At 41.4% G+C, this 60,948-nt stretch overlaps 2 protein-coding genes across 2 annotated transcripts in view; both read right to left on the reverse strand.

Moving 5' to 3' along the window:
• The window catches only part of FAM47E (family with sequence similarity 47 member E), a 24,819-nt gene extending 3,370 nt beyond the window's left edge, over positions 1 to 21,449 (reverse strand). The window contains exons 1-7 of the mRNA XM_075284564.1: positions 21,285 to 21,449; positions 15,558 to 15,930; positions 15,101 to 15,273; positions 14,763 to 14,922; positions 6,054 to 6,254; positions 4,545 to 4,703; positions 1,510 to 1,587 (exon numbers count right to left, since the gene is read on the reverse strand). Of these exons, the coding sequence (XP_075140665.1) occupies positions 1,510 to 1,587; positions 4,545 to 4,703; positions 6,054 to 6,254; positions 14,763 to 14,922; positions 15,101 to 15,273; positions 15,558 to 15,930; positions 21,285 to 21,337 (1,197 nt within the window). The 5' untranslated portion in view covers positions 21,338 to 21,449. The remainder of the gene's footprint in view (positions 1 to 1,509; positions 1,588 to 4,544; positions 4,704 to 6,053; positions 6,255 to 14,762; positions 14,923 to 15,100; positions 15,274 to 15,557; positions 15,931 to 21,284) is intronic.
• A 6,189-nt stretch (positions 21,450 to 27,638) lies between these two features.
• Positions 27,639 to 59,791, reverse strand: HPSE (heparanase). Its single transcript, XM_075284539.1, has 12 exons — positions 59,480 to 59,791; positions 46,809 to 46,954; positions 42,141 to 42,266; positions 41,047 to 41,220; positions 37,423 to 37,594; positions 34,123 to 34,170; positions 33,563 to 33,656; positions 33,048 to 33,154; positions 31,539 to 31,653; positions 30,425 to 30,552; positions 28,643 to 28,786; positions 27,639 to 27,798 (listed from the first exon to the last, which is right to left on the reverse strand). The coding sequence occupies exons 1-12, from the start codon at positions 59,668 to 59,670 to the stop codon at positions 27,639 to 27,641; spliced, it is 1,605 nt and encodes a 534-aa protein (XP_075140640.1). The 5' UTR covers positions 59,671 to 59,791.
• Between the last annotated feature and the right edge of the window lie 1,157 nt (positions 59,792 to 60,948).

The following is a 60,948-nucleotide window of genomic DNA, read 5'->3' on the forward strand; positions in this document are numbered from 1 at the left end:
ACGCCACTGACTAGAACCCAATAACATATGTGTACCGTTCTGCAAAGGTAGAAAGGTATGGTTAAAATCCACAGCAATAACTGATATACAGTCATGGGTATAAACCAGCTGCGTCTAACCCGCTGCAATTATTGTAACCTTAGAGGGGTTTTCCAGGGCCTTACTATAGATGACCTATCCCTAGTGCTTAGTTACTGCAGCAACTGATTGGTAAGAAGTGAAACCATTGCAGCAGATGTGTTAAAATGGTCTAAAAGCAAAGCTGTGTTTGTTTCCCAAAACTAACCAATCACAATGCAGATTGAATTTTTCAGAATACAAAATTAAAGCTGTGCTGTGATTGGTTGTTATGAATAATAAATCTGCCCTGCTTTATCCAGTGTAGACAATGCTTTCTAAGCCAAAACATCAGATGCTATGCAAAATTCTGACAGTTTGCTACTAAGAATTAGCCTGCTCATTGCACTGCCTAGGTAGCTGTATCCACTTCTTAGCTCAGAGCAGGTACTCTAAACGTGGATAAAACAGAACGCCAAGTGGCATATAGTGTAAAACCATACAAAAGAAAAAAAAAAGAAATTATGATGTTGGAAAAGCTTGATCCAGAGAAAGGCAAAGAGATTGCACTCGCAGAAATATGTGGTCTAGGTGTGCCAAGCCACAAGTACTTATAAAGGCATAAACATGGGGTTAAACAGCGGCAGGACCTCAGGGCGTCAACATTTCAGACAGTAATAATGCTACAGAAGATGAAGGAGATGAGAATACCCTGGAAAAATAATGGTGTCCGTACTTACCAGTAGAAGATCCTTTTATTGATATCTAAACCTACAACGCATTTTGGGGCGGTCTCCTTTATCAAATATATGGCAATAATATGCTATATATACACTTGATAAAGGGGACCACCCCGAAACACGCTGTGTGTTTGGCTATCAATAAAAGAATCTTCTACTGATAAGTGCGGACACTCTTCAGAGGAATTCTCATCTCCTTTATCAGAGGAGGGGCTATTTCCAGTTTGCTCTCTCTTAATATAAACAAGAGTGTTATTCACGGACAGAAAAGTCATTTATAGAAAATGGTAAGGAATTGAAACAAAGTGTGACAGTAATTATGGCTTTTACATTAGTTTCCTGCTATAAAACAAGTTTACATTTTTAGAATTTGAATCATAAAGATATAAACTGGTACAAATACAAAATAAAATATTACTAGAATGTCCATCGGCTCACAGATGATGTGCATGTAATGGCCCAAAATGCACAACCATTATTAAAAGGTGCCATATGAAATGCCAGTCTTAATAAAATACCAGCAAAGGATATTAGAAATTTTTTTAACATTTCACATATACAGTGATTAAACTTTATTCAAATATATCTGGGAACCCCCTTTAAATTCATTTTACAGTGGGTGGTTCAATATAATCACCCAAAGATTATCATATTTTCACTTATTATGAATAGTAATAAATTACAATGATCAAATTTGACTGGCAGCACTCACCTCTGGCTTTCTATAGCCCTTTTTCTCAATAAAATCTTTAAAGGCAATGGTTCCATGAAGCTGCAGAAGGTCTTCATCCTATAATGACATATTAAGCACATTTTCTTTCATTAAAAAGAAAGCATTAAAGAGGACCTTTCATGTCCTTGGGGGGAAAAGTGTGGTTTTATATACTGCTAGAAAGCCGACAGTGCGCTGAATTCAGCGCACTGTCAACTTTGCCATTATGTGCCCCGGGGGAAGAGCTATCGGAGGTGTTACTGATAGCTCTTCACTGTCAGAAGGGTGTTCCTGGCAGTCTAGCTGGGAACGCCCCTCCTGACAGTACTGTGTGTAGCACTATAGTATGAGGGGGCGCTCCTTACTGTCCAGTGATGATGCCTAGCAGTGAGGAACGCCCCCCTTCTGACAGTACTTGTCCATAGCGTCATGGCTGGGTGGTAAGAAACGCCCCATCACAATATAGAGCTACACATAGTACTGTCAGGAGGGCCGTTCCCAGCTAGACTGTCAGGAATGTCATTCTGACAGTGAAGAGCTATTGGTAACGGCACTGATAGCTCTTCACCCGGGGCGCATAACGGGAAAGCCGTCAGTGCGCTGAATTCACAGATTTCTAACAGTATATAAAACCGCATGTGCCCGAAAACATGAAAGGTCCTCTTTAACATGGCATTGATAATGCAAACTAGCAAAATATAAATTGGCATAAAGGATTTGAGATCCCCCAGGGCTTTTTCATGCTGATGACCTATCCACAGGATAGACAATCAGTATCTGATCAGTGGGACCCTACCCAGATCAACGGATCTAGCTGCCTCCAGTCACCAGAACCTACTGCACTGCATCCATAAGAGACATAAGCAGCTCTGCTTATATTAAAGTGCATGGGTCTTCAGTATGAAAAATCATTGAGGGTGGAAAATTCTTTCAAAGCCTTATAGCATAAATTATTTATGCGATAGCAAAAATATCTTTATCTATGTTTATCTTATCTGCAACGGTTGTCCCATGCAACATATTGTGTTAAATCCAGTGTATTAAATCCAGTCAATAATTGTAAACATGTTTTGGATATACACTTGTTTCTGAGAAGCTTTTGTCCCTAGATACTACAGTTATTATGTTAGAATAATGCCACCAGTCTTTGCTGTGTCTTCTTCAGTAAATGTGCCAACATACAGTAGATAGACACGCTCAGTCTTGCGTCTCTCTCTGCTCCACCAAGTATGCATATGCATCCTAGTTGTGATGAGATAGGTGCAGTGTTTTTGGTATTTGCTGTTGTAACATTGCCATGTGACAGTGTAAAGGAAGAACTACAAATAAAGCACATTATTTGCGAGAGAAACAAGTTGTTGTGACAAGTAGACATCAGGTTCTGCCCAGTCTTGGTACAGACATCCAGAACACTAATCACAGCAGACCATAGGCAGGAGCTGAGATGAAACCAAGTGCACAAGATAAGATGCCATTAGATTACATGAGATCTGCACCAAGGCAGCAGCACCATACCATTACAGGGCAGAAGCGCCAGATGTTGACTCCTATGCTCCACCCCATCTCCTTGCTTATCTTTACTGTGCCCAAAAAAGAGACTTAACCCCAATAAAGTTTTGGATGAGTAGGACTTGGGGCTAAGTGCTTTACTGTCCCCCTGAAAACAGTACATTCAAAGACACTGTATTTTGGTCTTGTTTTAAAGCCAAGAATCTTGTCATGTCTGTAACCTTCAAATATTTAGAGATATCATGGGTGCATATACTCCAACTTTGTCTTTAATCGGTGAGTAGGAACATGAACATCTGACAGTGCAGGGGGAGGCATGGGTCCACATCCTGCCAAAGATAACATCTGCAAGGAGTTTGTAAGTTCCCCCCGTGTTTGCGTGGGTTTCCTCCGGGTATTTCAGTTTCCTCCCACACGCCAAACACATACTGATAGGGAATGTAGATTGTGAGCCCTATATGGGACAGTGACTGACAGTGTCTGTAAAGAGCTGCGGAATATGATGGTGCTATATAAGTAAGCAAATAAATTAAATAGTTGGGGGAACAGGGTTTCCTTGGACTTTCGTTCATGATATAATCCCCCAATCATCAGTCAGAAGGATACTTGCCATTTAACCCTTTATATGACCGCTGCACATAAGTCGTTGTACATACATTTTTCCCTCTTGTTAATGAATAAAAATCAAAAACGAAATTGGTATCACCACATCCATAACAACCCCTAAATTAAAATTAGTATGTTATTTATTCTACATGATAAACGCCACAAACATTAAAATTCAGATGCCAGAATTGATGTTTTCATCTCCGCTCTCAAAACCAAAACGTAAGAAAAACTGATCAAAAATCTTATGTACTGTTCTCCCCGTGTTCTCCCCGTGTTTGCATGGATTTCCATCCCATATTCCAAAAAGACATACTGATAGGGAAAAATGTACATTGTGAGCTCTATGTGGGGCTCACAATCTACATTTAAAAAAAAAAAAAAAAAATCTTATGTACCCACAAAGTACAAGGTTCATAAAGCTAGATTGAAATAAAATGTAAAAAGTTATGAAAGATGGAATGCAATGAAGATTAAAAAGTTACTGGTTTAAAGCTTAAGGTGTTAAGGGTCAAAATCTGCAATAAAAAAGTGAAAATTTCATTTTTTTTTTTCAATTTGAATGTGACTGTTAGGTGGGTTATATGATAAATTTAGTCCTGTTATATCTGCATGTGTTAAAAAAAAAATTATATAAAATGCCCAATGAAAATTTTGTCATAATTGTAACTGAAGGTGTTTTGTTTGGTGATTTTATAAAATATAAAAGTTTTCAGCCTGTAAATTATTCCTCGTACAGAATGTAATATGCTACAATGTGTCACTGAAGCACGATGCCGATTAAGAACATTGATGTGGTTATCCATGGTCCACACTGGTAAATACACAGCTCGTATTTCATGGGCCCCTGCTGTATTACAGTCCATGAGAAACAAGACATTATTTGAGACATAGAAAATGTTGAATTATGTGAAAGATACCTTTTGGCTTAGCCTTTCTGTTGGAAGTGCACCATTTTCTTTAGTGTCTATGGCTGGATCTTTCAATGGCTCGTTGACTCTCTGCCTTTTCCATGTTTGAGGATCAAGGTACCAAGCTCCATGTCTAGTTTTTACCCAACTTGGACAATATGTGAACTCCTGTAAGGAGGAAATCATACATAAGATGTAGAGATGGGCAAACCAATTCATCCAGATACAGGTTTGACCTGAAAATCTCAAATTTAATGAAACCTAACAACTAGAAATTTATCTCGGATGAACTAAGATGGCCATCGCAAAATGTATTGCAGTAAATTATTATATTCTGGGGTCTTTGCAGACCCCAAAGCATATTAGGTGGAGTCCCAGGGGAGGTGAAAAACATAAAAAACTTTTAGATTCCCTTTCCCTTACTTTTTTTTAGGCTCCCTCACTGTGTCCGGCCACAGAAATCACATAAGCATTCTGAGTTTCATGGTGCTCGGTGTGCCCATGTTACCATCGGAGCGCAATCGCAGGTATCAGCAGTGACTTTGGGCGTGTGATATCACTGAGGAGACTGAAAGAGAATGCCAGATGTTGCAAAGAGACCCAAAAGAGATGAGGAAAGGTGACTTTAAAAAAAAGTTTTTATTTTTTTACACCTCCCCTTGGCCTTTAACTATTAAACTATAATAATTTCACTTCCGGTTCTATCCAAACTTATTTGACCTGAAACAAACCATTGAACCAAGAATCTTGAAACAAAACAAATATTAGGAGATTCGCCCATCTCTAATAGGATGCAGTTCCATTCCATCTTAATTTTTTAAGATAATTAATAGGTCACAATAACCAGAATATATTAGTAAATCTTGATATAACTCCCTTAATGTGACAAGGCAGTATAAAATAATAGTCATAAATTACATTAAGGAGTTCATCAAAGCTTTCGGCCACTTATAGTAAATCTGTAGAGGATCAGAGAAAAGAGGAAGGAAGGGACATGAAGTACCAAAGGGGGTTGCAGAAAGAGTGAACAGATGAACCGAGATATGAAGAACTAATGGAGAGAGCAGAAAGCAAAGTGAACAGATGAGAAGTTGGGCATAATAAAGGATCAAGCAAGCAGAAGGAGCTCGATGAATAGTGGATGATTCAGCGACCATGAAAGACCATAGAAATGAGTATAGAGCACAGGGAAGGAAGAGAGTAGACAGAGGTGTATACAGACCATATGGAATAAGACAGGGGTCAAACACAAATGAGGAAGAAATGGACAGCACAGAAAAAGCACCATACATAGACAACTGAGGGAAAAGCCATAACGGAGGAGGTAGGTAGCATAGAGGAACAGAAGAAAAAGCGAGAAGCATGCAGCATAAAGGACAAAGGGGAGCATCAAGGAACACTGAACAGGGGATTGAAGGAGATGCAAATGGCAGCATGTTGATTTATTTATTATTTAAAGGGCTCATATACATTTTAGAATTTTCAAAATATACAAACAGAACAAGTCATAGGATTTACCATAGATTTTTGTGTGTTCTTTAAGACTGAAGTCTTTACTGTGCCTTGTTGGGGCGAGACTCCCACAGACATTCTCAGTTCTGCTGGTATGTTGTTGAGCTCTACTACGTGGATTGGGACACTTAGAGCAGGCTTTGTCTCATAACCACTGGCAAATAAACTGAATATGGTGGATTCATTGACGTTGCATGGCTCTCCTCCCTGCAGAGAATGCAAACACTCATAACATATATAAATGCATAGAATAAACTGACATAGTCATTAAGGTTGGCACAGCTTTCTCCACATTTTAAGTGGCATACAGTTACTTCCTTCTGCTAAGAGCATAATCTATAAAATTGCAAGGTTGTAGAACAGGTTCCTTCCCTAACACACAGCTACCTGCATAAAGAAAGCAATAGCAAAAGCAAAATAATAAAAAGTAAATGAGCAACTAAAAGTGAAGACTAACAAGCTCTTTATACTCAAAATGTACTATTAGGGGCTTAAATGATGATACCTGTATATGTATGAAAGGTTTTGTTTCTATATTTTAATATAATATATATAATTTTAAAGGGATCCTATCATTCAATCACATTTTTTTCTCATTAACACATCAGAATAGCCTTAAGAAAGGCTATTCTTCTCCTACTTTTCATTGTCTTCTCCGCGACGCCGTTCGCTTGATATTCCGTTTTTTGTCGGTATGTACATGAGTTCTATCGCAGCACTGGGGGCATCCCCAATGCTGCCAGAGAACTCTCCAGCGCCGCCTCCATCTTCTTCTGGCGCTGTCTTCTAACTTCTAAGCCTAGGGCAAATCCGACTGCGCATACCCGCGGCCACAAGAAAAATGGACGCTTACACAGTATTTTCTCGTGATTGAATGATATGATCCCTTTAACTGATGTGCATATGCAAACAATTGTTATCCACCCAAACTGGTTTGTATGCATGGGGTCTCAGGATTTCACTTGCTCTCCTCTCTCCACTTACTAATCTCAATAGCAAGTTTGTAGAGAGGATTAGCCTGTATGATGGACAGCAGCATGCTCTAAGACTAACCACCAAGATTTACATACAGAGACTATAATCAAGCACTAAACAACAACCAAACAAGTTCCTCAAAATATCACAAAATCCCAGATGAAGCCATTTTCTGTCTGACAAAACGTGCATCGGGGCTTTTGCGCTAATCTCCCCCTGTGTGCACTCCAGTCCTTACACCCTTGATTTATAAACATGTCTCTGGGTATGTACTGTATTTTTCGGACTATAAGACGCACTTTTTTTCCCCCAAATTTGGGGGGAAAAGAAGGGTGCGTCTTATAGGCCGAATGTGGCGCCTGGCATCCGCTGTAATAGAGAGGCGGAAGCCGGCAAGTGATAGACGCCATTACAGGTGCCGGGGCCTGCGACATCGCTGCGCTCCTCTGCCCTGCATGAAGCCAGCAGTGGCAGGGGCGATGCTATTCCGCTCCTCCGTCCCCCCGCCGCTGGCTTCATGCAGGGCAGAGGAGCGCAGCGATGTCTCAGGCCCCGGCGTCTATCCCTCACCGGCATCCGCCTCTCTAGTACAGCGGATGCCGGGTCTGCAGTCTGTATCGGTGGCCTCTTCTCCCCCGAGGCCGGTGGGTACCTGTAAAGTTGCAGGCCGGCTCCTGCGCGGCGATATCGCAGGAGCCGACCTGTTCGGGTGACAGCCGGGAGCCTAATGAGGCTCCCAGGCCTGTCACTGCTATATATTAGTACTAGCTGGTACCCGCGACTTCGTCTGCGGTGATTGTAGAAGTGGGTATATACAGGCGTGGGTAAGGTTTTCGTAGTGTGTATATGGTATGGGATATGAAATGTAATTTTGTATCTTGTTTTTTCTGTAATTCAGAGAATACGTAAGACTTTTGTGTTGAAGTTAATTTGTATTTGAGCTGCTATATATACGGTGTTGTGAGAAACTTTACATAGTGACTTTGGGACAGAAGTATTTACCCTTTTCCCGCCGATGGCATTTTTTGATTTTCGTTTTTTGACTCCCCTCCTTCTAAACCCCATAACTTTTTTTATTTCTCCGCTCCCAGAGCCATATGAGGTCTTAATTTTTCCTGGGACAAATTTTTCTTCATGATGCCACCATTATTTATTCTATGTAATGTACTGGGAAGCAGGGAAAAAATTCAGAATGGGGTGGATTTGAAGAAAAAATGCATTTCTGCGACTTTCTTACGGGCTTTGGTTTTACGGCGTTCACTGTGCAACCAAAATGACCTGTCCCCTGTATTCTGTGTTTTGTTACGATTCCGGGGATACCAAATTTATATGGTTTTATTTACATTTTGACCCCTTAAAAAAATCCGAAACTGTGTTAAAAAATTATTTTTTGAAAAGTCGCCATATTCCGACAGCCGTAACTTTTTTATACATGCGTGTACGGGGATGTATAGGGCGTCTTTTTTTGAGGGAACGGGTGTACTTTGTAGTTCTACCATTTTCGGGAAATGTTATTGCTTTGATCACTTTTTATTCAAATTTTTAGCAGAATCAAAACAGTTAAAAAATGGTGGTTTGGCACTTTTGACCATTTTTCCCGCTACGGTGTTTACCGAACAGGAAAAACATTTGTATAACTTTGTAGAGCGGGCGATTTAGGACGCGCGGATACCTAACATGTATGTGTTTCACAGTTTTTAACTACTTTTATATGTGTTCTAGGGAAAGGGAGGTGATTTGAATTTTTTATCCTTTTTATTTAGTTTTTTTATATTTTTTTTACTTTTTTAAACTTTTTTTTTGCATTTATTAGACCGCCTAGGGGTATTGACATGGGTGGGCGGTGTCGCGGATTGTCAGAGTGGTGGGGGTCGGCAAACATGGCTGCTCCGGAGCGTTAAAGAGCGCCTCCTGGAGTATCGTTAAGGTGAGCGGCAAAGTGGTAAAGTATATGTATATGTGATTATGTGGGGTTAGGGGCTTGGCTGTAGAGGGCCCGGGAACAGGGAACAATGTCACCAGCCCATCCACTGTTACTAGATAGCAGAAGTGGTCAGTAACCTAGGCAATGAGCTACAAACACAGAAGAGGCACAATCAGCTGTATCTGGCAAATGGAGCCAGAGATATAAAATAATGTATTGGGTAACAAATTTTGCTAAAAGCTTAAAGGGATTGTCCCACCACAAGGATCCTATCTATACTACTAGTTTATGTAGATTTAAGACTCTTCCTAAATACACTGCTTCAGCAAAACTGCTTTGTTTGGCCGCCATCTTAATTTATTCACTTCATTGTTTAAATTGTGTTTCCATAACCACGGTCCTGGTGCTAATCTTATCTCCTTGACTGAGTGCTGGGAGCAGCTCTGAGCTGTTTCTGTCTCTGCCACAGACAAGTAATGGAGCTCCTGCTCTCAGATAGGGGAGGGGGGAGGTGAGTGCTCCGGGTATTTCTGAGCTGTTTTATCTTGTGCTCTTCCACTTATCAGCCGCTTTAATTGAATTTGGCTGATAAGGGCTGAGATAAGGAGTCCATTACCTCTGTATGTATTACAAACTGACTCAAATCCAGCTCTGCTACATCAGCTTCACACTGTGGTAATGTATTTACAACCAATCCCTCATTACTGACAGTGAGGATCTAATTACTGCGGCCGGTACTTATACTGTTATACTGCAGATAAAACACTATTTTGATGCGTAGGTGTATTTCTTTATGTATGACATATGTTTATATTTCATAGCTAAATTGGAGTTTGTAAAAAATATAACATTATTGGCAGTTTTTGACTATTGTCTCTGCAGTGTCCCAGGGGCTGCTGACAAACATGTTGCTTTGTATTTTGCCTGTTTGGATACATAATGTGCCACTGTATGTATATATTTTCCATGCTTCCATATACAATCCCCTATCTTAGGGTTGTTTCACTGGTAATGTAGGTACAACCGTCCTTTTGAGCCATGGTCCATGACTGGTGTAAGGCGAGGAGACTTAGTCAGCTCATAGCAGTCTTTTCCTACCACTAGAGTAGAGATGTGTGTGAAGGTCCCTGCTATTGAGAGCTATTGCCAACCTTCAGTGCAGCTACAGCCCTGAAACAGAAGAATTGATGCTGACAGAGAGGAGACTGAGAGAAGTGCCAGAGAAAGGAAAAGTTGAGGTTCCAAAGAGCCTCACAGATTGGACCTTGCATCTAGTAGGTAGACAGTGTACCCTTGGAACGTATTCATTTAACCACCATATGCTGGGAAAGGTGACAGTATAGTTATATATAGAAGTTGAAGATATTTGGCACTGGACTTAGAGATCTTGATACTCATAGTTACCTGGCGTATACCGCTTCCTATAGTGGAACTCCCATTGCACTACTGCAGTTATCTGGAAGATAAACCTGTTGCTGCTGATATGATTCAGTAAATTTCCACCTGTTGTTCAGCTGCAACATTCCTCCACTTAACCTCAAGGGCACTAACCACTGACCACCATCACCTGACTCAGTGATGCTGAGGATATCTACCAATTGGAAGCACCGGGAGCGGGAGATTAGGGAGGTAAACAAGTGGCTCAAGAGTTGGTGTAGGAAGGAGGGGTTTGGGTACCTGGAGAACTGGGCCGACTTTGCTGTGGGCTACAGGTTCTATGCTAGGGACGGGCTGCATCTCAATGGGGAGGGTGCAGCTGTGCTGGGGGAGAAGATGGCTAGACGGTTGGAGGCGTGTTTAAACTAGGTACTGGGGGGAGGGTAACAGATGTAGAGGGCAAGATAGTGTAGAAATGGAAAGAGGGCTAGATACTGTAACTGGGGGTGGAGCAGGGGGTCGGGTTAGAGCAGTCAGTAGGCAGTGGAAGAGTAGGGAAGATAAATCTATGAAATGTATGTATACAAATGCCCGAAGTCTTACTAACAAGATGGAGGAACTAGAAGTGATGATGTTGGAAGACAATTATGACATGGTGGGGGTAAGTGAGACATGGCTGGACTCTAGCTATGACTGGGCTATAAATATACAAGGGTACAGTATGTTTATAAAGGAGCATACAAATAAGAAAGGGGGAGGGATTTGCTTATACGTAAAAACTGGCCTTAAGCCAGTCCTGCGTGAGGACATCTGGGAGGAAAATGATTATGTGGAGTCCTTATGGGTGGAGATTACAGGAGGAACAAATAATAATAAAATACTGATAGGGGTTTGTTATAAATCTCCAAATATAACGGAAGAAGCTGAAAATATACTAGTAAAACAAATAGATGAGGCCGCAAAGCATAATAAAGTCATTATTATGGGGGATTTCAACTACCCTGATATCAACTGGGAGGCAGAAACCTGCAGATCCAACAAAGGGAACAGGTTCTTGTCAGTAATAAAAGACAATTACCTATCGCAACTAGTGCAGGACCCAACAAGAGGCGAGGCACTTTTAGACCTAATTTTAACAAATGAACCTGACACATTATCAAAAGTGGAGGTTGGGGGACAGCTGGGTAATAGTGACCATAACATAATAAGTTTTCTTGTACACATTAAGAAGACGTTCATTAGAGGGGGTACAAAAACACGAAACTTCAGGAAGGCAAATTTTAACCAGCTGAGAGAGGAGCTTAGCAGCATAAACTGGGACAATGTCCTCAACGTGGCGGGAACACAAACTAAATGGGACATCTTCAAAAATATACTAAATAATCATAGAAAACCAATATGGCTAACTAAAACAGTACAGAATGCAATGAGGGATAAAAAGGAAGCATTTAAAGTACTAAAACAAGAAAGTAGCGACACAGCATTAAAAAACTATAAGGAGAAAAATAAATCGTGCAAAAAAACAAATAAAGGAGGCGAAGATTGAGGCTGAGAGAAAAATTGCCAAGGAAAGTAAAAGTAATCCAAAATTATTCTTCAATTACATAAATAATAAGAGAATAAAAACTGACAATGTGGGCACTCTCAAAAATAATCTGGGTGTAATGGTGGAGGAGGATGAGGAAAAAGCACAAGTATTAAATGCCTTCTTCTCTACAGTGTTTACACAAGAAAATCCATTGGCCAACAACATGATTAGGGGTAATGTAAACTCTCAATTAAATGTCACCTGCCTAACCCAGGAAGAAGTACAGCGCCGCCTGCAAAACACTAAAATAGAAAAATCGCCCGGTCCAGATGGTATACACCCCCGAGTTCTGAGGGAATTAAGCATGGTCATAGATAGACCCTTGTATCTAATATTTAAGGATTCAGTAATGACTGGGTCTGTTCCACAGGATTGGCGAATAGCAAATGTGGTGCCAATTTTCAAAAAGGGGTATAAAAGGGAACCTGGAAACTATAGGCCAGTAAAGTTTAACTTCTGTGGTGGGAAAGATATTTGAGGGCTTTCTAAGAGATGCTATCCTGGAGTATCTCAATGTAAATAATCTTATAACACCAAATCAGTATGGGTTTATGAGGAATCGGTCCTGTCAGACTAATCTGATCAGCTTCTATGAGGAGGTAAGTTCAAGACTGGACATGGGTAATGCAGTAGATGTGGTGTACCTGGACTTTTCAAAGGCTTTTGATACTGTTCCACATAAACGGTTGGTATGCAAAATGAGAATGTTGGGACTGGGGGAAAACATATGCATTTGGGTTAGCAACTGGCTCACTGATAGGAAACAGAGGGTACTTGTTAATGGTAAATATTCAGACTGGGCCACAGTCACCAGTGGGGTGCCACAAGGGTCAGTATTAGGTCCTCTCTTGTTTAATATCTTTATTGATGACCTGGTAGAGGGTTTACAAAGCAGGGTGTCTATATTTGCAGATGATACTAAACTTTGTAGGGTAATCAATAATGAGGAGGATAGTAGAATATTACAAGGGGATCTAAGGAAACTGGAAGCATGGGCGGAGACTTGGCAAATGAAGTTTAATGTTGACAAATGTAAAGTAATGCACTTTGGGCGACGTAATAAAATGTATGACTATGTACTAAATAGTAAATTACTGGGTAAGACTGTCAAGGAAAAAGACTTAGGGATTTTGGTGGACAGCAAGCTTACCTTTAATGACCAGTGTCAGGCAGCTGCTGCCAAGGCAAATAAAGTTATGGGATGCATCAAAAGAGGTCTAGATTCTCATGACAAGGACATAGTTATGCCTCTATACAAATCTCTGGTACGGCCACACTTAGAATATTGTGCGCAATTTTGGGCCCCGATATACAAGAAAGACATAAGTGAACTTGAAAAAGTGCAAAGACGGGCAACCAAAATGATTAGGGGAATGGGTGGACTGGAGTACAACGATAGATTAACAAACTTGGGGTTATTCAGTTTAGAGAAAAGACGTCTACGGGGAGATCTAATAACAATGTACAAATACATGAAGGGACAATACAAAGAACTTTCTAAGGATATTTTTACTCCTAGGCCAGTGACAGTGACAAGAGGACATCCTCTACGTCTGGAGGAGAGAAGGTTTCACCAGAAACATAGAAGGGGATTCTTCACAGTAAGAACAACGAGGCTCTGGAACTCTCTGCCCCAGGAAGTGGTAATGGTGGATTCACTGAACAAGTTCAAAGTGGGCCTGGATGCCTTTCTTGAAGAGAAAAATATAATGGGTTATGGTCTCTAGATTTTAAGGACACGTTGATCCAGGGTTTTATACTGACTGCCAGATTTGGAGTCGGGAAGGAATTTTTTCCCCTGAAATAGGGCAATTGGCATGAGCCTCATGGGGTTTTTTGCCTTCCCCTGGATCAACACTGTAGGGATTGTAGGGTTATAGGTTGGACTTGATGGACTCATGTCTTTATCCAACCTCATCTACTATGTAACTATGTAACCCAAGAGCAAATACTACCACCATCAGATACCATGCAGGCCCGCTCAGCACTGCACCAACTTAGAAGGTAGGCTGGTGGAGCAGGTTCAGTGTTTACTGGGCACCATTGACAACTACTATATCTATTTCAATCATGCCTATGCAGAGCACAAAATGATCTATATGGCTGTAATTTGTTGTATTTACTAGCATACATATGCAAGATTTATAATTTATTTAGCTTACTTATATAGCGCCATCATATTTTGCAGCGATTTACAGACAGTGTCAGTCACTGTCACATATAAGGCTCACAATCTACATTCCCTATCAGTATGTCTTTGGCGTGTGTGAGGGAACCAGAGTACCCGGAGGAAACCCACGCAAACACGGGGAGAACATACAAACTCTTGCAGATGTTGTCCTTGGTTGGATTCGAAGCCAGGACTCCAGCTCTGCAAGGCTGCAGTGGTAACCACTGTGCTGTCCAGATAGAAGTATTTAGTTCAGTAATTGAATAGACCTTTTGAGTTAGGTTAGGGTTACAGTATAAACACCCAGCATCTCAGTTTGAGAACAGTGGCTTGAGCCACGGTCACAAGATTCATTGCTGCAATGAAACCAGCTGCATGGTATTTATTACTACAGGTCCAACCAATGACTTTCAACAATGCAAATGCTAAAAGCTGCAAGGACTCACAGAAATACACAAAGGTGCGCCACAGCAAAAAACACCTGATTTGGGTTAGGTTTTTGGCACATCCACTTGAAGGACTTCTGTGGTGTGATGCCCCTCTATGGCTTTCCACAGACTCAAACATTTACTGCATTGCTGTATGGTGAATTAGTAAAATCAGCAATCTACATATATTTTTTTTCCTATGTATGCATTCTTATTCTTACTAGATTGCATTTCATTGCATGTATGAACTTACCAAAGAAGTCACCCAATCACAAAACTCTTTAGTAACTTGCTTGACATTTTCATCGAGTGCAGGAGTAAAAGACTGCATTGTCGTAGACTTCTTCTCTTCAGGAACAGGTTCTTGGTTGGAAAGCCATTTATATGGATTTTTGAGCCTAGACTGCTCACTCCTGCAAAAATAAGATTATGTTTAAGATTAATAACTGATAAACACCCCCCACCCCCGAAAAAAAAAGAAAACTTTTCTGCTGTTAGATTTCAGTTTTTGCATTATAAAAGAGAGTTTACATTTGGTCTAAATATCATGGTGTCTAGAGCTAGAAAATCAAGAAGCGCAGCTTCACCTACATTGATGATAGCCTTGTACTTGCTTCGCGTGATTTCACACTTTGTAGATCCTGCTGCTCTGCAGGTGTAAGGGATTTCTCTTCCTCCTGGTCTTCTAGAATACCTTCATAGGATCCTGAAGCACTCCTTAATCTCATCTCAGGGTCCAAAATGCCTACAATTTCCTCAAACAGCTTCACAAATAAATAATAAATGCACAGTTAAATCCGAAGTTCAAGCTAAAATTGATAAAATGGTGTTAAAGGGGTGAATGTGCAAAATAAAAGTGCTACTAGAAATAAGCAGAATATTTTCAAATGATATTGAATTTATCAAGACAATTATCCAAATTATGCAATAAAAGCATAAAGGTGAACTAGTTATAGTGTAACACACATTCTTCATACTTGAATCATGTTATATAGTCATACTAAAGTTATACAGTCATATTAAATGGATTGTAGACTATATCTCTTACGTCAGGTGGTACTCCTTCTTCCAGGTGAGGGTAAAGAGCAAGTGGGTGTTGAGCAAGACCATATTCTATCCCCGCAATGTATTCTCTGTGTGCCTGCTGCTGTGGAAGAAGTTTAGAAATATAAACCTGCTCTTTGGTAAACCTCTTTTTGTCTTTTCGAGTAGGTTCTGGGTTATGAGTCACATTTTGCAGGATATGAAGATGGCCTTTAGTGGCAGGGATATGAGGAGCAGCGATAGAGGAGGGAAAGCCATCTCGAAAATCATCAAGTCCTTTTGGTAAGAATTTCCATTGTTGAGTATTGAGAGCACCAGAAAGGTTCATTTTATGGTTGGATTCTTTGAGAAATTTTTTATGTAGTCTCTCTTTATACCTACAATACAAACAGAGTGCTCATTTATAACCATAGGCAACAAACATAGGTTCTACAGGACATTTATTTGGTAAGGTATATTATTTACACCACACAGTCAAACGTTTGCACACTATACATTTATATTTTCATTTTATTTTTCTACATTGTCCATTCATATTGAAGATGTTTAAATTCATAAAACAGGATCACCATAAAAATATTGTATTTATTAGTAATCAAATATAAAAAAAACATCAAAATTGTAGTTCATATAAATATCAAAAATACTGGCTAAATATAGGAGGACCAACACACCACAAAATCCGGTGAGTGGCAGGCAACAATAAACAGTAAAATATAAACATGCAAAAGTGTAACAAGGTGTATAAAACAATAATATTATAATAATGTGTCAGCTAGCTGAAAAGTATATGCACAAAAAATATAGTAGCAATACCCCTTAGTAGAGATAGAACTCAGTGTAGGTGCATAAGGGAATACACACATGTAGCTATATACACAAGTGAAAGCATGGTAGCTAAATAATGAAGTGAGTGCAAGGCTGAAAGGACATTACAAGTGAGGCATGACACAAAAATTAAGAAATGAAAGACTTTGAACACAATATATTGCAGAAATAATAATGAATATGCCTACCAAAGACCGAAACGCCCGACGCGCGTTTCACCATGGATAGCTTGGTCCCCTGACGAAGCCATCCATGGTGAAACGCGCGTCGCACAGCATCTTATATATTATGTGTGACATCAGCACATATAGACTATAAGATTTTTACTGTGCAGTGAATGATGACAAGAATTCATATATCGGGGGTGTAGGGTGAGACTGTCTCTGATGGTGTCAATTTTACTTTTGAAATAGCAGGCAAAGTCGTTAGCTGAGATAAGTGTCGTCAGAGGGGTACAGGAGGACGGAGAAGGGAGCGCAAGGTAGTGAATGGCTGTTTGGGATTGGGGGATAGAACAGATATGAGTGTGGTGAAATAGGAAAAACAAAGTTCAGGTTTCCCAGCACAGTATGCTCCACACTTGTTGTTTGTATAAAACTTAACTTTTATTCTGTACCATCATACAGCCGATAAAAAAAGTATGCCAACATGATGTTAGATAGGAGGGGGTCTGTGCCCTTGCGCCTACGCGTTTCGGAGGATAACCTCCTTATTCATGGCATGGAAAACATACTAAACAAGTATCCTTAAATAAGATAAAAACATAAAAAAGAGACTCAACCCCTTCCGTTCTCGTGATCACAAAGTTGTCAATCATTGTAAGTATATGCAAACAGCTGAGCAGAAGGCAGGTTAACACAGAGAGATGTGAAAAGCATCATGAATTATAAACAAACTTCTTGGTATTGTACGGTAGATATGTCCAGAATTCTGAACACATTACGTTAGGTTGATATTAATATACAGATACGTATACATATATTCCAATAAATAAGTTTCGTAACAGAATGAAAAAAGAGATTGCATAAGAACACAGAAAATTGTTGGTGCCATATCATAACATTATACTTTGAATCGAAACAAAGTGTCAGAGTGACTAAAAGGTCCGGTGACAGCCGCTACCGCTGCGTTTTTTGTTTTTTTTAATAGGCCGTTACCGGCTGGAATTACTCCAGCCGGTAACGGGCCCCATATACTTACCGATCCTGGCAGGGGCCGGGATCGGTAAGTGACACCGCGGGCCCCACAAGCACTGTTATACTCGGGGGTCTTTTCGGACCCCCGATAATAACGATCGGAGGCCCGGAGAGGTAAGAAACATAAAAAACACTGTTACTTACCTCTCCAGGCTCTGCGCAGGCTTCGGCCTACTTGCGTGATGTCATATGACCCGCGACGCAGGGCCCTGTCACATGACGTCCCGGAAAATGGCCGACGGAGAGGAGGGGAGTTGGGAGAAAGGTAAGTAAGAGAGTTTTTTATGTTTGTATCCCCCCTTGGGTCTCCGATTATTATACTCTGGGGTCTGAAAAGACCCCAGAGTATAATAATTGTTCATGGGTGTCCACTATAGGGACATAATACTGTGTGCAGGGGCCACTATAGGGACATAATGCTGTGTGCAGGGGCCACTATAGGGACATAATACTGTGTACTGAGGCCACTATGGGGCATAATACTGTGTGCAGGGGCCACTATGGGACATAATACTGTGTGCAGGGGCCACTATGGGGACACAATACTGTGTGCAGGGGCCAATATGGGGGCCAATATAGTGTGTGCAGAAATGCGCAGGGGGGTGGCGGCGGTGGTAGGGGTCAGTTGGTCGAGGTCTTCAGCGTCGGGGGGGGGGGGGGGGCCATGGTAAAAGTTCACCACGGGGCCCCGCCTTTCCTAGTTACGCCACTGGGTCTAAATCTTAGTGCCCAAACATATTTGCTTACCCTGATTCCATCACTGAAGATGGTAACAATAAAAATAGCAGTGAAAAAATGAGCATGCGCAACTGTGGTTGGTACATTCCCTTAAAATAGATGGCGTCTTTGGTGCCGTACACATGGGCACTATGATGTTTGTGCATGCTCTCAGAATCGTCACTACAGATGACTATAGTGCTCCCTTCCCATAGGCAGCGCCGCACCTCCCATGAGGCGACCTGAAGCGAGCGCTTCAGGCGGCGCTATGCCAGGGCCCCAGGGAGGGCGGCATTTTTTCTTACCTAAGCCAGTCCAGGACAAGCTGTCCTGGACTGGCTTAGCACGGAGCAGTGGATTGGGGAGGCCACTGGAGCAGCGGTGCTCCAGCGGCCTCCCCTCACGCTCAGGCAGAGAGCAGGTCTTCTCCGTGCCTGCTCTCTGCCTGCAAATGGCGCTAAGCCCCACCCCCTTCACTAAGCCCCGCCCCCTCCATCACGCCCCTTCCTCGGGGGGGGGGGCTTTCTGTCGTTCGCTTCGGGTGGCGAAAGGGGTAGGTTCACCCCTGCCCATAGGTATCATGTATATATCTATGCTGTAATTCTATTAGTCGCACATGCTCACTTAATCAAGCGCCTGACCAAATGGAATAAACACAGCGCGCCCTGGGATACTCTGCTGATAAAGAAGGGAGAAGACACGCTTGAAGGTAGGTGATGTAAATAAAAAAATAAAAAATTGGACCACGTTCTTCCAGCGGGGGAAGACATCCTGTGCACTCCATTACTCCTGATGATCCACCAGTGATACTTCATACCGGGGTATGTAAGTGCGTTTTTTGACTTCAACAATTTTGCTGTCTATTTGGGCTGTTTTGTGAATCGACTTTTTGTATGTGGTGAAATAGACCTGATTAGCAGAGGTGAGTGCGTTCTTGAATGCAAGAATTGTCTGTTTATAACTGAGGAAGTCTTCCTGGGAGTGACTTTTCTTCCAGAGGCGCTCTGCAACCTCTGTTTTTTAGTCAGGTCAGTATGCCAGGGTTGCCTATTGATCGCTTGGCTGAAGTAACGGTGGAATTATAGAAGGCAGCAGCGGTATCTGTGTCCTGGAGTGAAGATGTGACAGTGAATGGTAAGAGAGAGTCTTAGGCTGCATTCACACAGAGTAACGCCAGGCGTCATTTGTGTGTAATTTGTGTGTCTTTTACGGCCGTCATAAAACGTTTACATAGAGTTCTATAGGAAAAGACGCCCGTCATTTACGGCCGTCATTTACGGCCGTCATTGTAATGACGGCCGTAAATGACGGCAGTAAATTACGGACGTCTTTTCCTATAGAACTCTATGTAAGGCTGCATTCACACAGAGTAACGCCAGGCGTCATTTGTGTGTAATTTGTGTGTTTTTTACGGCCGTCATAAAACGTTTACATAGAGTTCTATAGGAAAAGACGTCCGTAATTTACTGCCGTCATTTACGGCCGTCATTACAATGACGGCCGTAAATGACGGCAGTAAATTACGGACGTCTTTTCCTATAGAACTCTATGTAAACGTTTTATGACGGCCGTAAAAGACACACAAATTACACACAAATGACGCCTGGCGTTACTCTGTGTGAATGCAGCCTAAACGTTTTATGACGGCCGTAAAAGACACACAAATTACACACAAATGACGCCTGGCGTTACTCTGTGTGAATGCAGCCTTAGAGTGTGTAGATGTCAAGGCGGTTAAGGTTCCTGCAGGGACGTGTTGGTATAGGGTTTGGGGGTGTCTATTACAGAGGAGAGGGCAGAGAATGTCAGTGGGTTGTGGTCATAGAGTATAGACAGAGTTAGAGAGGCTGAATATAGAACAGAGGCGGGTGAATATGAGGCCTAGCGTGTGCCCTTTTATGTGGGTGGCAGAGGAGGACCATTGGGAGAGAGCAAAGGAGGCAGTGAGGGACTGGAAGCTGGGGGGGGGGGGGTGGTCTGTGATAATGGGGATGTTGAAATCACCCATGATGATGGTGGGGGTGTCTGTGAAAAAGAAGTGAATTAGCCAGGTGGTGAAATGGTCGATGAAGGTAGTGGTAGGTCCTGGCGGTCGATATGATGGCCATTTGGACGGTGAGTAAATACGGACACAGTGCACTTCAAAGGGGGGTGAGGCCAGGTAGCGGTTGGATTGGGGAGCAGGAGCAATTGTCAGACAGGAGTATGCCTACACCTCCACCAGGTTTATTGTTGGGGCAGGGAGTGTGCGAAAATTGCAGACCTCTATAGGAGAGGGCAGCAGGGGAGGCAGTGTCTAAAGGCGTTAGCTATGTTTCTGTGATACCGAGAAATGTTAATTCATTCATTGTTCATCCCAGACAAATTAAAAAAAAAAAAAAACACAACTTGGAATATTTGGGTCACCCATCTGTAAAAACATCGCAAAAAAAATTGCACATATCACTGCACTTGCCATAGAGATCTAGTTATTTTCCTGTGCCATCTACATAGCTGGTCATGAAATAGTTGCTGCAAACATGCCAGTATGAACAGTATTCATCTAAAACACTGTATGGTACAATACATGTACTATATATTTTCAATGACCTACACTGCTGTCTACTCTTTCAGTAGAGTTCAGGAGGTTCTGCTCACACGTATAAGTTGCCTATGAAGGAGGCCGAAAGAGAATCTTTTTCAATAACACACCTTTTCGAATAAAGGTTGATTCCAGAAGTATTAAGTTATTATCTATCCGCAGAAAAACCGGAGCCAGGAGGAGTGAAATGAAAGCAATGTTTATGTATGCCGAAGCCATAAGATGCTAGTTTAAGTGTTTAGTAAATGTTAGTAGACTTTCACCCTAGAAAAAGTTTGTGAATCTGGGGTAAAATAAATAAATACACCGGATAGATAGGAGATAAATAGGTATGTCCACTTTATTAATGGAGAATTATGCCTATCCATTTATTTTGCTGACTATTAAGTATAATAATATATGTACTCACCAAGGATAACGAGGAGGCGGCAAGTCACGGCCCAGTCCTGTCCCAACAGACATGGCTCCAGAGGGAAGATATTTCTCACATCAATGAGTACATATATTTGTGGATGTAACTATTTAGACTCATCCGATACATGGATAAAACAGAAGCAACACACATGAAAGGATACTATGGGATATACACACTAGCTATTTTGTTTGTGTTGGTTTCCAGGGCAGCAAGACTTGCATAGCTACCAATGGCGAGCATTGATGATGTATCACATGCCTTCTGCCTACAGTTTACATACTGAATAATGGGTAGAGATCGCCATCTAGTGGTCTATGAAAACATTACTTGAAGAAAAACACTGAACACGGTACAGTATACAACAGAAGTACTCAACTACTTGTAGAAAAGGTCCACTAACCCGGGATTCAATATCAGGTGAAGGTCCAAGCTGAGCATGTCCAGTACATGTCATTTGTCTATAAAACGCACCACAGGTTTAGACCAGAAACATTTGGAAAAAATATGTCATTAATTTACCTTTCTCTGGTGGTCAAATGAAGTAGAGAGGTCAGCGTCAATAACTAGTGAGGGGCCACTACGGATGGGCAAACCTCTGAAGATTCATTTGGTCTTGGAAGGGAGGGGAGAACAGAGCACACAGTGTAATTGACATGGTAGTATAACCAGGGTCGGACTGGCCCACCGGGGAATCAGGAAATCCCCGGTGGACCCCAAGCCTTGACTATCAGTTCTCATTTCCCGAATGCAGAAGCATTGGTCAGGGGCCCGATCGGGATTTTCAGTGGCCGGGTCGGGCCCCTGAACCAATGCATTTGCATTGACAAACTGAGCACTGATAGTGGCAGGGGCCAGATCAGTAAGCTCGGAGCCCCAGGCTGTAGTAGGCCCCCAGGACCGTAATGATTAAAGATGGCTGGTTGCCGGCAGTTTCCCAGGGCCCTGACACTTACAGAGGCCTCCTGCCAGTGGAATACTTTCCCTATTAATATAGGGAAAGTATACATCGGGAGGACTGAGGACATCGGGGGCAGCAGCTGCAGTAGCTATCGCTGAAATCTTATGAAGAGCTTTCTGTGCAGCCCGGACTTTCCCCCTCCCAGCAGTGAGTCATCGCTTAGATCGTATAGTGTGAGGACAGAGACAAATCTGCTGCGATATTCCACTTTCTGCTTCACCAATGTGAGTATATATTTTTTCTTTTTTTGGTAAAATGTAATATGTATATGTGTACATTTGTTTCACACTTAAGTACTATCATACACCACTACCATACACATATCATTATGATAGACACCATGATAGTACTTAAGGGTTAAAGTATGTGTCTTGTACAGTGTTGGCCAAAAGTATTGGCACCCCTACAATTCTGTCAGATAATCCTCGTTTTCATCCAGAAAATGATTGCAAGCACAAACTCTTTGGTATTAATATCTTCATTTATTTTGCTTGCAATGAAAAAACACAAAAGAGAATGAAAAAAAAAAAGTCAAATCATTGATCATTTTACACAAAACTCCAAAAATGGGATGGACAAAAGTATTGGCACCCTCAGCCTAATACTTGGTAGCACAACCTTTAGACAAAATAACTGCTTCCGGTAACCATCAATGAGTTTCTTACAATGCTCTGCTGGAATTTTAAACCATTCTTCTTAACAAACTGCTCCAGGTCCCTGAGATGTGAAGGGTGCCTTCTCCAAACTGCCATCAAGAGATCTCTCCACAGGTGTTCTATGGGATTCAGGTCTGGACTCATTGCTGGCCACTTTAGAAGTCTCCAGTGCTTTCTCTCAAACCATTTTCTACTGCTTTTTGAAGTGTGTTTTGGGTCATTGTCCTGCTGGAAGACCCATGACCTTTGAGGGAGACCCAGCTTTCACACACTGGGCCCTACATTATGCTGCAAAATTTGTTGGTAGTCTTCAGACTTCATAATTTAGGGACCATGTTCTTTTCTTTGAAGGCCTCTATTTTTTTTCCTGTAAACTCTATGTTGATGCCTTTTCCCAGAAAGCTCTACTTTTCTCTCATCTGACCAGAGAACATTCTTCCAAAACGTTTTTGGCTTTCTCAGGTAAGTTTTGGCAAACTCCAGCCTGGCTTTTTTTATATCTCTGGGTAAGAAGTGGGGTCTTCCTGGGTATCCTACCATACAGTCCCTTTTCATTCAGACGCCAACGGATAGTACGGGATGACACTGTTGTACCCTTGGACTGCAGGGCAGCTTGAACTTGTTTGGATGTTAGTCGAGGTTCTTTATCCACCATCTGCTCAATTTCTTGCGTTGAAATCTCTCGTCAATTTTTCTTTTCCGTCCACATCTAGGGAGGTTAGCCACAGTATCATGGGCTTTAAACTTTTTGATGACACTGTGTACGGTAGACACAGGAACATTCAGGTCTTTGGAGATGGACTTGTAGCCTTGAGATTGCTCATGCTGCCTCACAATTTTGCTTCTCAAGTCCTCAGACAGTTCTTTGGTCTTCTTTCTTTTCTCCATGCTCAATATGGTACACACAAGGACACAGGACAGAGGTTGAGTCAACTTTAATCCATTTCAACTGGCTGCAAGTGTGATTTAGTTATTGCCACCACCTGTTAGGTGCCTCAGGTAAGTAACAGGTGCTGTTAATTACAGAAATTAGAGAAGCATCACATGATTTTTCAAACCGTGCCAATACTTTTGTCCACCCCCTTTTTTATGTTTGGTGTTGAATTATATCCAATTTGGCTTTTTGACAATTCTTTTGTGGTTTCCCATTAAAGACACATTAAATGAAGATAATAATACCAAAGAATTTGTGATTGCAATCATTTTCTGGAAGAAAATGAGTATTATCTGACAGAATTACAAGGGTGCCAATACTTTTGGCCAACACTGTATACTGGGTGAGGACTGTATGTTTGTATATAGGTATGTGTGTGTATACACAGTATGCTATAATAATATGTGAGTATGTATATAGGTGAGCATATATAGTATTCATACATTCATATATGTATGTGTATATATATATATATATATATATATATGGCTTATATATGAATGAATATGAATGTATATGTGCTATAATAATGTATATGTGTGAGAGTATGGCTATATATAAGTATATATAGTATTTATACATTCATATAAGTATATATATATTTGATTTATATATGGTATACAAGCATGTGCCTGCGACTTCGTCTGCGGGTTGGTTGCAGCGCTGAGCCGCTTATATGTAGCGATCTCATGGTGGTTATGATCCGCCGCACTCCTTACGCCATCGGGCCCTCTCCCTATTTACGGCTTGCCCCCATCCCAGCATTTCCCCGCGCACCAGGTCCCTTCCCCCATGCACATGCTACCGCGCCCAGGCACCTTTCCCCCCGTACGCCTGCCCGCGTCCATGCCCCGCCTTCCCTTGCAACGCAACCGCAGCCGCCCCTCCCGCTCACAGGTTTCCTCCCCTCGTAGTAGTATGTAGCCTATATTTCAAACCAGGACAAAATATATGTATGTGTAAAATTGCAGCCAAATCCGTGCGGCTGTTATATACACACACGTGTGAGTATATATGAATGTATATGTATGAGTGTCTAAGTAACTGATGCATTTTTAGAATTTGCAGTATGTCACTTATACCTACAGAAACACCGGCGGTGTCCCTATAGGTATAATGGAAGCAGAAAGTCCTCAGAGGAAACCTTTGTGGAGTTTCTGCAAATAGTGCTGCAAGAAAACTGATGCGTTGCCGCCGGGAGTTTTCACACAGTGCTTTTTGGCTGCGGGACGCTGTGCTAGGCCTTGTCCTTATAGTGTGATGTACAGTATTTTGAAATGTTAAAGAGGACCTTTCACCTCCTGGGGTACATGCGGTTTTATATACCGCTAGAAAGCAGACAGTGCACTGAATTCAGCACACTATCGGCTTTCCCGTTTTGTACCCCCGGTGAAGAGCTATCGGTGCAAATACCGTAGCTCTTCACTTTCAGAAGGGAGTTTCTGACAGTCAGGAACGCCCCTCCTCACAGTAGCGTCTATTGTGCTGTAATGAGAGCGGTAAGGAACACCCCCTGCCCTTCTGATAATGCTCGTCGATAGACAAGTACTAGGGGGGGCCACTGTATGCTCCTGTATTGAACTAGAAGAGCAAGAGAAGACAGAAGAGGCGGAGTTGCTACTGAAGAAGGAGGCGGCGCTGGAAACAGCTCTCTGGCAGCAATGAGGACGCGCTCATTGGCATTTCAGCGCTGGGGCCCGCCCTCATTGCTGCGGAGAGCTCATTTGCATACCGGTTAAAACCAGTATTTCTATGGAACGGCGCAGCGGAGACCACGTCTAAAGGTAGGAGACGAATTGCCTTTAAGGCTATTCCGACGTGGTCATTAGAAAAAAAAGTTAGTTTAGTGGTAGAATCCCTTTAAGGATTAGGCACAACAGTGAGACGCAGTGTTTTTCATTGAGTTTTTGACCGTAGCACCTTGTTGTCTCCCGCCTGTGTCTGTTTGGTCTCATGGCCTCATTTCTGGAAATCCTGTACCTAAATAGTCTCAGTGATCACGAGGTGCAGGACTCCCAGGAAGGAGGCACCAGCACGAGACTAAATGGACACTGGGAGCAGACAGAGTAACGGGGACAGGTGAAGGCACTTTCTATTTATTTATTTTACACCTCCCTCCCAACACATGGGTTGAGCCAATTCCTGGACAAATCTTTAAAGGATTTATCCATCTTTGTAATATTGATGGTATGTCCTCAGGATAGGCCATCAATATTACATCTGTGATGATACAACAGCCAGAACCTCTGCAGATCAGCTCTTCCAGGACAGCGTGGCTACAGGTAATAGTAACATTTCTAGGAGCCATGATGATCACTTTCCATACAGTGTGTAACAGTAGGTTTAGGTAGTGCATTGTTGCACATAGTATGGCAGGTGAGCAGCATGGCTCCCGAGATGGTATTACCTTTAGCTGCCCTGTCTTGGTATCGCTGGCCTGCAGGTGGGCCCCTAGAGACAATTCCACTGGAGGGCCCTAGACACCCCAGACAGACCCTGAGTATAACTGATACTTACCTACAGCAGCGCATTCCCACCTACTTGTAAGGCATTAACTATATGTCTGGCCATCACTTATTTGCCTTCACTCCTAACCTTGTGTAAGCTTTCAAAGTGTTATCTATACCATCTCGGTTTCTTTTATTACACCGAGTTGGTGTGTGTAAAATAAATAAATAAATAAAATATATATTATATATACACACACACACACAAATACACAACTTTTCTCCTTATGTTGGCACAGTAACCCATTTTTTTTCTTTAGTGTGGTTTCTATGTATCCTTAATAGAACATTGAGATCAGCTCCATAAGATTATTATATGATCCCACTATAACTACTAAATAAATTAAAAAAAAAATATGGAAATATATAGAACAATTGTATGCCCTTTCCCAACTCTTGGTTGAACATTGAAAGATGTGACTATACCAACTATGTAACTATACGGATGTAACCTACAATAGGCAATAGTTATAAGATTGGTGGGATACAACTCCCAGCACCCCCACTGAACAAGTGACTGAAGGCTTTCCTTCATTGTGTACCAGTCAGCCTCCATGCTTTGATCAGGTCTGTACTTGGTATTGCAGCTAGCCCTATTCACTTAGCTGAGCTGAATTGAGATGCAATATGAAGGCAGTGTCAAAACTACAAACTACAGAGCTTTCCAGATAAAAAGTGAAGGGTTACAGTGCTCTTTGCTTGACTCTGCCTATCGGCAGAGATACTAGGAGTAGGACCCTTACCGATCAAAATTGATAATATATCATTAGCTAAAAAAATAACGTAGCAAAATCTTCATTTCTGCAATGTGGGGCCTCAGCCTTGAACAGTTTATATGTATACATTTTAACCTCAAAATGAACCATTTAATATAAAAGTCAAAAGGAACAAAGTTTTAATGAAGTTGATGAGTCAAAATTCTGCCACATATAAAATGCAAAAATCTAACTTGCTGCTGGGTCAAAACCTATTATGTGCAATATATAATACTAGTATCTTCTACAAAGAGTAGCAATTACAATTATGACGCCATGCCCTGGGAAGTTTTTGTGACTGCTATCTCTGCAATTCCTGTAACTATTATAGTCCCCTGAGGTTATATGAGAATAAAAGATTGGCACAAAACTAATGATTCCACACTGCATGTAGGAAATAGTGTCAATTTTCATGACTAACAGCAAAAATGATTTCAGAAGATAAAAACACACAAACAATTTATTACACTGATCAATAATAACGCTAGACTTTCATAAAAAAAAAAAAAAAAAAAAAAAAACACATTATGTTCATAAGTCATAGGCAAGCACTGGCCATAGCACTTTTTACAACAAAAAATCCAAAACTCATAGAAGGGAGTGTAAGAAGAGAGCCTGGATCCAGCTGTTTTCCATTCAAAGCTGGCAAAGTTTTTTCATCCACCATCTTTAAAACCTGACCATTCAGCAAGACTGTTCTAAAGGAGGAAGAGAAATAATGGCTTCAGTAAAACTTCTTAAAAAGGCATAAAGTGTTATTACATAATATACTAGATTACCAGAGTCTAAATAAAAAAAAATAATAAACACTACATTTTTCTTACATAAATGGATCCCCAGTTAATACCAATTTACTATTATATTGTAATAGTATTCCCAGCTCCTTTCTTATTCACAGGATTGTAAAAATATACTAACAAAAAAAAAACTATTGGTATGGCTGCATCTGAAAAAGACAGAGCTATTAAAATATCAGCATTAATACAGTAAGTATTTATTCCATACAGAATGCCACACAAAAAAAGGCAAATCAACCTTTTTCTGCATTTCTTTGCTTCCCAAAAACAAATTGGCTAAAAGGTAATCCAAAAGTATTAGATTGACCAAAAGAGTATCAATAAAAACCACATATAACATAATTATTGTGAAATATATGCATAGAATAAATTCACAGTAACTTTTTGTACTTTTTTGCTGTAAAAACCAAATTTGTAAAAAAAAATAAATAAAATAGGCACAACTGTCTCTCCCCCCCCCCAATACCACCACTGTAATCTTTTTTTTCCCAGCTTCCTATAAAACGGTATGGATTATAAAAGTTAAAAAAATTGGAAAAAGTCCATATGTCTGTCTATGTGAATGGAAATATCAAGTTATCGCTTATGAAAGGCAGGGGAAAAGATTGATTAATGGGTTAACAAGATGATCTGTGACAATAGCTGAAATGTAATCTACAACTGTTATAAGTCTAGTAAACACTGTAAAAAGATATTGATTTATTTATCTATGTGCCATATAACATCCTTCAGTCATGGAACCTACCTAGAAAGCAGTCCTCCCTCTCCAGGTAAAAGAAGATATTCATCGACAAACTTTCCAGATAAGTAGCTTGGCAACTGCATTTCCTGAGTGTGGTTGTTCAAGTTCATGGCAAACAGTGTAACATCTCCTGCTTTGTATTTTGTGCTGATAGAATTATATGATAGGTTAAAATTAGGTTGATTTATAATACAGCATGCTATTTAAGTACGGTTTAAAGCAATCCCACATTTCCCTATAATAATTTTACAATGAAATACATAGTTAACATATCTGTTGAGGTTCCTCCATTCCCAGTCTCTACTTCATTCCAGTAAATTGGCCACCAGTTTCTCAGACTACTCGATACACACTGTCAGTGGCGCAACTAAAGCCTTGTAGGCCCCGATGCAATCTTTTATCCAGGGCCCCCTACCTCATCCTTACAGTGAATCCTTGATAGTAATGGTTACAGGTTCTACGGGGTTTAATCTACCTTAGTGTGGTTAGGGTAATCTGTAGGTCTCCATGGCTTATGGGTCACATGGGAGCTGCAATTTCCATACTGATGCCAGTGCTTTGGGCCCCTGAGGCCCGATGCGACTGCACCCCCTCAAGTTACGTCCTTGCACACTGTGCTTTCGTAAAGACACTCCCCTATGCCCTGGAATGGTCTAGCTGATCGGGGAGGAGCATCGTAATATCCCCTGCGTGGAGGATTCATCCAATTTATGACTAGGTGCACGCCTTGTACAAATGAAGCAATATCTAAGTCAGCTCGTAGCTGACATAAATTTCAGTCATAATACAGAATACTAGGGTAAATGCTGATAAATCTGCTAATACAATGTGCACTTTTCTGAAAGTGGCAAGGGCAGCATAAACACATCATTTGGGTGAATATTGTACAAACAGTGTTTGAGGCCGGGGCCCCACGGGTCGGAAACGCTGTGGCTTCTTACAGTAACTGCAAAGTGGATGGGATTCTTGCAAAACCTCTGTCTACTTTGCAGTAAAAACCGCAGCATGGACACATCACGATTTCCAAAAATAGCGCAGTTTTGGAAATCGCAGCATGTCAATTATAACTATTTATAATTAACTATGGAAACGCCGGCAGTTTCCCCATAGATATAATTGTAAAAGAAAGTCCAGGGAGAAAAAAATTCTGTGAAATTTCTGTTTAAAGCACTGCGGGAAGAACCGCAATGCTTTGCCGCCGCGGTTTTTCCCACAGTGCTTTATAGCTGCGGATCATCCTGTGGGGCCTTAGCCTAAAAGTTGAAAATTCATGGCTTGCAGTTTCTTTGCTTGTAAAACCCTTCTGTGTGCCATTCTCAGAAGCTGGTAGCTAATTTACAGAAATGAAGACAGACCTTTCCAAAAAAAAAAAAAAAAAAAGGCTGGGCACCAGATATCCCACAACTGCATTTACTATGAGACAATGGTAAACCAGAGTGGTGTTTGCTTTATTATATCGTATATATTTGATGATAAAATTTGAGGTTACTTAGTATTAACAAAATAAATCAAATATTTATCTTTACATCTCAATCATTATTCACTTAGGCTGGGTTCACACCACCATAGGTGTCCGACAGCTAGTGTCCGTAGCTAATGTCCTACATGTAAGATTTTTCTGTCCGCTTGAAAAATTGGACATGGTTGTAGACGGACACTTAAGGACACACGCAGAGACAACATAATATCCCATTTAAATGAATGGAAATTGTAAACTGACACAGACAGTATACAATATACTTATAAAATAAGACATGTTAGATGAAAACACAATAATATACATACTTGTCAATGTTTGTACAATGAAGATAAACCCTAAGGTTTTCCACATTTACATTCTTGGAGCTTCTAAAAGTGGCATGCAAAACCACGGACCCAACCAAATTCTTAAAAACCAGCGACAGCCAGTAATCCTAAAAGGAAGTATTTTATGAGAATATAAGTGATCAGTTTTTTCTGCAGTATCAGTAGTGTCACACTTTAAAGCTCACTTGAGGTTACAATCACATCTGCACCGAGGTCTCCATTGCAGTGTCCACCAAAAATTTTTGGAGGAAAAAGTCCTGCACAGAGTACCTATTCATCTGCCGATTTCAGTTTAAAAACGACAGACACCCAACAGACTCCATTAGTCAATTTTGGCTTTGTGGTTACCATTTTAGCAGTCCACCTGTCTGTTGTTTAGGTCACCCGACAAGCCCAAACAATAGAGAGAGGCGCTAGTGTGAAGTTTTGAGGGAACCTCATGAGAGTTATCTCATCAATAATAAGGTTTGCCTAGTAGTTTCATTTCCGACCTGGAACTGGTATTATACTGTATGGTCATTTTAGAACCTAGAGTATAATAGGATGAGGCCCAAGGGAAGTAGATAGACATCTCCTGGGCTCCATCGTCGGTCCTCAGCCTCTTTCAACCTACTAAATGAGGTCAGGAAAAAAAATGGAGACCACTGAGGCCTGCGATTCATCCTCAGCGATCATGTAAGGTGCAGTCTCATGATATCTACAAAAAAATAAATAAATAAATTGTATATATATATATATATATATATATATATATATATATATTGTATATAATGCTAAAAGTCCATAGAAAGGGCATCCATTTTACAAACGGATGGCTGAGTGATGCGATGTGAAGCTAGCCTATGCTAGTCTGTTTAAAAAGGATAAATTTAGTAGTAGACTATGAAATGAAGTGTTTTACAGCACAACGTCAAAGAGAAAATAAATAAAATTGTCTCACATAGATCTAGCATACACCACTGTAATACATGCTGTATACTACCTCCTGATATATACCACATCACAGGCCTTTATGCTGATGTGTCCACCCTTGGGGACAAAATAAATTATACACCAATTACATATACTATATGCCTACTTCATATTTACTTACAGGTAAAGGTTCAAAATCAGAATCCACCAAATTGTATGACCCAGCACCAAACAAGGCCTGTCTCATAACCACATCAATTCCCAGTTTAGCAGACAGTCCCAGCTTATCCAGCCACCTGGTTGAAGTAAACAACATTTCATTGAATTTTGGTTAAATGGAACAGTAAAATTAGTGCATTTGCATGCATATGTGTGCTTTCCCCTTGTGACAGGCTTTATAGAATAATCAGAGCCCTAAGGCATGGCGGTGTGCTGGCGGTATACTTACAATGTTGTATCAGATTTCAAAATCTCTTAGTAGCATTAAATGGGTCTAAGTAATCGGTTACCTTTTATTTTGGAATCTTGTGATCAACTACACATACTTTATTAATATCTATGGCATGTCAAAGATCATTTTAACTGGATGTAAGCACGAGTTCTGCTCAGACTCTGGCAATTTAGCTTTATTAGCAAAAATGCAATTGTACATGATCGGCATCTGACCCTCTTTTCCGTACTGCTTGGCATCTGTCATTGCAGTATATACAATGAACAGGATTAACAATGTAAGTGCCATGCTCACTACCTGTCATGTCTGTCACTGTGGCTCACATTTCAAGACCTGCATGCAGGACTATCTTCTGTTACAAAAGTAAACATACATGAAAGAAAATATCTTCTGCCATGTTTTTTTACATTAGTGTCAATAGTAACGGACACAGAATCGGCCTGCTTCTGTTCTCAACAGTTTAATGTCCGTTGCCATTATCCTATGACAGAAGACAGCAACAGACATTAACAGTAGTAGTGTGAATCCAACCTTACTGTTCAAAAGAAGAAGAAAAAAAGCTAACAATTTTAAATCTGTCCCACATTTGCCACTTTCTCAAAAAAGGGGCATGGGCAGGGTGTGCTGGGTTAGGGGCCATTGTTAGAAAACTGGTGTAAAGGATACTGTAAATGTATGAACAGTTATATGAACAGGCATAGATTTCCCCTGCAAGCCACACGGCCTGGTGGAGGGTGAGCCTCATTTACACGCTCTGCCAACTCTGGGGTTTTAAAGACCGGCTCCAGTCTTCATAAATATGCACCCAGAATGTATTTAAAAAAAAAAAAAAAGTGTTGTGTTTAAAGTTTTAGTTATATATTTTTTTTTTTCCTCTTTCATTTTTGCTTTTCTATAACTGGAATTTTTATTCACTTATTCCAGGCTTCTATGCGTTTGATTATAAAGGTCTATGGAGGAGCAACTTAACCAGGCAGATTATGCCACTTTGAGAATGCAGGGTAACATAATACCACAATCTTGACCATCATAGTTGTCAATTTTGCTAAAACAGCAAATGAAGAATCAGCAAGAATGAAAAACAACTGAGGATAAATACATTATCATGTCATCGTGTCATTAAAAAAAAAAAAAAAAAAAGGCACCTACCGCAACTTTATTCTACAGAACAGGGCATTATCTGTGCATATACTGTAGATGTAATAGTTATTTTGATAGCTAAAAGACAGTGTTACTTACATGAAGCCATCAATATACGTATTTGTTAATCCTGGAGATCCTCCACCATATGCTGAGCTGGTTTCACCCAACCAAACCAACTTTCCTGGAACAATTTCATTTACTAGCTAAAACAAGAAATAAGTATATAACAAAAGGTGACCCCAATAGTTTTCCATGATCAGACATACATAGATATTTTTCTTTCAAAAGAATAGCTTCTTGGAATGAAAACCACACACCACTCAGTCCTGAAGGCCTAACATAGGCAGGCATTTAATAGCTTAAACCAAAGGTTTGCAGATGGCTACATTTTAAACAATGCAGACGGTCCTAATATCACTTTTTTGTTATGTAATATTTTTATTTAAATTAAAATTTATATTTTAAATCATCTTCGGAGAGCTGCTGGTTTTCCTTTTTTCCATTTGTTGGTCCTAATTTGCTCTTTGCTGCTAATTTTGCCACCTTCTAGCTCATTTACCTAATTTTTTTTTTTCTTAAGAAAACAGTTTCACATATATTTATGTACATACCCTTAAGACAGTCCTTATTTCTGAAGATAAAGTATCTAAAATGGTAGGGTTGATACAGTCTTTCACAGATGCAGTTCGACCATCAACATAGTAGCTGTTTCAAACCAAGAAGAAGAAAAAAAATATTATTCATTAATGGAGAAATATTAAAACCTTCCCTATCAGTTCTATAAAAATAAGTGAAGAGTGAAATCTGAAGGCAAAATATGTTAACATGCTTTGGTTACCTAATAATTGTCTCTTGGAAGGAAGGAAGGAAGGAAGGAAGGAAGGAAGGAAGGAAGGAAGGAAGGAAGGAGAGAAAGAGAGAAAGAGAGAGAAAGAGAGAGAAAGAGAGAGAAAGAGAGAGAAAGAGAGAGAAAGAGAGAGAAAGAGAGAGAAGAGAGAGAGAGAGAAAGAAAGAAAGAAAGAAAGAAAGAAAGAAAGAAAGAAAGAAAGAAAGAAAGAAAGAAAGAAAGAAAGAAAGAAAGAAAGAAAGAAAGGAGACTACTGATGGTAAATCGAGTGACTACCATTATTTAATGAGGTTGGCAAGTTTTCAAATGTATTTTAACACTTACTGGTGCCAAGTAACAGAATCAATGGCTTCACCCCCTGCCTTTAAAAAACTGCAAAATAAATAAATTGTAAAGAATATTGTGCAGAAGAATACAAATCACTAAGACTATTATGCATACCTTTCATAACTTCTGATTAAAATCACCTGAAGGTGCTAAAGCCTAAAAGCTGTCATATGCTGCTTTGGTAAGCGCTAAGAGTATGTTCACACAAAAGTTTTTTGCAGGAGGATTTTGAAGCAGAATACATCTCATTCATTTCAATAGGAGTCATCAGCAGATTTTTTTTTTCCCCCATTTTTTTCAGCTGGAGGTTAAAAAAAAAAAAAAAAAAAAAAAAAAAAACGCAACATGAACTACCTTCAGGCAGATTTTTTTTATTTTTAAGGGCTCACAGTGTATTCCCCCCCCCCCCCCCCCCATCAGTATGTCTTTTTTAGAGTATGGGATGGAAATCCACGCAAACACGGAGAGAACATACAAACTCTTTGTAGATGTTTCACCTTGAAATACCCATTGAAATCAATGGGATACGGAAAAAAGGTGACACGGTTTTTCCAGGGCAATATAGTGTGCTGGCGCCAAAAAACATGACAAAAACCACATCATGTAAAAAAGAAATGCATAAAAAAAAAACAAATTTCTGAAGCAGATTTTTTTCAGCCTGCAAAAAACTCTATGTGAACATACCCTAAACTGGCTCTTTCCGCTCACTAGCCATTAAAATACTATTAGTTAGGATTGGGGTTGAGCCGATCTTGAAATTTCAGGATCGTTTTTAAAATCCGATTTCTGATCATTTTCCATTTGAACCCAATCCCAATGCAAATCAATGGGATTTTTTAAATAATCGGAGATCGGATTTTAAAAACGATCCTATTCACAGGGAGTAGGCGGGGCTTAGCGCAGCTGGAGAGTGTGGGCAGGGAGACATGAGTGCATCACTCACGCCTCCCCCTCCCAGTACCCGCCCACACTCTAAGCCCCACCTTTTCTACACTACTAGTCTAGGGAGGCGGGGGCAGGGCAAAGGGCACTCTGAAGCCACATGAAGGACAGAGGACCGGACCAGCAGAGGGCAGCGGCGGCAGCAGCAGCACTTCTGAGCAGGTAAGTTGAGCGAAGTTCATGAGTAGATAGCTATTACTGTTCATTGACTTGTCTAGTAGATAAGTCAATGTACAGTGGTATCTATCTACTCGTGAACTTGTCTCGTCGTCCTCAAAGCAGTGCAGCACACAGTGATTTACCGCAACCTGCCACTCTTCTGCTTCTTCCCCGTTTTACCGTATATTCAGCCGACTATACGGTAAAACAGGGACGAAGCAGAAGAGTGGCAGGCTGCGGTAAATCTATAGGAATGAATGGACGCAGCCGGCATGCAGGGGGTTAAGCGGCTGGCTGCTTCCATTCATTCCTATGGGTGCTAAGCTTTTCCCACAATGATTGGCCAGTAGCCAAGCGTTGTAGGAAATAAGCCCCGATCTCGATCCCGCCCAAAAAGATCGGGATCGGAATTCAGATCGCAATCGTGAAATTTTCTCGATAGCCGATCGAAATCCGCTCTTTTCCGATCGCTCAACCTTGGGTAGGATTGGTCTTCTGGGATTTAAGAACTATGCAACTTTTCAACTATAGGTTTATAGATTCTATGTATATAAAATATCAAAAATACAGTATTCACCTAATAATCTTTCCTAAAAATACCACCCTGTTTTGTGTATGCGGTTCCTATACAGATCTATGCGTCTCCATACTAGCCATTAAGAGTCAAGGAGGCCCTTTCTTATGCCAAATTTGCAGAACATTCCCAGTTGTGTGCCCTGCTCGCCACTTTCAGCCATTGCAAGTGAAGTAGTGGTGACGTCTCGGCTGAGCATATTTATGACTCTCAACAGTTTTCTGGTGTGAGATATACACAAGTTAGGCATTTGCATAGATTGAATGTATATCTCCAGTCTGGTACACGGTTGTGCGTCTCATTTATTAAGAGATTGGAGATTGTTCATAAACCATTTGTGCCTTGCGCCTGTCAGGGCCTTTATTATGACTGGCGTACAATACGCCAATCTTAATAAATCTTTTCCAATGTGTTAATCTCTCCCATCTGATTGATCTTTCAAAATTGCTTTAATTTTTTTAGATGCATTGAAAAAAAACAAAAACCAACGAATCACTGAGGCCTACACAGAACAGGTATATTTATACTGAGACTAAAATAGACACAGCTGGACTATTAAAGTGACTTTTGAAGGCAATTGTGTGCACTGGATTTTATTCAGGGGTGTCAGAGTACAGGGGGCTGAATACTTTTGCACATCACACTTTTCAGATTTTCATTTGATTGAAAACGTATAATTTTCCTTCCATTTCACAATTATCTGCTACTTTGTGTTAGTCTATCACTTAAAATCTGAATAAAATACATTTGAGTTTGTGGTTGTAAGTGAAAAAGTACAAGGAGTATGAATACTTTTGCAAGGCACTGTACAACAAGAAAGAATAGAAAAGTTTTGTTCACTTCCCCTGCCTGTGCCACTGCCAGGTCTATTTCCATATACTACGGCGATGCCTTTTGATGCGAGAACGTGGAGCTGTTATTCCTACATTCGTTCCTGCATAGTCATAGCTAAGTTTCCACTTGCAGATCTTGCACATTGCCATAGATGTGGAAAATGTAGGAAAACATTCCCACATGTGAATGTAGTTGCTGTAGCCGCCAACACCATCGGCAGCAGAAACCTGTTTGTCACTAACACCACCAGTGGCCCCATCCTGCGGTCTTCCCCAGTGGGCTTTATGGATGTTGGGCCTGCTTAACGGCTGAAATCATTACTGGTCATGGTCAAGTGCTACCATCCTCTTCATCTTATGTCAGCTTGTAACCCTGACCTTGTTGCCGGTGTCAATTTATTAACAAATGTCTTCTGTTTTTGGCTGTCAGGTGGCAGGCAGCCCTAATTCTAGAGAAAAGGTTGCGCATCAAGGCCAATTGAGAAGTAATGCTCTAGGACACATAAATATATATTAAGTTCATATGTGCCGTCATACTGGTTAAAATTCTCCTCTTGTTTTTTTTTTTTTTTTTTTTTTTTTTAATGTAGATTGTGAGCCCCACATAGAGCTCACAACGCACATTTTCCCCTATCAGTATGTCTTTGGAATATGGGATGGAAATCCATGCAAACACGGGGAGAACATACAAACTCCTTGCAGATGGTTTTATGCCCTTGGCGGGATTTGCTCTTTTGGTTGTTTTATAACAGCACAGATCAGAAGCCAAAGAGGTCATGATATTTTTACCTTTTTAGCATTTTCTGGGTTGCTTTCTTAGGCTGTCCGATGTCTGGGCCAAAGAGACCTGAGGTTCTGTACCTGCTGTACTTTTGAAGCAGCTCATGTAAAGTAATAAAATCCTTGCCAAGCTGTGAGCCATCAATGTACTGTCCAGACTTCTTCTTAAAACTGTTTGGTTCTGATCACAAATTAAAAGGGAAAAACCAAGAATATAGTTCACACTCAAACATAGTATACGTAAGGTTACATTTACATGTAAATATACTGAACCTGTGATGTCCATTTGTTTTGTTGTTTTTAAAAAAAACAAAAAAAAAACCACGATCATCATGTCCTGTTTATGGTCATTTTCACGGATCGTTCCACATAACTAAATTTATGGGGAATCTGTTAAAACAGATGCCACTTGGGTGCAAGACGACTGAAAAATGTACTTTTTTTTCACGGCCATTTAACACCTCTTTTGTGTCAATCTAGCCTTAAGGGGCTCTCCAGATCTAAAACATGAATGGTCCATCTATGGGATAAATCGTAAATCAGTGGTGATCTAACCCTCAACATCCCCACTTTTAACTGACTGAAGGGGCTGTGGTCCTCCAGTCACGCTGATTCAAGTGAATGAGCTAGAACTGCAATACAAGGCACAGGTGAATTGTTGGAATTCAAGCATATGGTAATAGTTCAAGGGCCTACAAGCCACAGGGTACATAGGAAGATTTCCATCACTCCAGCACCATTAGGGTTAATAACCATCTATTTATTTACACATTTAGAAACTTTTTGGTACATGGCAGCCTACATATTTAGAATTACCATGTTTCTCTTATATATGGATAAACCATTCTATTACTAATAGCTAGAGATGAGCGGGTATATTTGAAACGGCCATTTCGAATAGCACACAACCATAGAAATGGTTAACTCCCTGCGTGCTGGCTACTTCCATTCATTCCTATGGGTGTGTGCTATTCGAAACTGGTGTTTCAAATAGTACTCGCTCATCTCTAATAACACTAAGGCTATGGCCTCACATTGCAGAAACACAGCGTTTCTGTCTGCTATGGGAACAAATGGAGCATGTTGCAATCTGAGGAAAAGTTGCGTTTAATTTGCAAAATTGTAGCATTCTAATCTTTACTGTGGAATTGCAAGATTTTTACCTACAAATTCAACCCCTTTTCTGCTGCAGTGTCATGTTATCTGTATTCTTTGGGTGTGCTAGATGAGTGTGATTCCTGGATAGCACACTGACTCATTCATTTGTGTTGGCCCATGCACATGACAGTGAATTACACGCTCCTGTGTGCGGTTCTATTCCTATCCAATTTTGCAGCCATGCTTTGAATAAATGGGGCGATGGAAACATGGCCAATGCTCGGTTACCCATGCACTAACTGTGCCATTCATCCAGCAGCTAGCACACGGTTGTGTGCAACCCGATTTATAGTTATATCATTTTGGGGAATGTCTATTACTTTGCTTTTTATTAAAAAATGTTATAAGGCAAAACACTGGAAATGGGGACATTATATATCCATATACCTGAAAATGCAAGGTCTACAAACTTCTAAAAATATTTTTCTCGCATGGTGGAGACTGTAGCGGGGGCGGGGGGGGGGGGAGGAAGACATTGAAGTCAATGGCAGGCTCTTCTTTCAGCACTAAAATTCCACACCAAATTGCTCACCATTTTCCTCCATGTGAATGGACCCTTAAGGTTATCGTGCTGACCTGGGAAACTCCTGCAGTGACAGACTTCTCTGGGCTCACCCATTTAGCAGATCAGGAGACATATTTAAAAACTCTTCCTCCTCAGCCAGGTGCCTGCAATTGGTTGAACTTAGGGCAAGTTCAGGTGGGATTTTTTGAACCGAAACCTGAAGCGGAGGCCGCCTCAGGTTCCGGTCCAAAAGACGGGTAGCCATGACTGGAAGCCGATGCACTGCACCAGCATCCAGCCGCGCACGCCGCTCCAGATTAGGCCCGATGAATAGGCCTAGTCCGGAGGAGGTTGTGTCTTCAGGACAAATCGCGAGGCGAAATGCCCTGAAGAATGAGCATCTTGCTTCTTTTTCTGGGAGCCAGAACAAGCTGGCTCCTGGAAAAAAAAACTTCTGAGCGGCTCTCATTGATTTCTGATACCGCCTCAAAATCCTGACCAAAAATCACTGCGTGAACTTAGCACACAGAATCCATTATGAAAGACAGACTAAGGCTATGTAGCTTCATCCGGACCTCTAGTAAATAACCCTTGGCTTGACACCGGAAAACTACTTGTCTCAAGATTCTGATGTGATCTCTAGGAACTGACTCTTGGCTTTATAGCAGAAAACCGCTCGTCTCCTGACACTGGCTTATATGTTTCCTCCTGAACTATTGGCCTGGACATTCACTCTCTCTTGATTTATCCTACTGATCGGCCCTGTAAGGTTTTGGTTTAATTTCAGATGGTGTAGTTCTTATACAGTTTCTGTGGAGATAACTTGGACCCAAAATTCAACAAAAGCCTTGGGTGCTGGTAAAGGCTTTTAGGTGTGTGTCATCATCCAGATCCTGATATTTTCTGAGGAGGAGAAGGTGGCAGCTGAGGAGGAGGAGTCTTTAAGTGTCCATTCACTGAGTTTTCTGGCGCAGATTCTGACGTGGAATTTGCGTCAGAATCTGCGTGGAAAATAGGCCTCCCATTGACTTCCATTTTCCACACGAATTCTGACGCAAATTTTGCGTCAGAAAACTCAGTGTGAATGGACCCAAAAACTAAATTACCATTTAAGATATTAAAGCCTTCTAACAGATTAACAAAAATTAAAGAATATTTCAAGTTTGATGCCAACATAAAGCAAAAATATTGTACATAATATTACTACATAGTATGACTGAAAAGCAGATAATTAAAATTTTTGAAAAATGTGAATTTTTCCAAATTTTCTGAAAATATAGTATTTTGTTCCATTAATAAGCAAAACATTTTGACCATATTTTAACCACGAATTAACAATATAATGGTTGTGAAAATAAAAATCACTTCGGTAAGTGACTGGAAAAATGAGGCTGCCCCCCTTAAGAGGTTCACGTATCAACTAGTGATGAGCGAGTAGTATTTGATCGAATACCTCACCGGCAAAGGAATGTGTGTAATCGGCTGAACACCAATGGGTTAAACGCATCGAATATTCAAAGCTTTTAACCCCTTGGTGTTTGGCCGATTACACGCATTCCTGTGCGGGCGATCAAATACTACTCGCTCATCACTAGTAACAACAAGCTCGCCTTTATTTCATATATTTACATTCTACCTAATGGTGCTGCACAAATTAAAACTTCTCCTTGTAATACAAGGCAATTTTGGATAGTTTTGTACAGTTGGAGAAGTTACATGTGATATTTTGCATAGCAAGATATACAACAAAAACCAGGATTAGTCCATAAACACAATTCGGTGAGAATAAAAAAAAAAAATAATAATAATATTTGAAAGTCAAATTGATTTGGTTAAATTCAAATTTAGGTTTGTTGTACTTGACTGACTTTTTTTTTTTTTTTTTTTTTTTTAACGCTTAACATGACCTCCAGACTCTTCTGTACTTTTCATTTTACATTGTTAGTCAATCAACAGTTTGTAAAGCTTACCATTTCCTAATTCCCAGGAGAGATTATATTTCTTAAAGTCACAGTAGTCGATCAGTAACTTAGCATTCGAACTGTTCCACTGACCATTTTTATCCCTGACTAGAGCATTTAGTCCAAATATGAGATGAAGGCCGGAGCAATTTGCAAATCTGTAGAGCAGGTCAATTGTGTGCTCTGGAACAATAAGGAGGTGAAAACGTCAAACTTACACATACACTAAATGGCCAACGGTACATAGACACTCCTAAGGTATTACAGGGGTTATCCAGTTTTTAAGATTGGTGGCTTATCCTCAGGATAAGCCATCATGGGCCATTGCTGGTTATCCAGTAAGTAACTATGAATGACCCTACATATATAGCATCCTTCCCTATTTTCCTCTTTTGGATTTCTCTCTCAAGTTTTCTCAGGCATTTTCCTATTGATTTAATTACAAGGGGGGAGAAAAAAAAAAAAAAAAAAAAAAAAAGCTTGAAAAGTGTTGAATAAAAATGAACAAGAATGCCAAGGGGATGATAATTATCATCTCAAATAAAATGCTATTATCCTAAGGCCCCACGTTTGCAGTTTTTGAGCCAAAGCCAAGAATGGCCACAAAAGGTAAAAGAAATATATAGGAAGCTCTCCCCAGTGTTCTATGGGTTCTGGTAACTCTTTTTCCCACTAGCGGCAAAAAATTTTTTTACTAATTCTTTTTTTTTTTTTTTTTTTTTTTTTTTTTTTTTTTTAAATGTAGATTGTGAGCCCCACATAGAGAAAAAAATGTACATTGTGAGCTCTATCAGTATGTCTTTTTGGAATATGGGATGGAAATCCATGCAAACATGGGGAGAACATACAAACTCCTTGCAGATGGTTTTTTGCCCTTGGCGGGATTTGAACACCAGGACTAAAGCGCTGCAAGGCAGCGGTGCTAACCCCCTCATTTCCTAATTCCTGAAGCGGATGTGTGAATGGACCCTATGAAGAACTGTGATGCATTACCGCTGCAGTTTTACCCGCAGCGCTTTTTTGCTGTGGGACGTCCCATGGGGCCTTAGCTTAAAACTAGAACTTCAAGTTTATTTACCCTCACCCATAAAGCTGCTCCTTACTTGTGATTGTGGTATTTTTGTAGGTGTTAGAAAAAGCTTCTTTGAGAATGACTTGTTCCTGGGTCGGCCATTGAAACCAGAGCTTCTGCTGTACACAAGGGGGGCCATTGCTTCTATGACACACGTCTACTGAAGAGAAAAGATTTCATCATCGTGTACAATTGAGTAGAACTTTTCAACAGCAAGTGTTCTTCATTTGTTCATAAAGTGGATGCCCAGCAAGGAGCTCATAAATAAAAAGCAAATCAATGTCTATATTGATTTTTACTGCTTAATTTTCTCCAGGGTTTACTTCTTTGCTATGGAACAAAATGTAGTACTGTTATGTGTGACTACAATGCCTACAGGGAGGCTGAGGGGGCATCACACGATGTAATGGTGTTGATACTGACACGTAAACTCGTGTCAGAATCAGCGCTGCAAAACAGAATCCCATCGACGTCAATGGGTTCTATTTAGTGTGCGTAACACATTGAAATCAATGGGTTAAAAAGCCTCCCATTGATTTCAATGTGTTACGCACACTATACGAAACCCATTGAAATCAATGGGATTCTGTTTTGCAGCGCTGATTCTGACACGAGTTTACGTGTCAGAATCAACGTAGCGTTACATCGTGTGATGCCCCCTTAGACACACTGCTTGTCTTATCATTGGTTCAGGCTGGTGGTCTCTTAATTCCTTGTAGCTGTCCCTCCTCAGATTGGGTTTGAAGAGGTCTTTAAAGGGGAATGGTAACACCCATATGTCAATGTATCTAGACAAAATAAGGGCTCGTTCACATCTGCGCCCAGGTGTCCGTTCTGCAGGTTTCCATTTCCTACATAAAACAGAGCAGGATACGGAAACCTGCAGGACTCTTTCTCACCCATTCATTTGAATGGGTGAGAAAGCTGTGCGGCAGTGAGCGTTTTATGCTCTCCGCCGCAAAACCGGGTTTTTTAATCCGGACACAGAGTCGGACATGCAGTACTCTTTGTCCAGATTAAAAAATCCGGTTTCGCGGCGGAGAGCATAAAACGCTCACCGCCGCTCACGGCCGGACCCGGTCTGTGCTTTCCGTCTTCTGGCATGCAGAAGACGGAAAGCACAGAACGGAGACCAGAACGCAGGTGTGAACCTAGCGTCACAGAAGTGGCACAATGCAGAGTTTAAGAAAAGGTGATCCAACATGGTTACTTCATGAAGAATACAAATATACTAAAGGTTAGTGCACAGGTTTTTTTTTTTTTTGGGCACTGATTCTGACTCTGAATCCGCCTCACTTTTTTTGGAGGCTGATTTTGAGGCAGATTCTGCGCCAAAAAAAAAAACTCTGTGTGCACTGACTAAAACAGACAGATACTAATGATACATTACATGGCTTGCAATACAATGCACAGATTCAATCCGTAAAACTGTAGAAATAATAAAGTAGCCAAATACTCAATCACAATTCTCAGTTTGTCTGTATTATATAGAAAATTCTGACATTCTCCAAGTGATGAGACACTACAATGTATTATGTCCAGTTACAAGCTGTGTTATTGAAAAATAAAATTTATTCAGCCAATCCTACCAGAATACTTAGAGCAGGAATGCTCAACTAGCAGACCAAAGTCCTAACCAAGACTGTGTCCACCTGCTGTCCGGAGCCCTTCATCTCCTTAGGGGTTTGTACTATGGGAGCGGTGGCCATATTTGATGTGTCTCTGATTTAGACTGAATGGTGCATATAGGTATGTGTATGGATCTTGTGATTGTGGGTTATGAGTATTAGAGTATGTATTGTTGTGTGGTTGTAGTTATATGTTGCATAAACTCACAGGTGTAGGGTATTTTGTGAGTGGCGGCCATGTTTGGTGAGTGACATAGATTGAATGGTGTAATGGTTTATGTGTGTGGGATCTTGTGATCAGTGGTCATGTGATATTTGAATACTATTCGCTCAACTCTACTCCTCATCTATTTGCTATTACTAAGATGAAATGTCTGCCTTCATATTTAGGGGAGATCAAGCATGGTTATATATAGTTCTACCGCGTGATGATGGAATAATTGGCATAATATTATGCATGCACTTTTACGCGATGTATGCTTGTGAAGGCACCATGACCCTACCCTTTTTTCTACATTGATTTTAGTTTACATGTTTTTAAACTTCCTTGTGAGAAATAAATGTTTTCATGTAGTTAATATTGGTGTGTTATTAATTTATGTTTTTCCAAATAAACCTGTTTCCACCAGACATCGTGTCCCTGTCTCTGACTGGTTGGGGCCGCACCATTGCTGCTACTGAGCTACCTTCCCCACAGTATATACATCCATTGTATAACATAAAGGCATGCAGGCTGTACGCATGCTATAGTTACAGGCACAGAAACTACACAAATACTTTTTTCATAGAAGCACTGGAGTTAAATCATAAAGTAGTTTTCAGTCAGGACCAAGGTGACTTCCATCTACAAATACAAGGCACCCCCATTTGCTTATGTCTCATTTTGAGGAACAGTTCTTTTACTCATTATTCATATCTCATTGTTCATGCTGGAAGAAGTACATTGACAATATCTTTTGTATCTGGGAGGGCCACCTGAACACCCCACCATCCTGAGGCCACTAAGTGTTCATTGCCCATTTCTCAGTTTCAGAGGGTAAGAAGGAGTGTGTGCAATCCTGATCAGAAAGAAATAAGTTTAGAAAAAAAAAATACTCTTATAAACCCTGATCATATTTTACAACAGTGAATTGCGTACCCTAATCCACATTGGGGGAAGAAAAAAAATAAATAAAATTCAAAAAAATATCGGGTACCTTAGGAAACACTAACACGGTCTGTGTGTTTTCCATTCATTTTACACTTGAAAAGGGCAAAAAATGTGGAGCGGGAAATGGAATTCCTGTACGGAGACCAGGCACAGATGTGAACTGAGCCTTACTTTGATAGCCTTTGGCTACTTTATTTTTTGACCGATCGACCCCCACCACCACCACCACATTCCTGCATGCTCTATTATGCCCCATAGTGGCCCCTGCTCACAGTATTATGCCCCATAGTGGCCTCTGCTGTGGCCCCTGCACATGGGATTATGCGCTCAACTGTACTACATCTGAGATTGAACCACAATGGAGACTGCTGTGGAAAGATCTTAGACTCCGCCTCCTGACAGACGAGACTCCGGCCGAACCAGTGTTGATTGGCCAATGCTGTACACTGTATGGCATTCGGCCAATCAACGCTGGTCAATGCATTCCTATGAGAAAAAGGCATCTCCTGCATAACGCAAGCTGCCAGGGATCCCGACTAGCATATAATGGACTGCCACGAGATGTGCCTGCAGGTGAAGTTTGAAAGTGATGAGACCTTGCCAGCCAGAGCTAAATGTGAGAGTAAGTTCAGTGCAAACACATCGTGACAGCGCACCATATGCTAGTCCAGATTGCTGGAAGCTTGCGATATGCGGGAGCTGACTTTTTCCTATAGGAATGCATTGACCGTACTCTTGCATGTATCTCGGGCTGGCAAGGAAGGTATATAGAGCACCAAAGAGCTGTTTGACTAAGATTCCTACCTAAATAAAACTAATTCCTAGCTAACCCCGTCTCGTTCACAGTCTCATATGAACCAAATCTGAAATCCACTATTCGTATAAAGTGGAGGTCACCTGATTTAGCCAGCCAATTACTTTTTCCGATTTTTTTTCAATGCCTACATTTTCCTACTTCCTATCCCACCTCCCCTGCACAGTTATTGGTGAAAAAAAAAGCGCCAGGGAAGGTGGGAGGGGATTCTAATTTTTAGTGCGTTTGCCACGTGGTATTCTATTGGAATCAAATACCTCGAACAGCCTGATATTCGATCGAATACCAATTCGATTGAGCACTGTTCACTCATCTCTAGTTATTTCTATTAGATTCCTTTGAAGACCACTTTAGAACTGAACGGGTCGCTTGAAAAATATGTTTTGGAAATATCATTAATTTGGAAAATTACTGCTTACAGCCACACTCTCCTAAGCCACAAGCCCCACCTTCTTCCTAGGTCTGTAACACTAACTTTGGAGGAAGGGGCAGCGAGACGAGAAGAAGTAAGAAGGGGAGCGAGAACAGCAGGGACCAGACCAGTGGCAGCGCTTCTGTGCAGGTAAGCGGACAGCAGGGGGATTTTTAAGTCACACAACAGCGAGAAGTCTAACAATTAAAGTGTTTAATTTTTAGACTCCATGCTGTGTAGTGAATAGGATTGTTTTTAAAATCCGATCTTCGATTATTAAAAAAATCCCATTGACTTGCATTGGGATTGGGATCGGGTTTGGGTTTGAATTGAAAATGATCGGTAATCGGATTTTAAAAACAATCCTGAAATCTCAAGACCAGCTCAACCCTACTTAAAGCACCTTCAAAGTTATTATCAGAAAGGTCAGATTTGAAAAACAAGGCTGTATCCTCCAGGTACTTTTGGGCTGTGTCCACAAGGGGTTAAGGAAACTCTTACAGCAGAGATATAACAGTAGGGAAAAACACTTGCCTTAAAAATTGTTTATCATGGAGAGAAAGAAAAACATCTAAATAAAAGCTACAGAAGAGCTGTAAAAGAGTACAGGTTGAAAAACATTAACACACTTCACAATGACATTAAAAAAAAAAAAAAAAAAAAAAAAAATTATGATATGTCAACAAAATTGTCACCTTGCTTTATTGGAAGGTCCCAGGTAATATCGTCTTCTATTGATGTATTTCTTATCGGATCAAAGAATAAAAAGTCAGATTTTGTTCCTCCAAATCTTAGGAAGGCAGGAGAAAGCCCTCTTGATAAAGTGATAAGTTTCTGGGACCTAAAAGACATTTCAGATTTGTAAAGATTCCCATTTATTATTTGTAACATCCTAACACTGCAGCTACTGTATAAAGAGGTGCAAGAGGGATGACAAAGCCTTTTAGGTAAAACGTGTCAGGGCAGCTTCAATCCTGGTCAGTTTGTATGGTGGTTACCTATACATTGCTTTTGTCTCTTTTTCTCCTTGCCCTCTTCTATATAAAGTACATATACAGTTCTATGAAAAAGTTTGGGCACCCCTATTAATCTTAATCATTTTTAGTTCTAAATGTTTTGGTGTTTGCAACAGCCATTTCAGTTTGATATATCTAATAACTGATGGACACAGTAATATTTCAGGATTGAAATGAGGTTTATTGTACTAACAGAAAATGCGCAATATGCATTAAACCAAAATTTGACCGGTGCAAAAATATGGGCACCTCAACAGAAAAGTGACATTAATATTTAGTAGATCCTCCTTTTGCAAAGATAACAGCCTCTAGTCGCTTCCTGTAGCTTTTAATCAGTTCCTGGATCCTGGATGAAGGTATTTTGGACCATTTCTTTCTACAAAACAATTCAAGTTCAGTTAAGTTTGATGGTCGCCAAACATGGACAGCCCGCTCTCAAATGATCTGAAAACAAAGATTGTTCAACATAGTTGTTCAGGGGAAGGATACAAAACGTTGTCTCAGAGATTTAACCTGTCAGTTTCCACTGTGAGGAACATAGTAAGGAAATGGAAGACCACAGGGACAGTTCTTGTTAAGCCCAGAAGTGGCAAGCCAAGAAAAATATCAGAAAGGCAGAGAAGAAGAATGGTGAGAACAGTCAAGGACAATCCACAGACCACCTCCAAAGAGCTGCAGCATCATCTTGCTGCAGATGGTGTCACTGTTAGAGATGAGCGAACACTAAAATGTTCGAGGTTCGAAATTCGATTCGAACAGCCGCTCAATGTTCGTGTGTTCGAACGGGTTTCGAACCCCATTATAGTCTACGGGGAACAGATACTCGTTAAGGGGGAAACCCAAATCCGTGTCTGGAGTGTCACCAAGTCCACTATGACACCCCAGGAAATGATGCCAACACCTCTGGAATGACACTGGGACAGCAGGGGAAGCATGTCTGGGGGCATCTAACACACCAAAGACCCTCTATTACCCCAACATCACTGCCTAACAACTACACACTTTCCACATTCAAAAAAACCTCTATCAAAGTGGGATAATACCTGGAAACCTTCTTTACTCCCCAAATGGATGGACACAAACCCCAATTTAAGCTCAACAAACAGTAACAACCACCCCTTTAAATCACGTTCCCCATGACAACCACAAATGGAATAGGCAATGGGAATTCCAAAAGCCCTCACCCTTAACTGTCATTTTGAGTGTGTGTGTGTGTGTGTGTGTGTGTGTGTGTGTGTGTGTGTGTGTGTGTGTGTGAGATGTGGTAAGACCTTCCAAAATTCACTTTTCTAGCCCTTAACATGAGCCCTTCCAAACATAGTTACAGGACCTTAAGCTGAGCTACCAGCAGAGATTGAGGCCCTTGGCATGAGTAGAGCCTTGCACCAGCAGTGTTTTTGGCACTTAGAGTGAGTTGAGCCTTGTACCAGCGTGTGTCCCTTAACATCAGGCAGGCCCTAAGTTCTGCGCTTTGCACAAAAGTTCCACATTAACTAGGCTGAATGGTACAAAGATTAGTAGGCCCGAGAACCAGGAACAGGTCTTTCAATGGCTGTTGGATAACGCTTAAAGCACATTGTCCACCAGCCAGTCAGCCTCTACCTCCTCTTACCCAACAGTCTTGTCCTCCTTCCACCCAAAATTCCCAATCTTCCCAGAACAATAACCCCAACTGTCCCTGCTCCCCAGAGCTGTTCTCCCTTCCTTTGACTGTACCGCAACCTGCCCCTCCATTTCGCGATTCCACGGACCTAACAGACGAGTATCTGTGTCCAGATGCTCAAACACTAGAGTCTCCTCCATCTCCGGTCGATTTGGTGGCGGATGACCAGCAACCCACCCTCATCGACGACGATGAGACGCAGTTGCTGTCAGGGCAGCCAGTTGACATGCGCATTGTGCTGGAGGAGGAGGCGAGACAGGAGTTGGAAGAGGAGGTGGTGGACGACGAGGACACCGACCCCACCTGGACAAGGCGGATGTCAAGCTGGGAAAGTAGTGTGGATGTTGAGGCAGGTGCAGCACCAAAAAGGGTAGCTAGAGGCAGAGACATGTCCAGAGGCAGAGGTCAGCTGCTTTGCCGAAGCCAGGCCAGACCCAGAATGTCCGAAGATGTTCCCTTTTGTACCCAGCCCAGAAAAACTCCCCCATCGAGGGCACGTTTCTTGAAGGTGTAGAGTTTTTTCAAGGAATGCGCCGAGGACAGATATAGTGTCGTCTACACAATTTGCCTCTCGAAATCGAGTAGGGGCCCTGAGAAGAGCAACCTGTCCACCACTTCAATGCACCGTCATTTGGAATCCAAGCAATGGAATCAGTGGCAGACAGCAACGGCAGGACAAACATCGCCCGCCGTTCATGCCACTGCCTCTGCTCACAGTGCTGGCGATGCACTCCAGAGGACGAGCCAGGACATCACTTCGTCTGCCTCCGCCACTTTGTTGACTTCTCCCTCATCCTCCCCTGTTTCTGTCTTATCTCCTTCTCCTGCACCATCAAAGGCACCATCAGGCGCTTCTTTATAACAACCCACCATCTCTCAGACATTGGAGCGCCGGCAGAAATACACCGCTAACCACCCACCCACGCAAGCCTAGAACGCCAACATCGCTAAACTGCTGGCCCAGGAGAAGTTGGCGTTCCGGCTTGTTGAAACTCCCGCCTTCCCGGACCTGATGGCAACTGTGGCACCTCACTATGCCGTCCCTAGCCGTCACAACTTCTCCCGGTGTGGCGTCCCCGCCTTGCACCAGCACGTGTCACTCAACATCAGGTGGGCCCTTAGTTCCGCGCTTTGCTGCAAGGTCCACTTGACCACCGACACTTGGACAAGCGCCTGTGGTCAGGGATGCTGCTTATCTTTAAGGACAGGCAGGGTGAATGTGGTGGAGTCTGGTCCCGGGGTGCAAACTGAGGTACCCTATCTCCTCTCCCAGGTAAAAATTCATGGCAGGAGTAGACTAAAACCCTACGACGCTGCAACCTCCACCCCAGCTACTAGCGGCAAACGCTAAAACACTGGTGTGGGGAGACGTCAGCAGGCGGTGCTGAAGCTCATCAGCTTGGGGGACAGACAGCACAGTGCCTCCGAGGTCAGGGATGCCATCCTGGCTGAGATGGCATTTTTTTTTCCCTGCTACACCTGGGGCCTGGCATTTTTGCGCCTGTGATAATGGCTGGAACCTGGTAGCAGATCTGGAGCTTGCCAGACTCAAACACGGTCCACGCATGGCCCACGTTTTCCAACTTGTTGGTGCCATGTTTCTTTGAAACCTACACCATTGTGCCTGATATACAGGTCAAAGTGGGGCCATTTTCGTAAGTGAGAACTAGCCTCTGCTAGGCAGAAAACATTCAGAGCACACTCCTCTCATCTTCGCACCGTTGGCTGGCGGAGGAAGACGAGGGGGTTGGAGTGGCATCTGATGTCCCTGTCCCACACGAGGCTAGAGGGTGCACTTCAGTGCATCCCATTGCTTCACCACAAATGGTGTGAAGGGGAGTGGAAAATGGAGGAAATGGAGAGTGACCCTTACAGTTGGGGCCAGCAAAGGCATGCCAAGTAACACACTGGCACACATGGCTGACTTCATCTTGGGTTGCTTTTCAACACATATTTCACATCATGAAGAACAAATAATACTGGATTTTTACAAGCCTCGAACCCCGGTCTAGGTCTAATGTCTGTTCCTTTCTTATATTAGGGGAGAGGGGAAAAAAAATTACTTCAGTGATACGTTTAGCGTACATAGACTGACTATTAATGTGTATCCCACTTAGTGTTGTTAGGGTTACACACCGTCACAACCTGGCTAAAGCTTCTATAGCTGTTAATAAAGTCAACATAACTTTACGGTATCCAAAAAGACAGCTGGTACCGACAGAGAGCGAGACAAATGTCAACCAAAGCTGTGAGCTCTGAACACCCACAGTGACTTTGGCGTCATCATCATTATAAGGGAGCGGGTGGTAATAAATAACTTGGCAGTGCCTAAAACCCAAAAAGCTTATACAACTATATTTACATTAAGATACACAAATGACACTTTTCAGTAGCATGTCATGAGACAGGCTGATAAGATCTTCCTTTGTGCAGTGCTATTTGAAAGTTAAACGCTGCCTTTATTTTAATTCTGGAGAAGGTGCAGACATTAGATTTAGAACATGTTGTCTTCATTGTCCAAATCCTCTATATAGGTAATGTGTTTTTCGGGCCGAGCTGTCTGGGAACGAGCTGGTGCAGCACTGACAACCTGGGTGAATATGGCAAGAGCCTGAGATGTAGGGTGAATGAATCCCCAAATTATTTGTGGAATTCCCAGTGAGACAATGGCACTGTATAGCAGTAGCAAAAATTGTGGGTGCACGTAACCCCAATATATTCTTTGAATTCCCAGTGAGACAATGGCACTATATACCAGTAGCAAAAATTGTGGGTGCACGTAACCCCAATATATTCTTTGAATTCCCAGTGAGACAATGGCACTATATACCAGTAGCAAAAATTGTGGGTGTATATAGCCCCAATTCTATTGCTAGGGGACTTGCAGGGTATTTCTGAGGTGAAGGTGGGGGGGCACACCGTTGGAACGGGGATTTGGGGTGTATACGGGAATACACTGTCAGTGTGTTCCATTCAGGATCCTGGGAAAGCTGGGTTGCGGCGATTGAGCCCGTCAGTGCCACGTTACACTGACAAGCTTCTCCCTGGAATTGAAGTTATATGTAAGCCCAATATATTCTTTGAATTCCCAGTGAGACAATGGCACTATATGGCAGTAGCAAAAATAGTGGGTGTATATAGCCCCAATTCTATTGCTAGGGGACTTGCAGGGTATTTCTGGGGTGAAGGTGGGGGGGCACACCGTTGGAACGGGTATCGGGGGTATATATCGGGTATACGGGAATACACTGTCAGTGTATTCCATTCAGGATCCGCGGAAAGCTGGGTTGCGGCGATTGAGCCCGTCAGTGCCACGTTACACTGACAAGCTTCTCCCTGGAATTTAGCTCTTATAAGAGCTGTTGGTTGTCTTCTCCTTCCTATCCTAGCCTGTCCCTGCCTACCCAGAATCTAACCCCTAGCTAACTGGACGGAAACCTCCGTCCCCGGTGAATTACAAGCTCAGAATGACGCAAAGCTGGGCGTCGCTGTTCTTTTAAATTAGAGGTCACATGTTTTCGGCAGCCAATGGGTTTTGCCTACTTTTTTCAACGTCACCGGTGTCGTAGTTCCTGTCCCACCTACCCTGCGCTGTTATTGGAGCAAAAAAAGCACCAGGGAAGGTGGGAGGGTAATCGAGTAATGGCGCACTTTACCACGCGGTGTTCGATTCGATCATGCCGAACAGCCTAATATCCGATCGAACATGAGTTCGATAGAACACTGTTCGCTCATCTCTAGTCACTGTGCATCAGTCAGCAATACAGCACACTTTGCACAAGGAGAAGCTGTATGGGAGAGTGATGAGAAAGAAGCCGTTTCTGCACGTACGCCACAAATAGAGTTGCCTGAGGTATGAAAAAGCACATTTGGAGAAGCCAACTTCATTTTGGAAACAAAGATTGAGTTGTTTGGTTATAAAAAAAAAGGCGTTATGCATGGCGTCCAAAAAGAAACAGCATTCCAAGAAAAACACTTGCTACCCACTGTAAAATTTGGTGGAGGTTCCATCATGCTTTGGGGCTGTGTGGCCAATGCCGGCACCGGGAATCTTGTTAAAGTTGAGGGTCGCATGGATTCCACTCAGTATCAGCTGATTCTTGAGAATAATGTTCAAGAATCAGTGACGAAGTTGAAGTTACGCCGGGGATGGATATTTCAGCAAGACAATGATCCAAAACACCGCTCCAAATCCTCAGGCATTCATGCAGAGGAACAATTACAATGTTCTGGAATGGCCATCCCAGTCCCCAGACCTGAATATCATTGAACATCTGTGGGATGATTTGAAGCGGGCTGTCCATGCTCGGCGACCATCTAACTTAACTGAACTTGAATTGTTTGTCCAAAATACCTTTATCCAGGATCCAGGAACTGATTAAAAGCTACAGGAAGCGACTAGAGGCTGTTATCTTTGCAAAAGGAGGATCTACTAAATATTAATGTCACTTTTCTGTTGAGGTGCCCATACTTTTGCACCGGTCAAATTTTGGTTTAATGCATATTGCGCATTTTCTGTTAGTACAATAAACCTCATTTCAATCCTGAAATATTACTGTGTCCATCAGTTATTAGATATATCAAACTGAAATGGCTGCTGCAAACACCAAAATATTTAGAACTAAAAATGATTAAGATTAATAGGGGTGCCCAAACTTTTTCATAGGACTGTATCTATTTGCACTTTGCTGTGTTTTTGAACATTGTTCTGGTTTATGCCATTATCTGCATATTTTGCTATGGCTTTCTCTAATATGAATCACTCACCCCATACTACTTTCCTTGAATTTTTTCCTATACAGCAGTCTCCCTTTATCTATCTATCTATCTATCTATCTATCTATCTATCTATCTATCTATATTGCACACACACACACATATTGTAAATTCTTATTAATATTTTTGCCGTGTGTTTGCTTGCTTGGCTTCTGCTTAACTTAACCTAGCCAAGCGGCTGCATTACTAAAAGAAAGTACGTAACTGTAAGTACGTAATTTAGTTACTGAGCAAGTCAAAAGGTATCTTACTAATTCCCATATACAAGTCACTGCACACAGAGGCATAACAACCTCCGTAGTAGCCAAAGCAGCGGCTGGGGGCCCATAAGCCATTAAGTTGTTTTTCTACCCAGTTTCACCAAATCTTGCAAATGGATGGAACTGAAGTCAGCTTCAAGCAGCATCATTCGACTTTCCAATATAGACGTTTTTTAGGGCTCTTATAGAAATTTACCATCTCTAACATCTCAGATAGAGAAATATATTTTGTCTTCAAGCTTATGGAAAGCTACCAAGTCACAATAATATCTAAATTACTTCTGCTTTTCAGATGTTTAGATCAGAACATCAGAATTTATAATCTTTTGTAACATGCCAGACAGAGATAAAATGCTATCTTGCAGTTGAGGACTGGGGAGGGGATAGATCAATCAAGACTGTATGATGTCTGTCGCTGGGCACACTTATGTTTTGATTAATATAAAGGTTTATGTTGTACGCCAAATAAAGAGGAAATAGCCTTAAGCACACTTCCTGTGTTTGACTGGTCATTTCTGTGAGCTCACAATATTTTAAGATCAGGCACTGTGGGACTAAAGGTCATTAACATCTGAAGATGATGGTTTGACATCTGGCAGTCTCAGCGATCAGCCATTCTCAGCAGATGATACACAGAAAATGGAGCAAGAAGCAGATAGTTGCATTCATTGTGTAGAGAGAAGGGAGGGTTAGACCAGGTTACTACAAATCAGTTAGCATTCACCGTAATGGGAGCTTAGCTGCTGTGAATTAGTTCCACAACTATAAAAATAAATAAAATTAATATACAATATTTAACACTGTATTCTGTTTATCAGCTGCCAAAATTGGATGACTCATGGAGTTCCAAGTGACAGACCCCCACTGATCTTATATTGACAAGATACAGGGAAGGTTATCCATCCCCATGGAAGCTGGGAACATATTGAAGGATCCCATGCCCGCTTTAAATAGATTTCTAGTACAGGCTGCATATAGCCTGTAAATAGAGGTGAACAGACTTTCCAATACAATGCAATAAAGTTGTATATTACAGCACTGCAATACAGTAGTACAATATAGCACAGGTTATGTTGGATCTTGCCAGGATAACATTTAGGCTGGGCATAGACTTTCTTATTGTAGAAAAGTCCACACAGGTAATAGCATTCATAACAAAAAAAGGTCCTAATATACACTTCGAGCGGCGAAGGAAAAGCACTTAAATAAGAATGTCACCACTCCACATTACTCTGTCCTGAACTAGAATTCTTATCTCGGTCCCTGATCAAGAGCGGAGCATGGAGTGGTGATGTGCTTTTATATTCACTTTTCTTCTCACCGTTTGAAGTTTGTATCAGTCAGAATAATTGTGGTATTTCTGTAAGGATTTTCTCCGCCTCAGGGTCCGATCCAAAAGACCCCATGTGAACTTACCCTTGGAGAGGAAGCATCAGTATGGCTGCCATTGTAGAGAAAACCTGTAGTTGGAAGCAGCTGAGCATTTTGTTTTAGGGAGAGCTAGACTCCCGTACACAAACCAGGCAGCTGAAGACATTGTTGAATGTATTTACTATTCTGTTCACTGTTCCTTGCTCAACTCTGTTAAGGACTTCAGTAATGCCCATTTGTACCAATACCTTGTTGTCATTCTTGTGTCCTACAGTGCATGTTTAGCTTGGCATTAGTTGTCAGGAAGAATAAAGGTATGAATCCCACGCAGGAGGAAATGGTGCCGTCCCAGAGTGAGACACCAGGACCAGCAATCTCCAAGGCTGAGAAACCAACTCCCCTCTCCAAATTGGCATGGTATTAACCACAGGGCCAGGGGGCGTGCTACTGCCAAAGTTACCATCCAGTTTGAACGCTCCAGTGTGTGTTATTAGAGGACTAGAAGTAGAGGATGGAGTCATTGGTGAAGTTGTAAAATGTGGCCAATTGTATGAAAACTGGACTGGCCCTGAGTACACTGGAAGAAAAGCCCAGGAAAGTGGTGATATTAGTCAATTGCAAGTACCCAAAAGTTAGAGGAAACTCTGTCCCAGAATGTTAACAGATTACAGGAGCTTCTGGCAAATAGTACAATAGAGGAAGGATATGAATGGAGATGCAGAAATGCTGCTGCTAGACCAGTTTCAAATGGGTCTCAGCAATAAAGTGCTTTGAAAAAAAACAAACACACACCATTGAAAGAAGCTGAAGGAAGCCATTACCCTAGAGAAATTGGCCCCTCATTTGAAGCCACTCCTACAAAGGAGGCTCCTCCAACTGCAGACACCCTTCAACATTGTTAACCTCAATAGAAGTGAGGTGGCATAAATCAAAAGTCAGCAATCAGGTCAATGTCATCACCCTACTAAGAGTGTTACCAGTAGGGAAATTTGCCAGGGACTGCCTACTTCAGGCAACAACTTTCTGCCAGAGAAATTTAAAGGAGTTTTCCCACAAAATACATTTATGGCATATCCACAGGATGCGCCATAAGTCTGACAGGCGTGGGTTCCATAGATGGGACCTGCATCTACCCCTAACCTGCAGGTCAGGAGGTCTTGGAGACTTGCCAGGGGGCACTAGCATTTGGCTACGGGTGCTACAGTCATGCTATAAACCATGCTACAGAAGAGTGGCAGGGGACAGGACAAGGTCTGCTGTACCACAAGGCCAAGTCTGGGAAGAGATCATGGATCTTAAGAAACATGACATAAATCTTATTTGTACAAAATTGATGGCTGATGTACTGTATATCTTGAACAGGGAGTATAAATGTCAAAAGCAATGCAATGGTGTGTAAAAACTACTATGGTGGATACCATTGCGTTGTTTTTGGTTAGGGGGGTGGTGACATGCAGTGGTGACTGATCACTTGGTGTTGAAGGTCCGCCTAAACCTAGACAGAACCTAGTCCAAGTCCTGGGGGCACAGAACAAGGATTTTTTCATGTTACAAAGCTGATTTTGGGCTGACAAATTTAAACATGAAATTCCAACTAGGAACATCCAAACTACACATAGCGGTAAAGGTAAGTAGCACTTGTCCTATAAGTAGACCAAGACACTCTTAAGGCAGCTTAAGGATGGCAAGATTCCTTTGGGGTCCCCTATTGTGCTGATTAAGAAGAAGAATGGCACTCTGCTTTTTTTTTTTTTTTTTTTGTGGACTACTACCACTTGAATGTCTGTATGGCACATAATATGCACCCACTTCCCCACATTAAAGACTGAGGCATGGTATTTATCCACATTGGGTCACACCAGCAGGTCTTGTCATGTGCTTGTGGCTAACATGGCCCAGGAGAGAACAGTTTTTGTCATTCTGATCAAACTGTTTGAGATTTTGCAGATATGTTTAGATGCATATTCCAGAGGCATGTGGACCTGTGTCTGGGGAACCTGAATCATGAATGCTTACTAATTTACTTAAAGGACATCAACATCAACTTTTTCATTACGTTTTATGAGCACCTAGAGCTATTAGACCAAATCCAGACACAATGTGAAGAACATGGTTTTAGACTGAAGGTTCACAAGTGTTACTTATTTGAGAGTTTCAAGTACCTGGGACGTTTGATGTCCAAGGAAGGGGTCTAGCCCATGGATTCAAACATTCAGTCATTTCAGCAGTGGTCAGGGCCTATTAACATGAGTAACTTGAGAAGGCTCTCTTCTGGAGCTGGTCAATTATTACAGGAGGTTCAATATGGCTCTCTTGTATGCCATCCAGTCTTTTGGCTTCACTGTGGATTACTGACCTGAATATGCTCCCATAAAGTCTCAAGGCATGACAAGATTTTTCATTGATGTGAAGAGGCTGTGATCAGCACCCCATGCGGACCAAAATCCTGCTGATTAGCATGGGAGCCTGAAATGACTGGGCTGATTACAAGAAGGGACCTCCTAAAATATAACTTATTATCAATCTCATAAACACTAACAATTCAAAGTTTCTAGATCACCAACATAAAAAACATCCAATGTCAATCAGGCTTAGTAAGCAGGTACAGGGAGTAAAGTACCAAATACCACTTGAATAAGCCCTCTGACATTAGACAGGTGGCAATATGAAAATAAGGTCTACAGGATAAGTTTCCCAGAGGAGGGTAAGAGAGCGTAGTGCATAAAGTAGGAGGGCCAGCCCCTCTGCCGACATTACCAGTACACAAACTTTGGGAGGCAGCGTAACCACTAGGAAGAATTTACCATTAACACTGAAATTGCTGAAAAACAAAAACACTAAATCCAAAGGAATGACCATAAAGGGCAGCTGGCAGGGCCTAAAGGGATCTCAAATAAAGACAGGGAAGGTGTGAAGTTGAGTGGCTTGCTGATGAGAGAGACAGGACATGGTGGCTGTAGGGCAGCCAAGATGAGGAAACAAGTAGGTCCATGCTAGGCAAAACAGCTCTCACAGCAACCGTGAAGAAAAGGAAGAGGTACAGGTGCCATCACAGAGGAACCATGAAGTTTGAAGAGATTGTCCAAAGAGAACAAACCATTTACTGTAGATTTTTCACCAAAATGTAAAATTATCTGTATATTATGTTGTTTTGAAATCTCCTGCTAAAAATAATTACCAAAGTTTTTTTTTTTTGTACCGGATTTTAACTCCATCCAGCCAGCATTATTTAAAAAAAAAAAAAAAAAAAAAAAAAAAAAACACACACACACACCACAACAACCTTTTACTTTATGCTCCTGGGCAGTTCTTCAGTGATGCTGTGGTATACGTTGGGGAATATACGTTGGTATACCCCAGCATCACTGCACAAGTGCCAGAGGTACAGAGCATGTGCACTGAAGCCAAGGTATACTCCTCTTGCTTCAGTGAAGAACTGTCAGTGCAAGGAGAGTATAAAGTTAATTTATTTATTTTATTACAGGGACGCTAAACCCCTGGTCCATAAGCCCCTGTGGTTGGCTTAGAGTAAGTTCACACGAAGATATTTGGTCAGGATTTTGAGGCCGTATTTGCCTCAAAATCCTGACCAAAAAGACGTCTCCTATTGAAATCAATGGGAGCCGTTCAATGGGAGATGCTCATTCTTCAGGCCATTTCGCCTCGCGATTTGGCTTGAAGACACTCCCTCCTCCCGACTAGGTCCATTCATTGGGCCTAATCCAGAGCGGATTTCGCGACTGGATGTCGGTGCAGTGCAGCAGCATTCAGTCGCAGTACCCGTTTTTTGGACTGGAGCCTGAGGCAGCTTCCGCCTCAGGTTCCGGTCCAAAAAACTCTGTTTGAACTTACCTTTAGTGTCTCAAATCGCCCTGACAGATTCCCTTTAAGGGTATGTTCACACAGATTTTATTTTTCAGGCAGATTTTTATGTGGATGCACTGCATCCCGTTGCAGCTAGCCGTCGCGGAGAACTCACACAGCGGAAAAAGTTTCCACCGTGTGAATGGGCCCTTACAGTTAACTCAAAGATAATGGAGCTATATGGCTGCACTTCCTACGGTCACAAAGCAAATATGATCAAAACAGAAAAATGCCAGTAAATAAAACCAATAGAGTTACAACATCTACTGCAGTAACTTTTAATACGCTGTTTGGCCAATTTTACGTTTTGGGCAAAGGTTTTCTTTAATAATAGAATGTTTCTCCAATTACAAATGATAACTAGCTTATGATTGCTGACTTGTATACACATATAGAATATGGAACATGATACTTACTCAAGAAAGGCAATATACTTTGGCTCTGACGCAAGGCTGGCATCAATAGTTACGGAAAGAAATCTTGCGTTTAGAGGTGATCTGTTACTAGTCTTCAGATGTAGTTGTAGTTCCACAGGTGGTTCCAGAACATTGTTGCTGACCTTCAGCAGAGCACCAAGAAGAAATACAATATAGGCAAGAGTATACATTAGTCAGGTGCTATGTGGCGCGCTGTGAAAAAGAGGTGACTAAGATAGGCTAAACAGAAAATGCTGCACAGCCTGAAAGCAGGAAGAGATTTTTTCCTCTCTGGATCATGTCACATGCAGAGGAAGCTGTGTATATACAACCACAATGAATTGACTTTCTGCTTGGGTTGCATATGTTCTCAACTTCTCTAATCATAGGTCATTGGTTCTCTACTTCCTCCAAACACATTCATGTAAATAGTAGCTACAGCATCTCAGTGCATAGGTGACCAGAGACAGAGATAAGAAGCGTAGTAAATGTGGGACAGATAAAAACAAATGAACAGGTTTTCTCTATAGTCAGGTGATCCCAGGCAACTATAGGGAGGAGGCTCACATAGAAATAGCTAGCCCCACCCTGATAGCATGCCTGGCATAGCACCTGTTGTATCAGACCTAATGGACAGGTTATAGCTGTAGAAGACGTGCGGAATTAAAATTGTCATTTTCCTATGTGCAGATAGTGATTAGTTGAATATTTTATACAGGAAAAGCAACCAGGAAGCTTCACAGGATGGGGGAAAGTATACAATCTCCATTTCCAGCAGAATATATTTGAAGGCAAATACAGAGCTAATACGTGGGATCTCCAAATGATTGGAATAGCGGAATTGACAGGGCAGTAATGGTGATTCAGTGCCATCTGGAATACCCAATTTTCTACATGCATTACTGCTTGTGTCCGCAAAAGTCATGCGGAGAGGAAAGTAGTTCATGAAGTATTTTTCTCTCCGCATGACTCATGCGGACGCCGCATGGAAAACACATGGAACTCATTATAGTCTATGGCGTCCGTGTGCTTTCCTAAGCTCACCGATAGTCAATGCGTTTGGTGTTTCGTTCGGGTATCCCCGAACAGAATACCGAACGCAGATGTGAACCAGGTCTTAGATACAACAGATGGCAATGAATCACATAGAAAGGGAAAAGAGCATGAAAAGCAATCACAGGTGTTACACAATGCCATCTTATGTGCGCAGTTAGTACATTACCCTGTGACATAGACTGAAATTTACTATTATAGTTATGATTAGACGCGTGAAATAACTACTTTGGAAATCATTTGGATTTATCTACATTTTTTAACATGATATATCTGTGGGTGTAGATTTTGGGTAAAGGACATGGCTTAAGGCTAAGGGCCCATGTTGTGGAAACACAGCATTTTTTGTTTTAGATTTTGCTGTGTTTTTTTGAGTCAAAGTCAGGAGTGGCTTGGAAAGGATTGGGAAATATAAA

This window comes from Leptodactylus fuscus, chromosome 1 (assembly GCF_031893055.1).
Source record: "Leptodactylus fuscus isolate aLepFus1 chromosome 1, aLepFus1.hap2, whole genome shotgun sequence".
Lineage (NCBI taxonomy): Eukaryota > Metazoa > Chordata > Amphibia > Anura > Leptodactylidae > Leptodactylus > Leptodactylus fuscus.

Excerpts from the sequence above, each read along its gene's own strand:
- HPSE (XM_075284539.1), bottom strand. The coding sequence starts at position 59,670 with ATGTATACTCTTGCCTATATTGTATTTCTTCTTGGTGCTCTGCTGAAG. Across the intron at positions 33,155-33,562 it reads AAATAAGGACTGTCTTAAGG|CTAGTAAATGAAATTGTTCC; the intron begins GTATGTACATAA and ends TTCTTGTTTTAG. Across the intron at positions 31,654-33,047 it reads ACGTATATTGATGGCTTCAT|GTGGCTGGATAAGCTGGGAC; the intron begins GTAAGTAACACT and ends TACTTCAACCAG.